General features: G+C 35.8%; 1 protein-coding gene across 1 annotated transcript; it reads right to left on the bottom strand.

The window, feature by feature from the left end:
• Positions 1 to 37,533: 37,533 nt before the first annotated feature.
• On the bottom strand, positions 37,534 to 63,889 carry LOC134854602 (octopamine receptor 1-like). Its single transcript, XM_063870937.1, has 5 exons — positions 63,695 to 63,889; positions 53,439 to 53,702; positions 52,382 to 52,609; positions 39,024 to 39,201; positions 37,534 to 37,815 (listed from the first exon to the last, which is right to left on the bottom strand). Exons 1-5 carry the CDS (start codon positions 63,867 to 63,869, stop codon positions 37,626 to 37,628), a joined length of 1,035 nt encoding a protein of 344 aa, XP_063727007.1. The 5' UTR covers positions 63,870 to 63,889; the 3' UTR covers positions 37,534 to 37,625.
• Between the last annotated feature and the right edge of the window lie 2,195 nt (positions 63,890 to 66,084).

Genomic DNA, 66,084 nt, shown 5'->3' with positions numbered 1-66,084 from the left:
ATGCAACGTCAATGTAATGCAGCTTAAAATTCGCTGCAGTGGTGGCCGGGGTAAACTCTACGGTCGCACCAAAGATATTTTTGCCTTCGTGAGTTCCAGGTCCCACATAAGGCAAATCAATTGGTGACTCGTGGAGACCACCAAGGGGAATATCCATCTAAACACATGAAAATAGGTTGAAATCATTAGTTAGAAATAGGAGTGAGTAAGTGGTATCTAGAAGGTTACTTTCATTTCCACTGGCTTGAAATTTAGCAGGTCGGAGTAGTGCTGGAAAAAATAAAAAATGAAATTGGAAAAATTGAGTTACTTCAAAAGACTTGGAAATTATTCATGAAATTTTTATTACTTTGAAAACAACCTATCCGGAAAACACCAACCGTCGAACTTATTTCTTAGCTGCATGTTCACTGTTCTTCTTCTCAACTACTAATGATATAAATTACGATGTTGCTATCAAGTTGAGACCCTATGGGGGTCTGATCGGTATAGACAATTCTTCTTTGGATAAATATTTAAATGATTCGAAAATTTTAAGAATGCATGCTATTTTACACGATGCCGCCGGTTTTGTCCGCGAAGTTTATAACACTGGTCCCACATACTGCTATGTTTTACCATGGAAATGCAACAGTAGTTTGATTGGTCACTTGAGTGGAATTACGTTTTGTTTGTATATCAAACTGAAACTCTACCATTTATTAGAATGCTGAAGGAAAGATCCGTTGTGTTGGATTTTGAGGGATTTCGACACCAGAAAAACACATTTATAGTAAAAGAATTAGCTAAAACAACTTCCGACTACAGTGATTCCCTAATTTTTCTACCTCCAGTTAATTTCAAATCCCTTCCAAAATCTGAACAAAAAGCCTACAACTGGCTGACAAATTATTTGCACGGACTTCATTGGGATAACGGTGATTATTTATACCTGAATTTGAACCAAATCATTCAAAGTTTTGTCTTAAGAAACCCCAATGCTGTATTCTACGCCAAAGGAAAAGAAAAAACTGATTTTTTATCCAAATAATTAGACCGCAAAGTTGTGAATCTTGACGATTTGGACTGTCCACGAGTCGAACAATTATATTTCAAGAATTTTGTGAATTGTAACAAACACCTACCGCACCATAACTCTAAAAATCATTGTGCATTAAAAAAGTCGAAAGCGTTCTATGATTGGTTGAAAAATGAGTGTCAACAACGAGCGTCAGGGGAAAGTGGAGACATAAATATCTCCAAATTCAGTTCTTTGTGCTTGGATGACACCAGAAAGTAACATAAAGATCTCATTGACCAGGATTGAACGCATTGATTGTAGAGGCCAAGTAGTTCAACGAAAAGAACAAGTTACACTTTCTGAAGAAGAGTTGTGCACTTTGAGGAGGTTCTTCCACGTGATTGACCAATTCATCTACTTTCAACGATTCAAATACATCAGTAGTGTTACCCAGCAAGCGCGGTTTTTATCTTCCCAAGCTAGTCTTAGTGCCCAAACGTCAACCAGGAGTTCAAATGGATCTAACCAGCAGTGAAATACCCAATGAGATTCAAAAAATAATAAGAGAAGATTCTGTAAAGAAAATTGTGTATCATGCCAAAACTGATCATGTCCCAGCCAATTATGTTTTGGAAGTGCACTATGATTTTGATGATGATAATAAACCTAAGGTCTCTACAGGTTATACACGATATGAAAATTATTACTGTTCAGATGCTTAATTAATTTTTTTTTTATATGAATATATATTTTTCATTCTGCAAGTTCGAGAGTGAGAGAAAGCGGTAGGAAAATTGAAATGAATGACACAGTAGTTGACGAGACTGATGGAACTATAGTTACCGATTTTGTGTATGACGAAAATCATATGGAGAAAAAAACATGGAAATTTTGCAATAACGTGACTGTACCGCGGTCTGAAGTAGTTTTCATGTCACAAATGGTGTTAATTCTGATTTTATTGGCTTTTTGTATTTTTAAACTTTCATTAACGCAGTTAAGTTGTGAAGAAACTTCAGTTTGGTTCTCAATTTTATCGGGTTTAGTTGGTTATGTATTACCAAATCCAAGAATATGAATAAAGTTATTGATACATCTACGAGACTTATTTTAGCCATCGTGGGCCCCTCGGGTTCTGGAAAAACAGAGCTGATATTCAAATTGTTGAAAGGAAAAGCATTTTATCCCAAATTTCAAGGAGCCCTATACTTTTACAAAGAGATTCAGCCTCTTTATAATGAAAAATCCAATACCCACAGCAATGATCTAACTTTCATAAAATTCAATGGCTTTGACAGTTTGCGAAACCTTGAAAACATTCTTCTAGTTTTTGATGATTCATGCGAAGAAATCAATAACGATAAAGACTTTGTCAAACTTGCAACAGCAGGAAGACACCGAGGACTAGATGTAATATATGTTAAACATAATTTGTTCCAACAAAGCAGATGGTCTCGAACAATTGATTTAAACACATCGCACATCATTCTGTTCAAATTACCTCGTGATATTCAGCAACTTGATCATCTTGGAAGACAATTGAACAACACTAAATTTTTGAGAAACTGTTATCAGCTCGCTACAAAAGACACATACGGTCATCTTTTAATCGACTTGGATCCACGTACATCCGATTGTTTGACATATTGTTCAAACATTACACCACCTGGTCCCTCAATTTTTTACTTACCAATAAACCAGGCAGAGGTTACACCTCTCACAAATGAACGCGAAAAAAATATCTATTTTGCATCTGCAGCACATGGTACAATTGAATCCCAGCCAGCTCCGAAGCTTCATTAGAAAAACAACAAATCCTCAAGTTATTTCAGTTATATGTGAATGTTTGCTCAATGTAGTCAATGGCAATGTATCTGTTAATATTCCAAACATTGAAAATTTCGAAGTGGCATACAAACTTTTAATCAGCCGAAAAACAAAACTTGAACAAAAACGAGCAATTATTCTAAAGAAACAAGGTTTCGACTTGATCAGACTGATACTTTACTTCTGCTACAGGTACTTACCATCAGCATAAAATATGGCAGCAGAAGAGTTTGTTTTAATTCCAAAACATACATATATCCGTGAGCAGCCGTATACATCCCAAGTGCTACTTAACAGTTCAATTAAACACAAAAAGCCCCAGTTATCTTACTTGAACCGCATGAGACCTCTAATACCCACGAAGCAAAACTCAGTATCGACTGAAACTCTTCCACTACCCCTTCCACCAACACCTCCCTCAACGCCTATTGTTGACCCTGGGGAACAATCAACAGGACTTCTTACAGAAGATGAGACTAATCAATATCAGGAAGGTGGGGAGGAAGAGGAGAAGCGGATTGTGGATGAGAAGGAGCGAAAGAATAATAAAATAAACTATGAACGCATTCTAATACAATTGCAAATAATGGAGGATAAAAAATTCACGAGAGCTAAAAATATCCTGGAGATGATCAAAAGCTCGACTCGAGTCTCAATAAACGCCATGGATGAAACAATTTATGTTGACAATGTACCAACCGGTCTCAAAGCAGCATCGTTTTTGTATGATATACAACAGCAAACTAAAATACTACACAACCCTGCTTACATAATGATTTTATCCGCTCTCGAACATACCGAAGAGTCTGTTATTAACAAGTATGCCCAACACGCGGTTCAGTCAAAGATTAAAAAACAGGCCCAACGAAGAACCAAAAGTCCAACCATATCTCCGTCAACCTCGGGCAAAACAAAAACCCTCGACAGTAGTAAGCCATCATCAAGTTCAAAACAAACCAAACGACTCAAAACAAGAAAGAAAGCCACCACGGAAAGAGTCAAAGAAAGAGAGAAAGACGAAGACGACACTGAATCGTACGGTACGCCCTATAACGATTCAGATTCTTCAACGTCAGAAAAGACGGAGACGAAAAGTAAAAGATGGGAAACCTACACCAACTGAGGAAAAACTTTTGAAAAAGAGTTACACAGATAAAGGAGCAGCATTGTTCGGCAGTCTTAAGACTTTGAAGGCTACAACGGTCATACCAAGACGAAAAGTTAAACATTTTTTACATACAGAACCATCTTATACAAAACACCGAACAGTTCGCCGCAAAATAGCTCGGCTTAAAATGATAGTTTATGAAATAAACGAAATATGGTCAATCGATTTGGCATATGTTGATAAACTAGCAAAATACAACAAAGATATCAAATATCTTTTAGTTGCAGTAGATTGCATGTCCTGTTATCTTTGCGTGCAGCCACTGAAATCAAAGTATGCCACAACAACTCCAGAAGCGTTCAATCAAATGATAAAGACAGAGAAACCGAAAAAAGTCTGGGTAGATAAAGGCACCGAGTTCAAGGGGTCATTCAAAACTTTATGTGAGAAAAAGGGTATCAAAACATACACAACAGAGAGTGAAAAGAAGTCCGCTTTCGCCGAGAGGAACATTCGATCACTCAAAAGTTTGATTTATAAGTATTTGGAGGACAAATGGACCTACTCTTACATCGATAAGCTTCAAGACTTTGTCAACACAATAAATTCGAGAACAAACCGCGTCATCGAATTAGCCCCCAATAAAGTGACAAAAAAAGGTTGTTCCACGTCTAGTTTCATTAAGAGCGGAACAATCATTGAAACTAGTTCGCCGACCAAAGCTCTACGTTGGCGATTTTGTGAGAATAGCAAAAATTGACATTCCTTTTCGAAAAGGTTATAAACAATCCTTCACTGACGAAGTTTTTGAAATATTTGACATACCAACAAGGAACCCACCAACTTATAATCTTATCGACGCTGATAGAGAACCAATAGAGGGTAAACTTTATGAGCCCGAACTAATCAGAGTATTGGAAAAGGAAGGGTCAAGCTAAACAATGTCTAGCAACTTTGGAGGTGACAAAGATTCCTTTAGTATTACATTGGTGTCATCAGCCTCAATGAATATCTTCATTGACAATTTACTGGCGAGTTTTAAAAACCGGCTGAGTTAAGATATTGATCTGCAAGGCGAATGGAGAGTTGCATTGTCAGAAATAACGTTTCCCACTCATTTTAACAATGTAACGGATACTAAAAGAGTGTACTATAAAAAAGACAAAGTTACAGCAAGTCTTAAGGTGACAAAAGATAAAATATCTAGACCATATGATGGAGAGAAAATTGAAATAGCAAAGGGTGAATATGGCGAAATCGAGAAACTATTCAACGAAATCAATCGGAAGGTTGATCTTGATAATTTCACTTATAGCATCGTCCCCATTACCAAACATCTTTCAATTTGGATGCATTATTGGGAAGGCATTACCTTTGAGAGCCCACGAATTCCTAGTATTTCGGGTTTCAAAGGTATAAGATATGGAACGGGCTACCATATCGGCTATAAAGAATCCAGTCATATCCATAGCACTCTCACATCGCAAAACTTCATTTCCGACTACCCTGTCGATATTTCTGCTGGAACCCAAATGATGTTTATCTACTTGGATATAATCCATTATCAGATTGTGGGTGACACCAAAGCACCGTTGCTCGGAGTCATTGATACTAATCGACGAGTGAAAAACGGTTACGTTTGCAGCATTGAACCAAATCATCGCAAAGTTTTTAGCAACTTAGATTATAAAAAACTACTCGTGAATAACATCCAGAGCATTGCAGTAAACCTACGAACAGAAACCGGTAGACTTGTACCATTTGCGGGAGAAGAAGGAAAAGAAGGCATACTATCATAATCAAGCGACCATGCCTCACTTCTCAGGACATTACAGACAGCGGGGTAGTGGCTTCGGTGCACTGGCTATGGGTATTGGACGAGTAGCACTTCCGTTAGCTCGGAAATTTATAGTACCAGCAGCAAAACGTATTGGAAAAGAATTACTTGTTCAAGCAGCACCCGAATTAATAGACATAGCAACCAGGAAGAAAACGCCCAAACAAGCCTTGAAAAACACAGTAAAAAACACAATCAAAAAACAAGTTGGAGCTGGACGCAGTAAGTCCCATATGAGCAGAAAACGGAAAACAGCAACAACAACAAGAAAAAGAAAAACAAAAGCTCTAATTCCAAAGAAACGAACCCCACTGAGAAGTCGCTCCAACTTTTTCACCAAAGTACGAAACGATTTCTAATTTATTGCCAACTGAAGCAACTCACAGCTCATTAGATTTATTTGAAAAACCTCCTCTACTCGTTACATTTGAATATGCGTTCACTCAAAAAATTGGTCCATCTTATTCACCTGATGGTCCTATGCTCGAATTTGAAGTTTCAGGAGATAGAAACAACTTTATCGATCTTCAACGAACTCGCTTGGAGATTGTAGCACGCGTTGTTCAAAATAATGGTAATGTACTGCGAACTCATGCTACAGAGGCAGCACAACGAGACACCCCATATTTGGTTAACAATCCACTTTCATCTTTATCTGCCGAATGTTCAATGTCCTTGAATGGAGAAAAAATTTCAACAACCAATGCCAATTTTGCCCATAAGAGTTTCATTGAGACCAAAATTTCACATGGTAAGGATGCAAAGAAAACATGGCTTGCTTGTCAAGGTTATTATTATGAAGATAATCCATCAGGTATTGATGGTGCTAATGATCGAGCTGAAGATGTCGCTGAACGTAAACGAATCGTAGCTGCATCAACCGAATTCCGTTTATTTGGTAAAGTTGCTTGTGATTTTTTATCATTTGACAAACATCTTATCAGCGGTGTTACAATAAGACTTTCTCTGAGACGATCTCCTTATGACTTTGCTATCATGTCTGAGCATAGAGATAAACATTACCGTGTTGAAATCACTGAGGCTAACCTATATGTGCGCAAAATGACAGTAACCGATTTTGTGCTATCGTCGATAGAAAAAACTCTGTTGAAAACACCCGCAATAAACAATTATATTGAAGTTTTACCGAGAGCTTTTTTGGCCACAACTGTTGTGCAAAGCTGGCGAAAAGAAGACGTTTTTGCCAAAGAGCCAGTTCGTCGAATGATTTTAGCAATGAGCTCGAATACAGCATACCTGGGAGCTAACCGAACAAACCCGTTTCATTATCAAAAATTTCAGCTGAATGAAATCATTGTTTACCGAAACGGTCTACCCATTGCAGGAACTCCTGTGTCAACGACTGATAACAGAAGAATATACTATAACACATTGGAAGCTCTAGACTTTGTTTTCAACAATAGTCATGGAATCAGTTTGGCTAATTATTACAATCATTATATTATGGCATTTGATCTCACATCTACTCAGGAGTCTTCACATGACTTCATTCATCCTGAATTGACCAATTTCACCATTTCAGTAGAACTGAAGTTTGATGCACCGCTGGGGGAAAATGTAGAGTTACTTTTCATGGGAGAGCGTGCATCAACAGTTTACGTGCGTTCCAATAGAAAAATGGCTAAAAACACTCTAATGAGTTGACTCGTTAAAAAAAATTGACAATTTACAGATTACTGAGCTTATTCACCGATACAAGCATTTTAAACATCGATTTTGCGGCATTTTTTCCGCTAACTTAGCATTTAATACAATATTGAAACGTGACAATACTTTCATGATAGTAAACGCATCAAACTCAGACCAGCCAGGAACTCATAGGTTACTGTTTGCTCAAGCTGGTGGTCAAATCTTTTTTGCAGATCCTCTTGGACGAAGCCTACACAACTATCTACATGTATACAAAAATATGAGACGTTCTATCCATGAGGGAAACCAAATACTGATGAATAAGCCAATCCAATCAGCAAACTCGGTCTTGTGCGGACTTTATTGTATTTATGTTGCTCATGTTATAATTTCATCTAAATTTCCTATAGGTTTCAAGGTTAACGACCATGACATGATGCGTTTTGCTAAACATATGATGATATAACTTTGTGATACTGATGCATTTCTTTAATGATTTATAATTTATTTAAAAAAAACATGTTTTATGGTTGCTAGAACACTTGCCTCTGGCGTTATCGCAGGCTCTAAAAACCGTTTTCAGAATTTAAAATTCTTTTACATTATAAATTTAACAAACAAAGTATTTGAATCAATCTCTAAACGACCATACCCACTCAAAATGATATCAATAATTTTAGAAAACTCGGCGGCATTATCACCATTCAAAATATTAGTGAAGCGTTCAATTGTTACATTAGTGATTAAATCAGTTTGAGTTTGAATGGATCGAGTTTGTGAAGCAAAGCAAACTTGTGGCAATCTTCTTCGTAGAGAAGCACCACCAATGTCAGTTGAGTTGTTAATAGAATTGTTGTAGTTGACAGCAATTTTTAATTTTTCCATCAGGGGTCCTGATAGGTGAAGTTTACTGCAACCCAATATTAGATGCTTGAAAGATGAGAGTAGACAAGGTACAACGAAAGTGGTTGAGGTCATCTTGTTCACTACGTTGACACAATCCTTGGTTACTTCGATGAGAACATGGATGTGGGGATGGTCATTGTCGAGCAATTGGGCGCAAGACTCGTTCTGAAATGAGTGGGTTACAAATGCAAAGTTTGCGTTTAGAGGGAGTTGTGAGGCGTCGGGTTCGTTGTTCAGAATATACAATTTAAAATTCGTTCGAAATTTTTTAAAAAAAGTCAGGCGACTGCTCATACATTGCTTCAACCATTCTGCTGGTTAAATCAAATTATTCAAACGTTTTTTTTCTGTTTCAGGCAACTCTACACTTTTTATTATTCGAGTATTCATCATCCGCATCGTTTTCATCACCACTTTCAGCACATTCTTTTTGGCGACGGACTGATCGTTTTGACGTGTATCGTCTTTTATGATGTTTATCATTAACAGCTGAGGAGGATGAGGAAGAAGATGAAGCCTTTTCACCAGTTTGTTTTTTAACCAATTTTTTAATCTTTGAATAATTATCTGCCAAACAATCAAACTCTCTTGTCGTTAAGGTCACTGCTTGATTACATTTAAATACACCATCTTCATTCTTTTTATATAACTTAACTGTGATATATGTACCCGTTTTATCAAAAGTTTTCGTTCCAACCCGTACAATGCGTTTTTCTCCCGAAGATATATCTTGAAAATCATCGTAAAAGTCTGTATCATTTTCTAGCGACGAGTACATAGTGGTGGTGGTAACGGTAGTGACTTGTTGGTTCAATTGTTTTATGATAGAGTGAAATGAATAATGAATTGGATAGAAGATAAACAAATATCTATGGATTTACTTTTATGGCGCCCCTTCAGCCTATAGCGGGAGAATTTAATTAGTTTTTGCAATTGGATTTGTATAAGATAAAAGCGTGTTTATTGCATCTGTCATTTCTGTCTGGAAAGCCCCTGAATGGGTCAAAAATCTCAGTTAATGTTACATGTCGGCATACATGTACTCACTTTGAAGTGGAGACCTTTATAGCCCCTCGTCCGGGGGACATAAAAAAAGGCGTCATGCACTCTATTTGAAGTAGAGATAGCAATAGCTTGCATCTGTCTGGCAAATTCCCGTTTTAGCTCATAAATCTCAACGTTTTTACCCTGGCGGCATGCATGTTATCTCTTTGAAGTGTAAAATTTCTGTCATTTTGTGCTTAGGGTTGTCATGCTGTTTCTTTGAAGTATAGATTTTCAAAGCGTTCACATTTCTACTTTAATTGCAAAAGCCCTGAAAACATTAAAATTTCACAAAACCAGATTTGTGGTAATTGTCTAAATTTTAGACCACCAGCAATAAAAAACTAAAAGTGGTAGGTCAAACTAAATATACTCACTATTTTTATTCAATCTCTCAAAATCAGTCAATACAAAATTTTCAACGATGGCAACTCCACTGCAAATCATTTCAATTAATTCTCTTGAAAAAGCTATATTATACCAAACTTGTACCAGAGATTCTATCGTAGTGGTTCAACAGGAACGGAAAATGCGTCATCGAAAAGCAAGTCCTTTCAACGATCTTGATCCAGGAAGCAGAGAATTCGATGAATGGGTCACTAAAAACCATATGATGTTAACCAATTATTTGCTAGATCAAATTGGTATCCTCATACACAGCAGAAAACAGGTCTACGAGAGTTGTTGTGTGACTGAATCGTATCCTGCGCTGAAGCGCACAGATATTCAAGACCCTACTTGCCTTGATCGTTCACCGAGAAAAATACTGTTTAACTACGATTGCCAATCGATCCCCTTTTACGAAAATCAGGAAGCATCCATTAGAGATTTAGCAGAGCGAGAAAGCTACTGGAACATTGAGTCGATTGAATCACCAGATTCAACAGAGAAAAAAGATGAGGACCAGCAGACGCCCAAAACCCCAAAAAAACCGGATATTTTTTCAACACTCAACAACAGCAGCAGCATACTTCTTCTACTTCTTCTTCCGGCAGTCAAAGTCCCACTGCACCAAACTTAGTAGCTGAGACGCCGCCTATCAATGCTTGCTTTGCGCCGAAAAAACGCAAAATGCAATTTAGAGATCTCTGAAAACTCAAAAAAACTTTGTTTCCACCGAGAGTGCACCAATTTGGGGGTTTATTATTTAGTTTGATAAGTTTTTTTATTATTGTAGCTGAATCTTTGTTTACGTTTTGTTTATGATTTTTTCTAATATAAAGTTTGCTTTGTGATTTTCAATCAATAGAAAGGAATTAAAAACAAAAGAAAAAATTAATAGAAGAAAAAAATCAAAAATAAACTTAAAAAGTCGGCATAAGTCTAAAAGTAAAAACTTTGACAAATTTCTCATCAAATCCAACTTAATTATATCAGTTTTCTTTAATGCTCATTTCGAAAAATCAAAAAAGATAAACTGAATACTCTTCCTAAGATTTTATCTAATGATGTTAAAACAAAAAACTTAAAAATGTTTTTGTTATGTTTTTTCATAATAGTTTTCAAAATATAAATATTAACACAGAAAAAGATAAAGAGAGAGAAAGAGAGAACTGACGATCCATAAACCCCATTAATATCCCTTTTGGGATATAGCTTTTTCAAAAGAAAGCTATTTATGGATGGGTCCAGCAATTCTGCCGGTTAATCAACCATAATTATTTTTGGCTCTTTACACTCTCTATTTTTGTTTTTTCTCTCTCTCTCTCTCTCTAATATATCTACAGCCTGGTGGGGTTAGCCAGGACTCTTAGGAGTAGACTTTAGAGAGTGTATGAGCCAGTATAAAGCATTATATATAATAAAATTACATGTCTATAACAGATTTCACGTTTAATAATAATCATTTTCAGGTTAAAATGGTTTAAAAATTCAAAATATGTTTTTTTTCGATTTTTCAACATGGGTTACAACCTTGTCTAATAAATCACGACAAATTGATTGGACCAGGTTTCATTGGATTTGGAGACAAAAAGTTTTTTTTGTAATTTTTTTTTTTTTAACTATAAGAATATGTACTAAAAATGAAACATCTCCCGACATAACAGTTTTTGACCCGATATTACAGTGGGGCCTGCGTTTCAGAGGTTCCTAATGAATAGCAAGGCCGGGTAGTTATTTCCTACTGCACCAAACGGCCTTGCATCAATCTTTTGATGAACTATATGTGAAATTTGTCATAGAATACTAATTTATTTGAGAAATGAACAAAATTCTCAACTACCCTTTATCATTTTTGTCAGGTATGTTTTACTTTACTTGATTGGGGGTTCTTCCTTGCTTGACTTGATTGGTGGGTTACCATTTTGTTTGAAACAAAAAACTTGGCAAAAAAATACAAATATTATTTCTATATTTAGTCTAGTTGGCTAAACAGGGAAATTGATAATAGCAGTGGGTATTAACATTCACACATTTTAGGTAAAAGAACTAACATTCCCGGATTGATCCCTTCATGGAATTGTCAGCTATTCTAACCACAAGTATTTATACTGTTAATTACAGTTGAGTCATTTAACCAAAATCGAATTGACAGTCATTTCATAAAACCATATAAAGCCCCAAAACTACAACCACTTCAAAGCCACTGTTGATTTTATGCTTCACCCACGTAATTGAGTTTAATTAATTGAGTCTTGATCCAAATTTTGTTTTTGAAAAACTTTTCACTTCTCGCTTTTGCTTTGTCAAAATCAGCTTTGGTAAAACTTGAAAAATTTCTTGAAAAGAATTCTTCTTTCCTGAACACTCAATCTTGAACCAACAATGCCTAACTCAAGTGGAAAACAGACACCAGTCATTTGTTCGACCTGCTCGAAAGTCTTTAGTTCACCAGGGAACTTGAGACGACATGAACAAAATATCCATAAGATATTCGGAGCCCCACCGCCACCAACTAAATGTGACGAATGTCGAGAATCCTTCAGCTCGCTGGCGGAAGCTAGGGAGCATGTCGAGCTAGCTCACAACGTCTCAACTGATAGTCTTTGTATCTACTGTCATACAATCTTCCTCTCGGTTGAGAAGTTCCGGCAACATATGTCGAAAAACCATCAACAACCCATTTGGACTCCCGGAAATGAGGTGGGAACATCAACTGCTCCAACTGAATCTGCGTTTAGGGGAAAGTTAAGACGATACGAGTTGAGCGTTAGGGAGGATGAATTGGATCTGATGAATGTAATCATGCGAAACAAAGAGGAAATTGATGCGTTGATAGACGAAAGAGTGCAGGAAGGACCCTGTAAATTTCAACTGCATGTGGACGTGAGTATGATAAAGTTCTCGAGCGATACAAACGAAACTGGTGGCGGGGTGTTACGCCACGAGAAGACAATGTTATATCTGAATTCTAAGATGATCAATGTCTTCTTCAATGGAATCGAGAAAGAGACATATTTTGAATTGATTGAGCATATGGTCAATGCCATCAACACGTTCGCTTCCCACGGTAGCGGTTGGATTGTGGAGCGCATTGAAAAGCTGGCTGTAAGTTTTGCAGCATTTTCTCCTATCCGTGCTGGCTCATACATTGACCTTTCCGATTCATTGAGACCGGTGAAACAGAGTTTCACCAACATTAAAACGAGAAACGATCAGAAGTGCCTTCTATACTGCTTTGTGGCCGCGTACCATGATCGATATTCAGAGACCACAACTGCTCTTTATCCTGCTGCCCAAAGCTACTAACATCGAAACAAACTGAAAAATTACAAGCTCTCCTAAGAACATGTTGTGAAAATTGAAGGCTGGTACGAGATGCCAATGGGACTATATGATATTGACCGATTTGAACAACTTAACAACTGTCAAGTCAATGTATTCCGGTGAGCATTGATTTTTTTTTGACAAAATATTTGTTTAATCATGTATAACACATTACGTTCAACCAGAAACCCGAGCACTCAATTGTTTGTTTTCATTAGGTACAAAGAAGGTGAATTGCTACCTTTGAGAGTGTCCAGCAAATACTCAAGTGATCTATGTGTTCACCTACTACTACTCAGGAACGGACAAACTCATCACTATGTGCTGATCACTGATTTGATGAGGGTTGTGGAATATGTGCGTGGAAAATTACACCGATACCGAAACCATATTTGCCGCAAAAGCTTCCATACATGTTCATCCATCGATATTCTACAAAGGCACCAGGAAATGTGCTACCAAGACCAGGGAGTGGTAATCACTATGCCAAAACCGGAAAAGGACACTCATCGTTTCAAAAATTTAACTGTCCGCTGGTATGTACCGAGAGTTATTTACTTTGACCTCGAATCGCTACTACTACCCGTATACGGACCGCAACCCGACCCAAAAAAATTTAGCACCCAAACACTAGAGATTCATCAACCATGCGGTTACGCTCTGGCCGTTGTTGAATTTGGGAAACGCGAAGTTTTAAAGTTTGAACTGAAGAGAGGAGAAAATGTTATAAAGGAATTGATCGCCTCGCTCGAATCTTTGGTGAAACAAATATACCTCGAAAAACGAAAGTATTACACGTTCACTGGCACACCAAGTTGCACGCGTGAAGAAGCGCACACTTGTTGGATATGTGAAACAGAATTTGCTGACAATGACCAAGTTGTACTTGATCACTGTCACTATACCAACAAGTTCTTGGGGTGGGCGCATAACGAATGCAATATCAACCGAAAAACGGCGAACTATATACCCGTAATAGCGCATAACTTGTCAAACTATGATCTGCATTTCATTATAAAGGCGCTCTCAAACAGTAACCCCGAAAACACTTACTCAGTGATCCCTTCCACTGAGGAGAAGTATATATCACTCACTATGTCGGTCTATATCAAATCATACACCGATAAAAACGGAAAATTCAAAAAGTGTATGAAAATCTACGTTTCATAGACTCCTTTAAATTCATGCTGTCCCCCCTTTCAAAACTCGTCGAATACTTGCCGGAAGAAAAAGTTTTCCTACTGGAAAATTACTTTGAAGAACTTGGTTACTCAGCAGAACAGATAGCATTGCTAAAACAAAAAGGTTTCTACCCGTATTCATACTTAAGCAGTTTTAAAAAATTTCGAGAAAACCGACTGCCAGCTAGAAAAATGTGGAGCAACACTTTACAGGGAGGGGAAATAAGTGTTTCGAAAAATCAGTACAACCATGCCATTAAAGTTTTCGCCGAGAAGAAATGCGCATCACTAGGCGAGTACCATGATGTATACCTAGCAACGTACGTACTACTACTCGTTTCAGTATTCGAAGCCTTTCGTGAAGTTTGTAACGAAACGTACGGATTAGATTGTGCATGCTACTTCACGGCTAGTAACCTCTCGGGCGATGCATTCTTAAAAGTCTGCAATGCAGACCTCAAGTTACTTACAGAAAGGGAGCATTTGAACATGGTTCAAAAAATGATACGGGGAGGGATGTCATCGATATATGCACGCCGTTTTTTTAAAGCCAACAATAAATACCTCGAAGACTACAATCCTGAAGAGCCCTCTAGCTATCTATTAAATATAGACGCTAACAATTTATACGGGGGTATTATGAAACACTGTCCCCTTCCCATTAAAGATTTCTCAATAGTTGAGGAAAGTCTCCAATATATTTTGCAAACCGACGATAAATCTGAGTGGGGATACATTTTGGAAGTGGATCTCAGTATACCTGAAGAACTTCAAGATTACTTTGCAGACTACCCGCTAGACCCCTCACGTGAAGTTATCGGCACGGATAAACTAAGTAACAAGCAAATACAGATGTTAGGGGAGATGGGGGTCACGTCGCTACCAAAGGTACCAAAACTGGTTCAAACATTAGATCCAAAGGAAGGCTACGTTCTGCACTACCCTACATAGAACTAGGCTTAAGAGTTACCAAATTGATTAAGGTCTTAAAATTTCGTCAAGGTAGATGGATGGAGCCCTTTGTCGATTTAAACACTCAATTGAGAATGTCAGCGCGCAACAAATTTGAAGAGAACTTTTACATGCTCATCGTAAATTCAGCATTCGGTAAAACTATGGAATCAAAATAGGACGCAAAAAACTAGAAATTATTAGAAACGAAAGAGAATTGCTTCAAAAAACAGCTTTGAGCACGATGAAAAGCTTCCAGATAATCGACGAGGATGTTGCTACTGTTTGTTTTGCTGTAACGAGTATTTTGTGGGACAAACCCATGATAATTGGTGCAAGTATTTTGGATATGTCGAAAAGATTCATGTTTTACTTACTTTCATTATCGGCAAATGAAAGCATGCATGAACCTTGAACTGCTATACAGTGACACAGATTTGTTTATTTATGCGATAAAAACCGAAGACGTATACGCAGATCTGCAAAAACTGACCGATAGCTTCGATTTTTCCAACTACCCAAGCAATCACTTCTTATTCAGCAATGTGAATAAGAAGGTTGTATTGAAAATTAAGTACGAGGCGGCGGCAAAAATCATTGCAGAATTCATCGCGTTGAAACCAAAGCTCTACTCGTTGAAATATGCAGGTTAGTATTGAAAAAAAAGCACCTCTCCAAGTCCCCTCCATTTCTTTACATTAAGGGTTCCCTCCATTGGGGTTTTGGATCTTGTTGGGACCAAATTAATAACTTTTGTTGATCCCTGTCAATTTAATTAGACATAAATAGCCCTGAAAGGCTCTCATTCTTCATTTAAAAACTTAAAATGAAGAACCATTCATCATTTAAAATGTTTTAAGCAAAAACTCACCACAAACGCACTTTTGTACTTTTTGACGTGAACAAATTTAAAATTTTGACATGGAATGATTTTTTTATAATGACACGATTTGGAATTTTTTTGATTTGGAATGAATTAAGATATTTAAACTTTTTGGAATTGAAAAAATTGGAAGGTTATTAGACAGTGAGTCTTCAAAATATTCAGATTTGGGAACCTTTTTCGTTATTAATACTAGAACTGGGCTTGCAAATTTTTATGGGCTTACAAAGCTAAAATATGTTTATGGGCTAATCTTTGTTCTTCATTTAGATTCAACTAGCAAGAGGAGTGCAAAAAGAGTAGTGCAACAATCCCAGCAGCAACTTACACACCAGAGGTTCAGGGAAACATTACTGAGTGGAAAAACCCTTCGTATATACAACTACTCAATAAAATCGAAAGCCCATACCAACATAACCATAGCGCAGAACCGAATTGCCCTTTCACCCTTCGATAGTAAGCGGTTCTTACTAATCGACGGGATATCTACATTGCCCTTTGGACACAGGTCTACAGAAGAAAATGTGTTCTTCGAGGCCATTGCGGAAGAAAGCGAGTGGGCAAACTCACAGTTGACAAATACCCCGACTTATAGCAGCGAAAACAGCGAAAGCTGGCAATCACCGGAATTCCGGGTCCCAGATTGGGGCTTTCTTCAAGAAAGCTATACGGAGGAAGAGCTTCAAGAAGAAAGCGCAGCTAGCAGTTCAAGAGACCCTCCGCCTATCAATAATCCATTCATTCTAACAGAAGCGTCCGTTCGTTCTAGTCAGAAAAAAAGGAGAAAACTTGATAAAATTGATCAATAAAATTTTTCACTTGAAAATGTCGGCTAAATTGCCTTGTTACTTGGAATTACGGCTGTACATTTGTAAATATAAACATTCAACAAACATTGTTTTAAGTTAAATAGACCGGCGCAAAAGAGACTGGTAAATGCAACTTACCCTTGATTCAGGAGCGAAGGATTGCGTATTTAGTTTCCCAAAGTAAGCTAATAGTAAGGCTAAAAGAATCAAAATGGTGCAAATCGAAAATAAGGGAGACTTGGAAATAAGTTTGAAAATAAAATAAGAAAGAGAAACGAACAATAATTATCAAAAATTTTTAAAAGGAAATATGAATGGTACTTTATGTAAACTCATATTTATATGAACGAAAAGGATTAGCTTTTAGATAAAAATATGCGAAAAAACCGCAGCCGGATATACCCATACTTATTTAGTGGTGGGAAAGTTTGGAAGGGATTAAATTTAACCACCGCACGAAAATAAATACCCAAAAATTTTGTCTGTCGGGTGTCCTAAGAGAGGGTTCTTTTTATTTCGGGCAGGGTACTTTGGGGTCTTTAAAAAAGAAAAGACCTCCCCCCCCCCCTAAGGACACACGGCGGATTACAATACTACTCGAGCCATTTTTGACTGAATTTTTTTACATCATTCGAAAGCTATTGTTGTCCTGAGTTTAATTTTAAAGAGATATTTTACCTTTGATCGCTTTTCGTAAAGTTATGAGGGTTTAAAGACTGCAATTTTGGCCAGTTTGGGACAATTAACGCGCGATATATTTCGCGCTATTAACGCGTAAGCGGAGAGTTAATCCGTCTTAGAAATAGTTCCAAATTGGTTTAACGAAGCTTATTTGCCATAATTGATTTGTTACAAGTTGCGAAATCTATCCTTTTGTACTTTATATGGCGTGTGGGGTGATGAGTTTCATAAAAAATTTCAAATAATAAAAAAAAAAATTTTCATTTTTTTACGTTTAATTTTTTAATGTTTTTACTGCTCCATAAGCCTTAAAAGGCAGTCGGAACACTCAGAGCTTCACCCTTGCTTAAGTTTGTCTCTTGTTTTCAAACGAGAGAAACTTGACCTTCATTATTTAACAAACATGGTCGAATAATGACATTTAATAATCTAGCTATCCTTCTTTGTTTACTATAATATTCCGACTAACCGCTCAGCTCAAGTATGTCTCTGTTACTATTTTCAGATCTTCTGTTAATTCTTTACGTTTTATTGTGGGGAAATATTCATCAACTTGTTGCATCAGAAGATATTGTGGTACAACCTCAAACTCGTCTGATCTGGACTTCCCTAACTTTCGCCGTCCCTGTAGATCACCTTTACCGTATTCCGCCTTTATGGCTGAATTGCCGCCGATTCAGTCTTTATTATTGTCTGGATGCATTTGAAACCGAAGATGAAGACCAGTTTCCCGCGTTCACGGTTTTCTATAACCATTCATTTGATTATCTTTTTTATAAATTCAGTTTAGAAACAGGCGGATATCAAGCTTGTACTCTAAAGCTGCATAGAATATATCGTCATCATAATGCTTATTCGGACGAGGGAGGTTGTTGTTTTCGACAATGCACCACATATTTTAGCATGGGTTATAAAAAATCGATGCAGACAGTTGATGAATATTTTGAAAAATTGACAAACTACAAAGATGAAAACAAAAAACTGAATGCGATTTGGTCTTATTTCGATCCAGATTGTCGTCGGAATTTTATAGCTAAAGTCGGTTTCGGCACTGGTCGTTTGAAAAGATTTTCCTTGATGCGTGCGGATCAAACTGTGTTAGATGTTTTTCCCTATCAGATGAAAATCGGCCTTGGTTGGAGTGCCGTAATACCTGCCCAAAGACTGAACCGTTTCCTAACCTTTTCATGGTTTAAGCAAAATATCATTTGCAAAAGCCAGCCATGGATCTGCAACACTTTAAACTGAGATTTGAAACCGGAAGCTATCCACCTATTTTTTGCAAAACCTGTATAATCTGGCTCGCTTACCCCACTTCAAACAAAATCAGTTTTGTAATGTCACCACACGCATCCAAGTTTAATCGTAAATAATCCAATATAACGGAATGTTATGATGATTTTTTGACAATCATAATTGATTATAATTACCAAAATTAGGTGTTTAAGGGTTTAGAATTGATTATAATCGTGATATTTTCCAAGAGATTATAATCTCTTATAATCGATTATAATTGATTATAGTTCTTACAAAAAACCCTTAGAATCAATTATAATCTATTATAATCGATTATAATCTCTTATTTTGCCAAAATTTGTCAATTTTAAAGTTTATTCGATTTGTATTTTATGGGTTATTATTTTTGTGTCAATAAGAAAAACTCTAAAAGAGAGATCTCTTGAACACTTTGCTTCATCTGAACGCAAAGTTTTACCTCGAAACAAAAGTTTCATAGAGATCCTTTCATATCAGTGGAAAGATTCCCGCCGTAGATGAAAAATAACTCTTCTAAATCAATCACAAAACTCAATCAATTTGCTGATGTTTTGTTGATTAAAAAGCTTAAAATAAGCGCCACAAAACAACTCCAATGGGGATGAAATTAAAAAAAAAAAAACCTTATAAATTTGAATTGATTGGAAAACTTGAAAAACATTTTTCTCAGTTTTCATAGGAACCAACGTCTACAAAAAGCATAAAAAATATGCAATTTAGATGCAACTTCGAAGACAAAATGGACAAACAAAAGGGATTATGATCAATTATAATCGTTTATAATGGAATTTTGTGCAAAACTAATATAGTAGAATTTTGAATACAAATAATGGATTATAATCAATTATAATTGATTATAATTGTATCGAAAACTAGACCAATAAACAATCGATTATGATGAATTATAATTAATTCTAATTTGATCTTAAAAAAGGAGATTATAATCGAATATTAGTTGATTAAAATCGAATGTTTTTCTATTTTAGTAAGACTGGTACTAAATTCATAATATAATCGATTATTAACGCTTGAAACTGGATGCGGGCAATGGTTTCACAAGCCAAGGGCTGCATTACAAACATGCTTAGATTATTGTTTGACTAGTGCTTATACCAAATTATCTTGCAACCGGACATCGTGAATTTAAATTTTTCTGCTATTATGTCGCAGATGGAGGAAAAAAAGCAATAAAAAAACACTTATACCCTTATGATCTCATTTGTTAAATCTAAACATTTTCGATGGTGATAATTGACATACAGTAAGCCGGGTGTCCTTTAATTGAGCGAGGCAGATTTAAACTATCCGGGCAAACCGAATAAAGATATGCAGAAAAATCAGGGGTGGATTTAGGATTTTCTCGAGTTGGGGGAGGGGGGACTGATTTTCGAAAAAACTGATTTTTTGTTTAGGTCGAGAAAATTGACTTTACGAGCTTTCCCATATCGCACCGCAGACAAAACTCTGGAAAAAAACAGCACTTCTCCTTTTTGGGGGGTTTTTTGATCGACTGTAGTGTTTTAATCCCATTTTTCTTCGTCTTGAAATTTCAAAAATTGGTCTCATATTACTCCAAGATTTTGCACTTTGAATTTTTCTTCGTTGATATTTTTCTCCAGGGTAATTGTGTATTTTTGCTAACATTTTTTCTTCTGAAGATGATAAGTTCTGTTTTCTTAGCATTAAGTGTCTCCAAAAGTCTTGTAATAAAATACTGCAATTTTTTTCAAGCTCTTTCAGTGCAATTGTTTTGTTTTTATCCTCATAGAAAAAAAAATTGTGTCATCTGAACATTGAACTACTTTGCATGAATTAGTCAGGTGTTTGTTAAGATCGTTAATGTACAGGTTGGAAATGAGAGATGCTAAAACAGTGCTTTGTGGGACACTTTGATGATTTGCGATCTAGTCCGATTAAGTGTTATTTACTATTTTTATCTGGGATCAGTCGCTTACGAAAAAAATTATCTAGTCTAAAGCAGGTTCTGAAAAATTTAACAGTTTGAGCTTTGTTTTAAATGATTATGGTCACAAGAATCAAATGACTTTGGGAGATATAATAAAGATCAAGAAACAGAATTGTTGCTATCATTTGTTTTTCTGTATTATTGGCAAAATAACGTAGCCTCAGATGTTGAATATGATATTCAAAAGCCAAATTGAGTGTAGTTCAAAAGGTTTTAGGATAAAAGGTATCCGTTAATTTGAATAAATTTTAGTTTTTCGAACACTTTTAACAATGCTCCAATAGTTGAGATAGGCGCGTAGTTTTCAGGTACTTCAGGATTTTATTTTTGGTAAATTGGTCTGACAATTGCGTATAGTAGCTCTTGTGGAGAAGTATTGTTTTTCAGGTATTCATTGAAAAGAAAAGTAAGATGCGTGTAGACTTCATTGCAACCATCTTTAAGGGTCCATGATAGAATGTCAGAGGGGCCTTGCGATTTTTTTTGCATAAAGTTTGAAAATTTAGTTTTTATACTCTACGGTAGTTATAAATCTGAACAAATATGGAGTTTTGTTGTTAGGTTTGTTTTGATGTGGTTCTTCAGTAAGACAGCTCCCTGTGTCTTTTTCATAGAAACAACATAGTGTTGAAAGTTTGTATTTAAGGAGATTTGCCATCTTGAAGCTATTAGTTACGATCTTTTCGAAGGATTTTTTTGGAAGAGAAATGCTGTTAGATGATTTTTGGAAGGCTCTTATGTCGTTAAAAACATTCCATTTTTCACTTTCGGTTTTTTGAATTGAAAAACTGCGATATGAAATTATCATCTTATAGGTTTACTTTTGGTTTAAATTACGTATAAAAGTTGTCTTTTGTGGAGCAAATTTTTTAATTTTTTCAATTAGATTTCGACAAAAAATGTGGAACATTGCTTCTGAGTTACTTTGCTGGTAAAAATTTTCCATGATTTTTTTTATGGTTTGTTATGGTTTGAACTATTTTTCTGAGTAGTTATTTTTCATCATATACTTTGCGCTTGAAAGGAGTTTTTTTCCGCACATTTCAATTTCAGTTATGAAAATATTTGCCAAGTGATCTGTTTTAATAAGGGTCGTAAGCAGGGTTGACTTTTTTGTTGGGTCTACTAAACTAAAATCGGTGATTATGCAGCTTATAAGTGATTTAGAGTGAGTGGGAATCGTTTTATTAGTGACATCGAGATTGTATGTTGTGAGAAGTGTATCAAGTGATTCTTTGTTGTTATGGTTAAGATAATTCAGGTTAAAACTGCCTAACTTTCATATTAGTGATAAATGATTGTGCATAGTCAATCGACTGGGCAAATTCTTCAATGAAATCAGTTTTTATTTTGCTTGATTGTAAGTTATGTTTAAAAGGAGGCTCTTTTTCATTGGATGAAATTTTAAACTCAATCGATAAATTATCCTATTGTTTGTGCACAACATTCAAGTCTTGACGTATTTTCAAGTCTGACTTCGACTGATCTGTCACATCTAAATTAAACAAATGTCTCTTTTTCTAGAGCCCATGATTTTTGATTGTTTGAGTAATTTAGCCAAGTTTCCGAGAAATTGAAAATCGTATTATCATCAAGCGCTTTCACAAGTTGTTTCAGGTCTGAAATTTTCCTGGCTCTACTTCTGCAAATATTTTGATAATCATTTCGTAATTTTCACTTTTTGTAGATCAGAACAAAATTCATCAGTGGACCCGGATTTGCATGGAAGTTACCTGATTGAAGAAGTTTTAATTTACTAAAGTGCGAGATTTTGTTTTGGAATTCAGATATTAAATGATAATAGTTATAAAAAATTAGTAGTGGTTAACGTAAAAAATATAAGGATAAACTTTTTATGTTTAATGCTTACGTTGAATGCGTAAGCAGTTGATACACTTCTCAATTTTTGTTTAATGCTTACTTTTTTAGAATATGTTTAAGGCTTACGTTTTGAACTGGAAAGTCACTCAATTGGTTTTAAAAATGCGGTGGAGAGGCACTGAAAAATGGTCTGGAAAAAGAAGTGGCAACACATGATACATGGAAATTTTTTTGATTTATGCTGTTTAAAACACCGTAAATCACAAACTCTTTGCTATGTCAAAAAGCAAGCAATGATAAGCTAGTTACGACTAAGAAGAGCGAGTAGGAGCTTTTTTATAATCTAATAAAAAAAACTGAAAGACCCAATTTGAAGAAGGTTTGCCATAACTAGTCTAATTTCATGACGAAAGCCTTAGTATAATGGAAAGTCTGATGGTGATTTTGAATTTGATTGTATCCCCGGAAAGGAGAGGAATTGTTCTGGTTTTGATCATTGTAGTAGGGGTGGCGCCTATAGCGGTGAATTCGAAATACACTGGGACAAGAATAGTTTTTCAAATCCGAGTGTTTATAACGCTAAAAAGGTGCTTTATAGACAGGTTGGGACAGGGAAAAATGATCAAAAGATAATTTGAATCTTGGAAGGTTACTAGAGTGTTGAAAAACAAAATTACGCAGACAATTACGCAAGACGTGGACGCTGTGATTATCAATGAAGTGGATTTTGTATCGAAAACTGGACCAATAAATAATTGATTATGATGGATTTTAATTAATTCTAATTTGATCTTAAAAAAGGAGATTATAATTGAATATTAGTTGATTAAAATCGAATGTTTTTCTATTTTAGTAAGACTGGTACTAAATTCATAATATAATCGATTATTAACGCTTGAAACTGGATGCGGGCAATGGTTTCACAAGCCAAGGGCTGCATTACAAACATGCTTAGATTATTGTTTGACTAGTGCTTATACCAAATTATCTTGCAACCGGACATCGTGAATTTAAATTTTTCTGCTATTATGTCGCAGATGGAGGAAAAAAAGCAATAAAAAAACACTTATACCCTTATGATCTCATTTGTTAAATCTAAACATTTTCGATGGTGATAATTGACATACAGTAAGCCGGGTGTCCTTTAATTGAGCGAGGCAGATTTAAACTATCCGGGCAAACCGAATAAAGATATGCAGAAAAATCAGGGGTGGATTTAGGATTTTCTCGAGTTGGGGGAGGGGGGACTGATTTTCGAAAAAACTGATTTTTTGTTTAGGTCGAGAAAATTGACTTTACGAGCTTTCCCATATCGCACCGCAGACAAAACTCTGGAAAAAAACAGCACTTCTCCTTTTTTTAAGTTTAGTTTTTGCTGTGTTGAAAAAAAAACCTTTTTTCGCAAGTTGAAAATGTTTTCAAATGCTTAAGTGTAAGTCAAATTGTGATGATAATGATGTTAATTATCATCAAATACATCCAAGATTGAAAATTTACGCATTTAAGGATAATACTATTATTTTACGAGCTTTCCATTTAAAAAATTGAAATATCTTCATGAAGTTTTTCCATAGGTTGACACTGTTGGATCTCCTTTAAATAAAATTAAATAATAATCCTTAAAAATTGTTTTTTGCTTTTTTGTAGGTAAAGGTATACATGAAATTAATTTGGTCATCATGTAACCAGTTCAGAATTGTTATGGATTTTTATTAAATCTTTCGACAGAACATAATTTTTTAATACTTGTGTTTATGCTTATGTGATTGTTATCATATTGAATTTTGTCGTAAGCTGGCAATAAGTGGTGTTTTATTATCCAGAAAAGGCAAATTACTTTCCAGTCAACAAACCGTGTTCCTGGAAATACAATGTGTTTTGATTTGAGATCAGATGATGAATCAAGTTTAGCACAATCACAACAAGTTTAAATTGCCCAGCTAAGGTGTATTTTTAATGAGATTGTCAAATTTGTTGAAATTCCGTTTGAAAGGTTAGCAGGATAGTGTATGTGACTGATAACGAAAGCTTTCATTATTAGTAGTCTTGTTTTGATAGGAAGGGGTTTTTTGATCGACTGTAGTGTTTTAATGCCATTTTTCTTAAGATCATTTTCACTTCGTCTTGAAATTTCTCATATTACTCCGAGATTTTGCACTTTGAATTTTTCTTCGTTGATATTTTTCTCCAGGGCAATTGTGTATTTTTGCAAACATTTTTTCTTCTGAAGATGATAAGTTCTGTTTTCTCAGCATTAAGTGTCTCCAAAAGTCTTGTAATAAAATACTGCAATTTTTTTCAAGCTCTTTCAGTGCAATTGTTTTGTTTTTATCCACATAGAAAAAAATTGTGTCATCTGAACATTGAACTACTTTGCATGAATTATTCGGTTGTTTGTTAAGATCGTTAATGTACAGGTTGGAAATGAGAGATGCTAAAACAGTGCCTTGTGGGACACTTTGATGATTTGCGATCTAGTCCGATTAAGTGTTATTTACTATTTTTATCTGGGATCAGTCGCTTACGAAAAAAATTATCTAGTCTAAAGCAGCTTCTGAAAAATTTAACTGTTTGAGCTTTGTTTTAAATGATTATGGTCACTAAAATCAAATGACTTTGGGAGATATAATAGAGATCAAGAAACAGAATTGTTGCTATCATTTGTTTTTCTGTATTATTAGCAAAATAACGTAGCCTCAGATGTTGAATATGATATTTAAAAGCCAAATTGAGTGTTGCTCAAAAGGTTTTAGGATAAAAAGTATCTGTTAATTTGAATAAATTTAGTTTTTTGAACACTTTTAACAATGCTCCAATAGTTGAGATAGGCGCGTAGTTTTCAGGTACTTCAGGATTTTATTTTTGGTAAATTGGTCTGACAATTGCGTATAGTAGCTCTTGTGGAGAAGTATTGTTTTTCAGGTATTCATTGAAAAGAAAAGTAAGATGCGTGTAGACTTCATTGCAACCATCTTTAAGGGTCCATGATAGAATGTCAGAGGGGCCTTGCGATTTTTTTTGCATAAAGTTTGAAAATTTAGTTTTTATACTCTACGGTAGTTATAAATTTGAACAAATATGGAGTTTTGTTGTTAGGTTTGTTTTGATGTGGTTCTTCAGTAAGACAGCTCCCTGTGTCTTTTTCATAGAAACAACACATTGTTGAAAGTTTGTATTTAAGGAGATTTGCCATCTTGAAGCTATTAGTTACGATCTTTTCGAAGGTTTTTTTTGGAAGAGAAATGCTGTTAGATGATTTTTGGAAGGCTCTTATGTCGTTAAAAACATTCCATTTTTCACTTTTGGTTTTTTGAATTGAATAACTGCGATATGAAAATATCATCTTATAGGTTTACTTTTGGTTTAAATTACGTATAAAAGTTGTCTTTTGTGGAGCAAATTTTTTAATTTTTTCAATTAGATTTCGACAAAAAATGTGGAACATTGCTTCTGAGTTACTTTGCTGGTAAAAATTTTCCATGATTTTTTTTATGGTTTGTTATGGTTTGAACTATTTTTCTGAGTAGTTATTTTTCATCATATACTTTGCGCTTGAAAGGAGTTTTTTTCCGCACATTTCAATTTCAGTTATGAAAATATTTGCCAAGTGATCTGTTTTAATAGGGGTCGTAAGCAGGGTTGACTTTTTTGTTGGGTCTACTAAACTAAGATCGGTGATTATGCAGCTTATAAGTGATTTCGAGTGAGTGGGAATCGTTTTATTAGTGACATCGAGATTGTATGTTGTGAGAAGTGTATCAAGTGATTCTTTGTTGTTAGTGTTAAGATAATTCAGGTTAAAACTGCCTAAAAGTTTCATATTAGTGATAAATGATTGTGCATAGTCAATCGACTGGGCAAATTCTTCAATGAAATCAGTTTTTATTTTGCTTGATTGTAAGTTATGTTTAAAAGGAGGCTCTTTTTCATTGGATGAAGTTTTAAACTCAATCGATAAATTATCCTATTTTTTGTGCACAACATTCAAGTCTTGACGTATTTTCAAGTCTGACTTCGACTGATCTGTCACATCTAAATTAAACAAATGTCTCTTTTTCTAGAGCCCATGATTTTTGATTGTTTGAGTCATTTAGCCAAGTTTCCGAGAAATTGAAAATCGTATTATCATCAAGCGCTTTCACAAGTTGTTTCGGGTCTGAAAGTTTTCTGGCTCTACTTCTGCAAATACTTTGATAATCATTTCGTAATTTTCACTTTTTGTAGATCAGAACAAAATTCATCAGTGGACCCGGATTTGCATGGAAGTTACCTGCTTGAAGAAGTTTTAATTTACTAAAGAGCGAGATTTTGTTTTGGAATTCAGATATTAAATGATAATAGTTATAAAAAATTAGTAGTGGTTAACGTAAAAAATATAAGGATAAACTTTTTATGTTTAATGCTTACGTTGAATGCGTAAGCAGTTGATACACTTCTCAATTTATGTTTAATGCTTACTTTTTTAGAATATGTTTAATGCTTACGTTTTGAACTGGAAAGTCACTAAATTGGTTTTAAAAATGCGGTGGAGAGGCACTGAAAAATGGTCTGGAAAAAGAAGTGGCTACACATGATACATGGAAATTTTTTTGATTTATGCTATTTAAAACACCGTAAATCACAAACTCTTTGCTATGTCAAAAAGCAAGCAATGATAAGCTAGTTACGACTAAGAAGAGCGAGTAGGAGCTTTGTTATAATCTAATAATAAAACTGAAAGACCCAATTTGAAGAAGGTTTGCCATAACTAGTCTAATTTCATGACGAAAGCCTTAGTATAATGGAAAGTTTGATGGTGATTTTGAATTTGATTGTATCCCCGGAAAGGAGAGGAATTGTTCTGGTTTTGATCATTGTAGTAGGGGTGGCGCCTATAGCGGTGAATTCGAAAAATACTGGGACTAGAATAGTTTTTCAAATCCGAGTGTTTATAACGCTGAAAAGGTGCTTTATAGACAGGTTGGGACAGGGATAAATGATCAATAGATAATTTGAATCTTGGAAGGTTACTAGAGTGTTGAAAAACAAAATTACGCAGACAATTACGCAAGACGTGGACGCTGTGATTATCATTGAAGTGGATTTTGTCCCAATAAAAGAACTTATATTCTTCAAGACCTTTCATCAACGAATTTAAAGTTAGCACCTGAAAACCTGATCTCGATCCAAAATATTCGTTAAATGAGTTATTAAAACCATCAATTTTTACATTAGCATTATGGTTTATCTAATATTGGTGGTATTTGGCCAATAATAATTACATGAATCAGTTCCAAAAATAATTAATGAATTCATCAGGGGTAGTAAATTTCAATTTAGAACGTAGTGGGTCCCATCTTGAAGATTAAAACCTTCTAATTTTTGTTCAGGATACCGATTAAAAACTTTAATTTTCTCTTCAGTGGTGCTATCCCTGTATGAAAGTACTATAATGTCCTTAGTAAGGGTTTCAATTTTTTTTCCGAGAGGTTATACTTGGCCCTACGAATAGTTTTTACATTCCTCTGGTACAGGGAAAGGGTTTAATTTCTCATCGTTTTGGGCATCCTTTGGTTTGCAGGTTCTTTGTTTATGACTTTGATAACTTTCCGGTAGTCTTCTTTCTTAATGTATAAATCCGAATAAATTTTGTAATTGGCTAATTTGTTTAATTTATCAAACTTTTCGAAGCTCAATTTCTGATTCGAATTTTTGATTTTTTGAGTCTGCCTTTAAATTGGCCGAGAAGTTGCCACAAAAGAAATTCATTAGTAATTTGGGATATAATTTGGGCTTTGAATTTCAATTGGACGAGAAATTACAACGAGGTTACGATTTGTTTTAAAAAAATAATGATACTTCAAAAATTTTTATTATCAAAGTTTTGACTTTTATATGAAATAGGAATTCAGGAAAAAACAAAGATTGAGAGATAATTTCTCGGTTTGTCATTGATATTAAAACTGATGATTTTTTAGTTATAACAAGTCTTCAACGTTTGAACTGTAATTTTTGAATTTAGAAAATATTCATCAAGAAATATCAAAACAGAAATTTAACTTCTTAAAAACCTAAAATTCACATCCGGATATGTCATGATTCACATCAGCACTGTTAAATCATTGTCACATATTGCTACATGACTAATCAAAAATCAAAGTATACCAACAGCCAAAATCGAAAGTCATTTGGTTCAAGTTATATTTCAAATTGGTTGGTTTAATTTGGCGCTTGGTATTATCTAATTTTTGACGAGTCAGGTACTGATGCGTGACACATTTTAAAACTTCTTTTGCATATTTTTCTTTGAACCATTACTCGCAAAAAAAATCATAATTATTTTTCAAAAAAATCAATAGAAACACTCTGATGTTGTTGCGAGCGTGCATAGAAGTTTTGTGCTATCACTAACACTAAACATGGTATAATGACCTTTCTGAAATCTGATTGGCAAAATCACATTTTAAAACCCTGTGAAAAAAAAATCATTCGGATTGCTCTATAGAGAAATTTGTAACAGAAAATTCTTTACAGCTTATGAGCCGATATAGATCCATTCTGTTGATTCTGTGACAATACTGATGATGGATAGGAACACTTAATTTATATAAAAATTTCTCCTGTTGGAGTAGACCGAAATCTATTGAAAGTTAGAGGAAATTTTTCAAAATCAGAAAAATATCAGCATAAAAATTGATTCTGCAGTTATTTTAGTGTTTTGGTCACCGGATAATTGCCGCTGTAAAAAAAACTGTCTGAAATGCGCCACTCTTTGTATGGGATTGACACTCCTTAAACCTTCCTGAAGTAGGAAAGAAAATCTTCACCTTCTGATTCCACTTTTCACTAGCTTTTTGGAATTGAAAAATAAAATCTGCCCTCATGATGAGTAGCTGCAGTCGTTAGTAAATGCAAATTCCAACATCTGAAAACATGTACTTTCTAACTTTCAATTTGTTTTGAAAAACTTCAATGAAATTTGAAAAAAAAGCGTTTTGGTTTTCGAAAAGTATTCATTTTGTACAAAATTGCCTGTAAAACATGTCACAAATCATTACTTGTCTAATCAGAAGTTAAAGTATACCAACAGCCAAAATCAAACAACACTTGGTTCTATCTATGGTTTGAAATGGTTGTTGAATTTTACAGCTTTTATAATCTTTGTTTTGATTGATCAGGTACTGATGCTTGAAAATTAATTTAAAACTTCTTTTGCATCTTTTCTTTGAACAATTCCTCGCAGAAATTGAGCTGCATTTTGGATGTGTACGGTTGATTCAAGTGGCGCTCTAGGGCCTTTCAAACGCTTGGATGTTTATGAATGAAAGCAGAGTTGTAATTGAAACAAAAAAAAGACGAAGATAATTACTTTTTCGTCTTGCGGAATTGCGAGTTAATTTTCATGCGTTAACAAGTTAAAAATTGTGATGAAAACAGAAAATATTTCAAAAAACAATTACAAATAAGTTTAAAACATTACAGAATAATTAAATTTTCAAGCATAATCATGAGACAATTTTAGTTTTACAAGAATTGTCGAAATTTGCAGAGAAAAACTTCATATACTAGTCGAGATTTAAAAATGAAACTTGAAAAATCTGATGGCTCGAAGCTATTATGCTTTTCAGTTCAACCGTATTGGTTGACTTCCTTCATTTCAACTGCGTACAGACGTCTTAAGAACAAACTTATGACTGAAAAGCCAAAACTTTATGTCAAATTGGATCTTTGGGTTGTCAGTGGGTCAAACCCATTAGGGAATGCCTGCCTTCTGAATCCGTTTAAATTTTTAGTTGACACTTCAAAAGTTATATTCGAAAACCGTTTTTTTTTTGCTAATTGCGTGATCTCAGAATGCCAATTCTATAGAAAAAGCTGTTCCTAATAGATGCTTCGTGAACTATGATTTTTTATTTGCCATATGACCATTTTGTTCCGACTTTCGGAACGAGACTGCTCGTAAATCAGGGCAAACCCGTGAATGATTCGTCTGCCTTTAATGATTCGTCTACCATTTTGTTCCGACTTTCGATACGAAAGTAACGGAATATTTGTGCTCGGGGTTGGTTTTTTCTTCAGACAAATTTCGACTTTTTAACAAGCCAAGTTTGACGGAATTTTTCTATATTGATGGAAAGGAGCTATTGTTGTTCTCATTTTAAATTTGAAAAGATATTTTACCTGTGATCATTTTTCGTAAAGTTAAGGGGGTTTAAAGATAGCCATTTTGGCCAATTTGGGACGATTAAAGCGCGATATATTTCGCGCTTTTAACACGTAAGCGGAGATTTAATCCGTCCTAGAAATCGTTCCAAATTGGTTGAAAGAAAATTATTTGCCATAATTGATTTTTTACAGGGACCGAATGTGTTCTTTTGTACTTTATATGGCGTGCGGGGTGATGATTTCATTTCAAAAAATCTTATTTTATTACATTCAATTTCTGCAAGTTATTACTGCTCCATAAACCTTAAAAGGCAGTCGGAACATTCAGCAGTCTTGTAAAATTTCAAATTGAAGTTCAATTAAATGTGTATGTGAGTATGGGAAGGGGAGGGAAACTTGAAAAATCCGAAACTCTTTATAAACAAAAAAAACATCCATCAAACATCAGCAATGAATTGCAAATGATCGACAAAATGAACGAGACTGCTCGTAAATCAGGGCAAACCCGTGAATGATTCGTCTGCCTTTAACTGGTCTTTTAGATAGTCTTCGACAAGGAAACTTTTGATAAACGTTAAGCTTTGAGCTGTCAAAATCGAATATTAAGTGACAAAATTTGAGTCAATACAAGGATAAACAAGACTGCTTGTATCAGGGCGATGCCTTGAATGTTCCCATTGCCTCTTAAGATCTATGAAGCAGTAATAACATGAGAAATTAAAGGTAAAAAAGTTAAAATATAAATTTTTTTAATTTGAGATTTTTGCAAAAATCATTCTCTCACACGCCATATAAAGTACAAAGTGATAGGTTTAGCTCCTAGTAACAAATCAATTATGGCAAGTAAGCTGCCTTCAAGTAATTCGGAACGATTTCTAAGACGGATTAAATCTCCGCTTACGCGTTAGTAGCGCGAAACATCTATCGCGATAATTTTCCCAAATTGGCCAAAACGAAAATCTTTAAACCCCCATAAGTTTACGAAAAATGATCACCGGTAAAACATTTTTTCAAATTTAAGCCAGGACAACTATATCTTTTGAATGAAATAAAAAAAATTCCGCCAAAAATGGCTAGTTAAAAAATCGAACTTTAACTGAAGAAAAAAAAAACCCACACGAGCACAAATATTCCGTTACTTTCGTGACGAAAGTCGGAAGAATAACATGACCATGTAGCGTGAGTTAAATTCGGCACAAACCACTGTGAGGTACAGTCATTGCTACGCGTTCAGCATCAATTATTCTTCAACGTTTTAAATGAGTCGTTTATGTGGACTCATATTGAAACTAAGATGATGCGAGCGCACTCACATGGTAACACGAAGATTTTAGGAGCAATCACCAATCTGCTATTTATCTTCAGAATTGGTTTAAAGAAAAAACTACCCCAATAAGATATTTTTCTCGTTTTCAAATTATCGAGCTTTACATCAAATTTAACAATAAAATTACTGAAAAACAATGTGGATGTAACCCGTTTTGATCTCGCAATTTTACTCGTCTCCGAATTAGAAAGAAAACGCGATAATATAATTTCCAGCATCGAATTAAAAGAAAAATGCAGCAAAAAATTGTGTGAAGTTTGATTTTGGAGCTCAAATTCAACATGATATTGTAGTAAAATTAGATCTTCCTAGTACTTCAAGCAAAAAAAACCGTGGAGAGATGATGTATGTGGCCGAGTAAAAATTTGTTGTCCAACAACACACCAGGTTATCAATTACACAGTTGTATAGGTTATGCATTTCAAAAATGAAATTTAGTTTTTCGATAATAATTACAACAATAGCTACAACAATAATAACTTACAATAATAATTTGGACCACCTCTCTGTTATCATATATTCTTTTTGTTTTTGAGTAACTTCTTTGCAGTTGTGTACTTCATCTAATTTCGAGTTAATATTTGATGCAAAAGACAAACCTAAAAAAAAGAACCACCACGAGCACAAATATTCCATTACTTTCGTTTATCGAAGTCGGAACAACAGGTTGTTTTTTATCTGACGCTAGAAATTTTTATTTTTTTTTGTCTAAAGTTTAGGACATTTCAAGGTTTGGTTTTAGGAATTGTTGCAAATGCAAAATGATATCAAAAGTTCTTGTGGAAAAACATAAAAATATAACTGCGAAACTACCAAAAAAAAGTAATCAAAGTCAAGTTGAGTGGAACAATACCAAACAGTTTCGAACAATTTCCAGTAAAGTCATACAAAGTTCAGTTACATCAAACTAAATTGAGGAAAGTCAAACAATTTCTGTTAAAAACGAACATAATCAAACAAAGACGAATAAGGCGCTGCAAAATCATACAAGTTCGAAAAAATCTTGGCTTTGTTTTTTCAAAAAATCCAAATTATCATTCAAATTTTCATTTGCTAATTTTAAACCTCAAACTTTTTTTTGCAATGTTGAACCAAAATGAATGTTTTGGAGGCTTATTTGCAAAAAAAAACTGAAATCGAAAAACTCATTTTGCTTTTCATTGAAGGCGAGCACTGATTATTTCTGAACTCTATTATTTTCGGCCAATTATTGAGTCTGAACTTAGTTTTGCGCTATTTTTGAGCCTGTTTTTACGTACCAAAACGCTTGTAAACGATTTTAAAGAAAAAAAATCTGAAAATCTCATCAACTATGTCCGTTTTTCTGGTATTTTTGTGTTTTTTGTGTATTTTTGTGTTCTTTGTATCTGCTTCTCATCTTTTTGTTTCATGCGAATATCATTAGTTGTTACTGATTAAATTGAATTGCACCAAGAAGGAAAGCGAATGCGAATAAAAACGTTGCATAAAAACAAAACAAAATAAGAACTGCGGACTTTTGAGCAAGTTGCTAAATAAATAACATCGACCGTTTTCTTTTCTAAAAAAAATCAACAGTGTGGTTGAAAAAACTCAGTGATTCTATTCTTTTGTTCCGAAGAATTTGAAACTAACAGAAAAAATGAAATTTTGTAAATCGTTTGATCATGCCGATTTTGTTTTCAGAAATAATATCGAATCGTATTTTTTGTGCTTTTAAACAGCAACCGGCAGTTTTTGCTTCGTTTTTTTTTGAAAATATGGAACATTTTAAATATCATTTTCGATAGAAGTCGTCATAAAAATTAATTCGTATTTTCTAATCATAATAGCACACTAGGAGCTCAGATAAGATTCTGAAACATGCATTTAAACAACAAAGTCGCACAGATAAATCTTTACAGGTGTTTCTCAGTTGTTTCAAATTTTTTGAACACGGAATTGCTTCACACTACTGTCCTTAAGCTATCTTTTTATTGCAAAAATCTTACTTTTGCTATGTTAACTTGTCTATTTTTCTGTTGTCTTTAATTTTTTCAGTAAATTTCATAATTTTATAATGTTTTTATGTATTTGAATCTCTAAGAAAACTTTTACTGAATCTGCCGGAAAAGTTTCACTTTTTTATGTGCTTACATTACTACAAGAAAAAATGGTCAATTGAGAAAGCACACTAAATACAACAAACTGCAATCTTCAATAATTATATGAACAAAAACCAAAAACGCAAAACTTTTTTTCTGTTAAAAGGCTGCTGTTTCCTATTTTCTTGAATTTTTGTGCTTCTTGTTTTGCCTACTGTTCTCGTTTTGATTCATGGCAGCTGTAACAATTTTTTGATGGATTAATCACAGTTGCTCCAAATATGCAACTTATTGCAAAAAACAGTTTGTATTATGTTTCGTGAATTCAAAACAAAGCAAGAACTGTATATTACTAAGCAAGTTGCATAATACATCACAAAGACATTATTTCTTAAAGTTTTTTAGCCAAACATTTTTGAATTTTAGAATTTTTTCACTCTTGAAATGTCGCAAAAAACCTCTACGAAGCCTGGAGTTTTGCAAACCGATAAGAAGCCTGCTCGCTCGCTTTACTCACTCGAAAATAAAATGGAAAATCTCGGCAAAAATTTTCTGGAACTTTTTAACGTCGTTCGAATCACGACTGAAAAGACTTTTTTGCAATCTTGCTCAACTCACTTCGATGATTATTTGTGGTAGCTGTGTGTGGAAAACAAAACAACTTGTTGTGTGGAAGACTAAAAAAACATAAATAAAAAAACAAAACACCTATGAAAACAAAGTTCCTCCCCATTTTCATACAATACCAGAAAACGTATGAGAAAACTGCTAACCAAATAGTTCCTATAATTTAAAAGTTTTATCATAAGCATGTTTTACATGGCTAATTAAAACTCTGAAGAAACTCTCAAATTCAGTGAGAAAACTTTTTGCTTTAGAAAAGTTGAAATTTCAACTCTATTATGCTCATACAAAGATTTTCTGAAAATCGAAAGCAAAAATTATAATTTTTGTCTGAACAAAGAAACCAAAGATGTCAACGATAATTTTGTGAGAAACCTCATTCAATTCCTCATAAGAGAAAATGAAAATTAATCTGGAAAAAAAACAGATCATGATCCACTGAAATTTTGATTTTCAATATTTTGTAACTTTTTAAATGATTCAACGAGTAGGATTTTTTATGATTTGGGATGACAATTATGCAGTTTCTGTTTTGCTTGAGACATTCTCTCAAATTTTCGAATTTGAGAAAAAATGTTATGATACTGAAAAATTTTCATTTTAGATCTCTCAAAAAAAAATTTTTTATTCAAAACTGTAACGAACGGCATGACAAGTTTCTTATAGAAAACCTATAGGATGCTTTGAAATCATGTTGGGACAGTTATTTTCTATGTGTCTTTGATTTTGTAGAAACTACAGCTAATTTTTAGCCAAAAATTATATGATTTTGGGACAAAACATTTTCAAACAACTTGCTGCGAGCCCTGTAGTTTTTCCTTGATGTTCCAATAGAAAAAAATCAAATGATTAACTTAAAAAAACAGAAAGAATTCACGAGTCAATGTTATTATTAGACTGATTTTCTAATTTTTAGATTGTTCAAAAGTAAATTAGTCTTTAAGTTTTATTTGTAGACAAGTTTTTTATGCAGTTACAACTCGAACACAGTATTGTTTCGTTCAACGTATAACAGAAAACCGATTTTTTTTCTTCTTTTCATCTTGTTGCTGCCGGAAAATTGTTTTTCGATCTCAATTGGTGCTCGGGCCTTAGAACTATTTGGAAGGGCTCAGCCGCACCAAAGTTTGAAAAATCTTGATTTGAAAGCGTAAACTAGCCATTATAACACAACTAGTTTTGGAATTGTCTAGCTGTAGAAATATTCTCGCAAACAACATAAGAAAGTTGATTCTTTAATTTTTCTTTGAAAGCTAATGAACTTGACCTACTTTTTATGCCGCCAAAAATGATAGATAACAGAATTGAAAGACTTACTTGGTCTGTCTGGCGTGAGAAAACGGCTAAACTTTCATGAATAACTTGCACTGATGATTGAAACAAGAAAACCAAAGAACTGTTTGTGCTATTATTTCGGAAAAATTATTGTTCCAATATATGTACAGGATTCCTATTAGGAGTTAGGTTATTGAAACTTTTGTTTATCTTTTTGGTATAAGCTCCCGCAAATTTTTTATGTATGTGTCGTCAAAACAGTCAAGACCGTTTTTCAACTTCTTTCCCAGTAGTTTTTTCAGATCTGGTGTCATTTTTGGCGGCATAGAAAAAAAGGTCATACTCATTAGCTTCCCAAAGAACTATATTAAAACGATATATTCAAGTGTCTTCAAATTCGTTATGTTCGTTGCGAGAATATGTTTCAAATTTTAAATTAGATTTTTCAAATTTTGGCCTGGCGACGACCTTACAAATAATTTCATCTAGCAGATGTCAAAAATGCAATCCTGTAGCTTGAAAAGTTGCAGATGAAACGTTAAAAAATTAAAAACGGTAAAAAAACGTTTAAAACGGTAAAAACGTTTAAAACGGTGCAGATAAAACGGTAAAAATAAAAGTAAAACCGTTTAATTGCTTTTTAAAGTCAAAAAGTTGCAAATTCTATGTCGGCTGACTGTAGTTGAGATAAAATTTGCTAGATGAGATACAACTTTGCTGAGAAATTTTGCTGAGATACAAGTTTAATTCATTTTCATTGAGACTTTTTGTTTGATTTAGGTCTGGTGACAGAACAGAACAATCGCGCATATAGTGCACAGAGGATCGCGCAAATTGAACCTCGAAACTGGCTCGCAATTTTTCTTGTTGCGTCTTGTTTTTGTTGTGTTTGTTGGGTTTTTGTGCGTCCAACAGCAAAAAAAAATGACGAATTAAAAACTTTCAACCGTTTTTTACTAGAACGGGTGGTTTTAATGCAAGATCTTTTTTGTCTCTCAGTATGAGACATTTCTTTCGCATCTTCAGCTATCCACAAACCAAACATAGTTCCAGATCTCAGCGCTTATGAAACGTTTCGCTAATTTTTCTCAAAAATGTTGGCTCAATTCAAAAATTTGCGCTAGTTTCTTGTCCTGGGATCTCAATGCCAATAGTGAAGCAATGAACATTTTTTTCGCAAAACAAGAAATAACCAATTACATATAACATTCAAGATGCCTTTCTAAATTAGTTGAATTCTCAATAACTTTAGGGAAGATAGCTTGCAAGTTATGGCTACAAAGAGAAACAACTTTTGAGCATGAGCAACCACCGCCAGCGTGCGCAGAAAGTTTTGACAATGTTTTTCAAAGAAATGTTTTTCAATGTTTTTCGGCCTGTGTGTTTTTTAAACTTGACAATCGCGCAAAAATTGGTAGGTCAAAACTGATTTAGTTTAATATTGTACCAAAGGCGTTTTGCTGTTTCCTTTGTAACCATCCCAGCGCATGCTTCTGGTTTCTTTGGATCAGCTTTTAAGAAGATCAGATGCTGGTTCAGTTTGTTCACATCTGGGCACTTGTCTGATCGACGGTGTCTGCCGATGTATGGAGGGACGAGAGTGTGAGATCGTTATGGGTATTAAATGGTCGGTTTCTTGAACCTGTTCGACATGCTCTGCATCTGAACACCAGTTTGCGGAATGCCTTTTTGAAAGTTGGGTTGAGGAACGAGTAGAGAAAAGGGTTGCAAAAACTATTCATATCATTGCTATTTTCCAGTGTCTTCCCAATTTTGACTGGGTTCATTTTTCAAACTAGTTTAAATTGGAATGTCATAAGCCTGAGGAAAACAATTCAGGATGATTCAATTCTACTTAATAATAATTGTTCCGACCACTTCACAATGTGAGGAGGACCAAAAGTTTTGGATGCTTTTTCTTTGCCCTTTTAAGGTAAAACTCGCCAAAAGTGTGATTGAAAAGTAACCAAGTGTGATATTATATTAAAGTCTAATTTGGTCGTGATTTGGATTTTAAAACATCTTTAGTTGTTTCAGTGTTGAAAAAATTTGGCATGAATTTTTTCGTTTTTCAGACTTAATGAAACAAAACTTACATACGACACGGCAAGAGACTGAAATCTTAATCCATACTGCAAGTTATACAGTATTTTAACTTTCATTACATCTAATTTTTGCAATTTTTTAAATTTAACTCAACCGCTCTTTACTGAAAAAAAAATTGCAAAAATTTGTATCAATTTTTCTGAAATTGTTCGCATTTTGGAAAACTTTAACTCCATCATTGTGGTCAAAAAATTCTGCAATACTTGCACAGCAACCGACTATCTTGTTGTTCCGACTTTCGATACGAAAGTAACGGAATATTTGTGCTCGGGGTGGGTTTTTTTTCTTCAGACAAATTTCGACTTTTTAACTAGCCATTTTTGACAGAAATTTTTTTATATCATTCAAAAGGTATTGTTGTCCTGAGCTTAAATTTGAAAAAATATTTCACCTGTGATCATTTTTCGTAAAGTTATTAGGGTTTAAAGATTGCCATTTTGGCCATTTTGACCAATTTGGGACAATTAACGCGTGATATAATTCGCGCTATTAACGCGTAAGCGGAGATTTAATCCGTCTTATAAATCGTTCTAAATTGGTTGCACGAAGCTTATTTGCCATAATTGATTTGTTACAAAGAACGAAATTTGTCTTTTTGTACTTTATATGGCGTGTGGGGGGATGATTTTCCAAAAAAAAATCAAGTTTAAGAAAAAAATTTCATTTTATTTTATTTCATTTAATTTTTTAATGTTATTATTGCTGCTCCATAAACCTTAAGAGGCAGTCGGAACATTCAGGGCTTCGCCCTGATACGAGCAGTCTTGTTACATTTTGTTGTTACATTTTGTTTTTGTTAATGAGTGTTAAGCCACTGGAAAATAGCTTGTTTAAGCCTGTTAGTAAATCCGAGGTTGACAACTGCTCTGTAGAGGATAGAATGAAGGTGCAGATGGATCCCCAATGGCTGGATGGAGTACATGAAGAAGAAGGTCTGGTCTGGCAGCCAGCAGAACAGAAACACTGCCAGCAGCATGAAACACGACACTGTGATCCGAAGCTGACTTCTCTTGCCTGCAACAACATAGACGCGACCACTTAAAACACAAATACAAACAAGACTGCTCGTATCAGGGCGAAGCCCTGAATGTTCCGACTGCCTTTTAAGGTTTATGGAGCAGCAGTAAAAGCATAAAAAAATTAAATGAAATAAAATAAAATGAAAATTTTTTCTAAAATTTGAAATTTTTTGTGAAAAATTATCCCCCCACACGCCATATAAAGTACAAAAAGAGAGATTTCGTTCCTTGTAACAAATCAATTATGGCAAATAAGCTTCGTTCAACCAATTTGGAACGATTTATAAGACGGATTAAATCTCCGCTTACGCATTAACAGCGCGAAATATATCGCGCGTTAATTGTCCCAAATTGGTCAAAATGGCCAAAATGGCTATCTTTAAACCCTCATAACTCTACGAAAAATGATCACAGGTGAAAAATCTTTTCAAATTTAAGCTCAGGACAACAATACTTTTTGAATGATATAAAAAAATTCCGTCAAAAATGGCTAGTTAAAAAGTCGAAATTTGTCTGAAGAAAAAAAAACCCACCCGAGCACAAATATTCCGTTACTTTCGTATCGAAAGTCGGAACAACAAGAATGCTCGTATCAGGGCGAAACCCTGAATATTCCGACTGCCTTTTAAGGATTATGGAGCAGTAATAAAAAATGAAATGATTTAAAATAAAACGAAAAATTTTTTTCTAAAATTTGAATTTTTTTAAATGAAAATCATCCCCCCACACGCCATATAAACTACAAAAGGATAGATTTCGTTCCTTGTAACAAATCAATTATGGCAAATAAGCTTCTTTCAACCAATTTTGAACGATTTCTAAGACGGATTAAATCTCCGCTTACGCGTTAATGGCGCGAATTATATCGCGCGTTAATTGTCCCAAAGTGGTCAAAATGGCCAAAATGGCAATCTTTAAACCCTCATAACTTTAAGAAAAATGATCACAGGTGAAATATCTTTTCAAATTTAAGCTCAGGACAACAATATCTTTCGAATGATATTTCAAAAATTCCATCAAAAATGGCTAGTTAAAAAGTCGAAATTTGTCTGAAGAAAAAAAAACCACCCCGAGCACAAATATTCCGTTACTTTCGTATCGAAAGTCGGAACAAATAGGCATAGAAAATCATTTTTTAATCCGTACCATGTTTTCTTCATTTTTAGCCATTTAAATATTTTATTATTTTGTCAATTGATTATCAGTCTCTTTAAAATTATTGATTAATTGCCTACATGTGCAAAACTAAAAAAGAAAAATGATAGTGCTTCAATTCTCAATGAGTAGAATATATAAATTTAAAGAGTTATATATAGACTAGAGTTATATAAATTTGATTAGATTTAGAAATCGTGTAGCCCTAAGTAATGCCGTTTGCAACATAATTCTTCAGCTTATATCCAATGTTACCCATACTGATTGAGTTAGAGTAAAATCAAGGATACTCAATCTTGAACTCCTCAGAAAAAATGAATAATAATGAGTTTAAACTCCATTTCAAGCTCTCATAGTCACTAATAATTCATTGAAAAAACTACTTTTGAATATAATATTCATAGCAATCAATTTTTCTCTATGAAACTCCAGCGCGAATATTGATGGAATTTGCAAAAATTTGACTCATTTTATTGTTGTCAACCATCATGCTTTCACGCATCCATTTTCTAGAGAAAAAAATTGACTAAAATGCAGACTTTTTTTAAAATGTCGAAAAAATCAATGAAATGTAAATTTACTGTCTACAATGGCAAAGAATAAGGGTAATATCAACTCAAAATTGCCATTTCAAAAAATATGTTCAATTTTTTTTTCAAACAAGGACGCAAACTTTTTCAGGTCTCTGCTAGCTCTGTTTAAATTAGAATTCTACAATTTTTCAAAACTAAATCAGCTGCCGAATAGAGTGAGGGATCTATTGCGGTTACGTTTTTAAAATGTCACACGAAAAAAATTGTCTCATGTTAACTATTATGATTAAAACGAGTTTAAATGATTTTGTTGAAGCTGTGGTACAGCACATACTGCATATTCAGTTATCATGTTAACCTCGCTGCACACTAACCTTGGGACGCATATCGGTATCTGTAATTATATATATTGTTATTAAACTTAAGTCAAGGTCATACAGTGTTGATCATTGAATAGACCTTATTTATTAAGTTAGCTCTGCGTACGATGATACGACAAAATATGCTGATTCACGGAACCGCCTAATAAGAGAGAAAACAAAGTTTCAGATTGAATTAAACTCTTGAAACTATCTCCTTTTCAATTGAGCTTACAGCATTACATCTCCTTACCACATGGCGCAGCCAGCAGAATTCATGGCACAGGATAACCGAACGGATATGGGTATCCCAGTGTTCTGGACGTCAGCTAGTTCGGATCCACCGTTGAGTTTTAAAATTTGGTTGGATCAATTTATGCTAGCAGTGACGGTGAAAGAAAGTGTGAATCCTGAGATAATACTAGAAGAAACAAAAAAGAAGTTATTGGTAGCCAATGCCTCGCCCAGAAACTCCGGGAGAAGCCGAAAATGCACAGGCAGTAACGGACCGGGAAGCGAGAGATAGACTAAGAAGAGACAAAAAATACTCGAAAACCAAGAAAGAAGGGAACGCGGACCTAAGGTCGGACATAATGTGTTCTATAATGAAGTCCAAAAACGTTTACGTCTCGTTTATCCTAGCGCTAAGCTCAGAACGGAAAAGGAAATTCGTGCAGAAAAATCCACATATTGAAATATCAAAACTTGAGTTCAGAGATATGGTGAGATTGGCTAAGGTATCATTTCAAAAAAACGAAAAACATCACGTATGAGCGATAAAGATTATTCACCAAAACACAAGAATCTGGAGAGACACTGTAGTCTTTTCATGCAATATTAACTGCACAAGCAGCCACGGCTGAATTGGGTGGATTTGAAGAGGAATTGGTTCGAGACCTGATCGTATCCCGAATGAAAAATACTACAATTTAAGATACTCTGACGTTCGAAACGTTCGCACCAGATGAAGTACTCAAACGAGCTATAAAATTTGAACAAAGCAAGCAAACAACACAAGCGTTCCAAAAATCGGTAGTAGGAAGCTCAAGTGGAGACCAACTAACTGGGTCTCAAATTAAAATATGACAAGAGCCAATAATGGCAGTGAGAAATAAAAATCTGAACTACAGGAGATCGAATAGGGATCAGTTCAAAAAGAAATGTAATGATAAAAAAGACACAAAACCCCGAACTGAAAAAAAACCATGTACCAGATTTGGCAGAACATTCGGCGAAGGACATTTGAAAAGTTGTCCAGCTATGGGGAAAACGTGTAAAAGCTGCAGTAAGCGAAACCACTTTGCAAAATTGTGTCGCTCGAATCAAGTGAACGAGATTACGGAAGAAAATTCGAGTTCAGAAGAAGAGTGTAACTTACTTCACAGTTTTGATTCCTGTGATGAGTTTGAAATTAAGGTGGTCGAGCCCAGGTTAAACAACTCAACGGGAAAATTAATTGAAAAAATTATATCAGGAGTAAATGATAACAAAGAGATCAAAGCTACGAAAGATGTTCGAAAAATTGACATTCGAAGAGATCCAAAGTCGCACCAAATAAAAGCATTGAAGGCGCTGGTAAGGATGAACAATCAAATTATAAACATGACCATAGATACTGGAAGTCCAGTATCGTTTCTAAACTGGACAATGGCAAAACAGCTCCAAAGATTCAATTCATCCCAGCTGAAGAATTGAATCTGACGACACAGTTTGTTGACTACAACAAACAACCAATTCAGATACTAAGAGCAGTATGCACTAGCATTCGTTCAGCGGGGTGGGAAGTGCAAGACGCATCGCTGTTAGTTACAGAAAGCTGAGCAAGATGCATCCTGGGGCTAGACTTACAAGGAAAATTGGGAATCCATACGTCACAGAAGTCAGCACCTTCAAAAAGATCTAGGTTTGACGTGCTACTGTGCGAGCAGTCGGAAGGTATGAAACATCAATTCTACAAAAAAGTCCCGTCTCTATTTGATCAAAAGGGGTAATCAAAAAATCATGTGGTTAACACAAAATTCAAATATGCACTATGCCCCATTCAAGAAAAAGGTAGGAGGATTCCTATACACATACAAGAAAAGGTGCAAGCAGAAATATCAAAGTTGTTATCAGAGGGTCATATAACAAAACTTGACAAATGCACAAGTGACTGTTTCATTGCTCCAATAGTCATTACGGTGAAAAAAGACGACTCCATTAAACTGGCGTTAGACGCAAAACCCATAAACAGGCCACTGTATAATAACAAACACCAGATGCCAAATGTGGATAAATTACTGCCTAAATCAGACTAAATGCAGAAACAGCTGAGCAGTGCAATTTTAACATAGTAGGTGGGCAGGCAACAGGAACATTAAAGTTTTTTTCCGGGTTTTACGGATTAGAAGACATGCCTGCTGAATTTCAAAAAGCCATGGATCGAACATTTACTCATGCAATGAACACTTTCTCTTTCCTTGATGATATCTTGATCGTCTCAAAGGGAGAAAAACATGAACATGAGAAGCTAGTAATCGACGTGTTGAAGAAATTGGACAATGAAAATCTAGCGTTAAAATTGGAAAAATGCGAATTTTTTCAGACAGAAAGGAACTGGTTAGGTCATTAACGTACACCAGAAGGCATAACACCAAAAGTTACCAAGACAGACTTAATACTCAAACTAGAACATCCAAAGTCCTTAAAACAATTGAGATCGTTTATGGGTAGCATTAACCATCTTTCTAAATTCATCCCTAACGCAGCGAGTCTAACCGATCAGCTCAGACCACTGTTAAGAGAAGAAAACGAGAAAAAGAAGATGAAAAATGTTAAATTGCCCGCGAAGAAATTTGAGTGGGGGACAGCACTCCTTGATTTTCGAAGAAATAAAAAAAGGCGGTGGCACGGGTAGCACAAATTCATTACTATGACCCCAAAAAGGATACTCGGGCAAAGTGTGACGGAAGTCACAGCGGCCTTGGCGCAACTCTAGAGCAGAAAACAGATGATAACGAATGGGTACCTATTGCGTTTGCATTAAGTTATCTTAAAACTCAAGAAAAAAAGTACTCAACAAACGAGTTAGAACTGCTCGCAGTAGTTTGGTCGGTAGATAGATTTAAACACTATTTACAAGGAAAAGAATTCATACTGGCAACAGACCACAAAGCCCTTACATCAGCACTAGGAGAACATTAATCTAACAAAACGTAACAATCTCGATTAACTAGGTGGGTAGACCGGCTATTGCCTTATCAATTTAAAGTGGTGCATATACCAGGTAAAGACATGGGGATTGTTAATTGTCTGTCAAGAGACCCAAACGGGGAACCGTGACCAGAGTCCTACCCAGATGAACAATTCTTTGTAGCGTCGATCGAACACTTTCACGAAGCATTCGATTGTTTAAGCAGTCTGCTAATAGATACAGTACACACAATTCAGAATGAAAACATTCTACAACATTCTGAATTGAGAGATAAACTGGACGAGCTAAAGAACACGTCATCCCATGGTTGCTATAAACGAACAGGGCTCGACCGGAACGAAAACGGTCAAAACTCACGTCTCTCAAATTGTGAGCCAAACAAATTGAGCAAACTATCTCATTGTAAACAGTCGGTCGACATTCGAATAAACAACTGCAAAAATTCAGAAAAAACATTATAAAAACAGAACAAGTAGAATGGAATAAAAACCGAAAAAGACCAAGGAAATAGTTGAGCGGGACAGGAATAGGGACCAGACGCTGGAACAGGTGACTGAAACGATGTACCGGAGAACAAGAACAGTACAATGAGGACACGAATCAGACAGCTTGGAGGAAAATGGAATGCAGTGGAATGCCGGAAAATGGACACCATCAATCAGAGAAGGGAAACGGGACAATCAACCTCAACACCAACACATTCAGAAACCAAAAATTTAATGTCCTTTTGGGACTTAGTAGGATCAGAACAGGCAGACAAAGTAACACCGGGGAGTCTACTGAAGCTAGAAGCATCGACAGAAATGTCCAGCCCAAAAGCGAACATACCCGAAAGGAACGATTCGAGGATTATAGAAGTGGATCCTACGGCCAATAATCCGATAACAAGCCCGGGAATTAGTCTAGTTGGGGGACGGAAAATCGTTAGAAAATCAAGAAAAGACGAATTTAGGCAGGCAGACAATTAGAAGACAACAATCTGCACATCTTGTCAAAGCTTTTTGACCGTAATCTACTTACCGAAATAACATGGGAGGATACATGGATGAACAGGCTGAGGAGGGTGATAGAACGAAAGGATTGTCACGCATTTGAGATGATGGGGCCGCATACGAATTCGCTCTGGCACCAAATGTCCGTTGTAGGCGGCTGCATCGTCGTAGACGGGCGACTAGCCGTCCCAGGACAACTGCGTCCTGCATTCTTGAAACGAATCCACCGAGGCCACCCAGGACAAGAAGCCATGTTAGACGGATCTCGACACCTGTGGTGGCCACACATACATAAAAATATTGTGAATATGGCAAAGGAATGTAGAAGCTGTACCTGCTATGGTAAGAATTTTAAATATATTATACCAAAAAATGCGTCAAAACCACTTCCACTGCTCACGCAGCCGGGGCAAGAATTGCAATAAGATTATGCGGGTCCCTTAGAAGATACGAAGGGGAAGAAAATTTACCTACTTACAGCCATAGATAGATATTCAAAATTTCCGTCAATTAAAGTTACAAAATCGACTAGGAGCAAGTCGTCGGTGAAGTTTCTCCGTAACTATGTTGATACTCACTCAACCCGGAATCAATAAGAAATGTTCAGTTCTCGGGATTTCAAGGCAAAACGCTAAAAATTTTCTGTTCTGAACATAACAATGATCAAAAATTCTGTCCAGTAGGGGATCACAGGGGATGTGGTCTAATCGAACGAACCATACAAACTATCAAACGAAGACTGGGAGTGATGTTATTGGATGAAATTTTCACATCAATAAAAGTTGCTCTTAGCACAATAATTCGAGATTTTAGGTGGAGTAAACAACATCATGGAATGTTGTGGAATCCGACCAGGAGCGACACGTCGGCTAACAATATAAAATGGATAGTTGACTAAACGAGCACTGCCTCACAACTGAAAAAACGGATCGATCAGTCAAGAGATAACGTCAAAATCGTGAGAAAGGGCAAAGCAGTAGAGAGGTTAGTCCTCTGTTCAAGACAGAAGTAGAGTCAGCAAGAGAAAGAGACCGGGCAAAAGCCCTGAACACATTTTTAGAAGCGAATGCTCGATGGAGTGCGACCAGGAGGGACACGTCGGCTAACGATATAAAATGGATAGTTGATGAAACGAGCACAATAAACCCGGACTTAATGAAAAAGCTCCTATATTCGTGGGAATACGGTTTCATCGAGGCCAAGCCAGAAGAAGTTGAACAAAGATCGCCAAATCTGCTGAGAAAAGACGAAGGCAGGAAGAGTGGGAAGACTCTAACAAACCCGTTAAAGGGAAAAGTGCAAAAGGAAACCCCAAACACAGTCAAAACAGCTACGGGGGCAATCTACAGAAAGAGCGATATCGCCGAATTAAAAATTGACACCGGTGATCTTAGAGACAAAAGCCCGAAAAAAGACCAATCTAGAAGGAGACCCCATGGAGACGAACCGAAATCGAAAACAAAGAAGAAAGACGGCGAAACAAGAAAAACAAACGGCGACTCAGAAAAAATGCCTGAAATCCAGGAAAGATCGGTTATGGAGAACGCAGTAGCTCTATACCAAGATAGCCAACAAAATGTAACATCTAAAGACATAGAGGTAAATGGAGGTCTCAATTTGGCAGTAAAGAGGGCCAAACCCAACAATGCCGGTCCAGTGTTGGGAAACGCGAGTAGCTCAGAACCTAAAAGAGATAAGAAAAAAGAAAAAAGCCAACGTGTCAAGAGGCTCGGAAACAAAAAGCTGCAGCAGCAGTAAGTCAGAAAAACCAAACAGACGAACAAAAAGAAACAAACAAACTGTCATCTCCGGCGAAAGCCTTTACTTTGAATAAATCCACCCCCAGGAAGGAAATGAAAGATAAGAGTAAAGAAATCACTCGCAATACATCAGCAGAAAAAATACTGGAGACATTTCAAAGTCGCGACTTAGTCACAGAAGACTGGAATCTCTTACCCGACCAGGTTCTGACAAGGGGAGTCCAAAAAGCTGCAGAAACTATTTTGAAAAATGTGGAAACGAGCGGCGATCAAGGAAACAACGCACCCCCGTGTTTTTCAGACGAACCAGGCGAGAGCGATGTACCTGTTAGACGCAGCGAAAGACAGACAAAAAATAAAAGTCTTAGTCATTATGGAAAACCTGTCAAACATTCGGTCAAATTTATTACTTCAGAACACGATATAACAGATCTCATTAAAGCAGCACTAGAAGCATACAGGATTAAACTGGCAACGTTCAAAACTGACGAAAACACACCAGTGGAGACAAAACTGGGATTGCTTGAAAAACATCTTTTCCGACAAAAAATTGGCAGTGAGGCACTGGAAATTACAAAAACCTGGAATGCTGCATGGCGGGTCCCCCTATCCTTCGATGACAGTTTGACAGAGGATCAAAACAAAACAGAGGAACATTAAAAGGCGAGAGCACCTGCGGAAACTAAAACATTTGTTTAAACCTGATTAAGCTGAGTATTAAAACTCATAGTTATTTCTAAATTTTATACGTATACTATATGAAATTTAGTTATCCCAGGGGTAGTGTGGTACAGCGCACATACTGCATGTGCAGTAATCATAATAACCTCGCTGCACACTAACCTTGGGACGCATATCGGTTTCTGTACATATATATATTGTTATTAAACTTAAGTCAAGGTCATACAATGTTGATCATTGAATAGACCTTATTTATTACGTTAGCTCTACGTACGATGATACGACAAAATGAGCTGGTTCACGGAACCGCCTATTATGAGAGAAAACAAAACTTCAGATTGAATTAAACTCTTGAAACTATCTCCTTTTCAATTGATCTTACAGCATTACATCTCCTTACCACAGAAGCGTTTTGACGATTTTTTGAAAACTTAGCAAAAACCAGAAAAACAATTTGCACAACCAAATAAAGATGTCTGCTCTTCAGAAAATTCAAGATTAACACTCAGGCGACTAATTAAAAACAGAAAAAAAAGAGTTAAGCAACCTTTTTGCTTAAAATGTTTTGATTTGTAGATTGTCAAACTTTTGAATAAAAAATGTCAACAAAAAAATATATAAGTTTCCTTTGTAACAATTGATTAAAAAAGTTGTTATTGATTTGGTGAACTTTTCAACATGTTTTTGAGTTTCATCTACAGTTTTAAATGCCTGCAATGAAATTCGTTTCACCAAAAAGTTAATTCGCGTGCAAACTTCACAAAACAGATGGCTCTCTGATAAGACAGCGGTTCTTTGCAAGAGGTTTTGAAGGAAATCTTGAAGAGAACATATTTTGCTGATATATTATTGTTTAACTATTTCATTTCGGATACGTTTGATTCAAAACTCTGCAGCATTTTTGTCACGTTTCCGCTGTGTTTCAAGCAAAAATAAAAGTAAACAAGACTGCTCGTATCAGTGTGAAGCCCTGAATGTTCCGATCGCCTTTTAAGGTCTATGGAGCAGTAAGAACATGGAAAATTTAAACGTAAAATTAAAATTTGAAAAAAAAATTTCCAAAAAGCTTGAGATTTTTTGTCAAAACATCACCCCACACACCATGTTAAGTACAAACGGATTGATTTCGCTCCTTGTAACAAACCATTTATGGCAAATAAGCTTCTTTTAACCAATTTGGAACGATTTCTAAGACGGATTAACTCTCCGCCTACGCGTTATTAGCGCGAAATATATCGCGCGTTAATTGTCTCAAATTGGCCAAAATGGCAATCTTTAAACCCCCGTAACTTTACGAAAAATGATCACAGGTGAAATACCTTTTCAAATTTAAGCTCAGGACAACAATAGCTTTTGAATGATGTAAAAGAAATTCCGTCAAAAATGGCTAGTTAAAAAGTTGAAATTTGTCTGAAGAAATAAAACCCACCCCGAGCACAAATATTCCGTTACTGTCGTATCGAAAGTCGGAACAATAAACGCTGAAAATTTCGTTTTTTGTGTTACAATGAGAGCAAGCAAATTAAAAAAAATTACACTGTCCAGTTCAGGAGGTTGTCCACTTTTTATTTGTTCTGGATGTGTTTACTGTATATAATGATCACTGACTGTAAAAAATACTGCATACTATTCTTTGCAAGTCAGAGAAAAAAAAATAGATACGCATTGCTGAGATACGATCAGTTTGATGTAAACTAAACTGATTTTACATTTTAGAAAAAAACTGAAACAGTTTAATCCAGGAACATGTGCAGTTTAATTTATATATTTGATTGTTCATAAATTTATTCGTTCCTAGGTTCCTAGACATGCTTGAACAACCAAGAGGTTATACGAAATTAACATGCAACTGGAAAAAAATATTAATTTTTTTTGAACACATCGATTGACAAAACTGATCCTTTTCTTGATATGCCATATCCGGTGTGAGCGATTCAAACTTAATTTTTTGAGCTAAAATCCTGAAAGTTTGACATTTTCTTTCTCGAAAGATAGAAATAGAAACTATCACATTTCAAAAAATTATTTTTGCTTTTTCTGTAAATTGTTCTATAAACTGATGGGTTGTAAAAACAGATATATGAAGTTGAAAACTGTGTGCTCGGTGGAAAACAAAAATAAAATTTTAAATGATATTGTTGTATCTTACCTGTATCACATAAATGTATTGTACATTTGAAAATAGGTTTAAATCAAAAAAAAATTAAAGTATTTTTGTTCGGAAATTAACCCCCTCCCGCCTCCACACGCTATTTAAAAACTAAAGTGATATACTTAGCACACAATGAAGTATTAATTTAAAAACTAACTTGCCTCAGTTGAGTCTGGAATTATTTCTCAGCAGGATGAAAGCACCTATCATGAAGCATATCGTTGATAGCATGAAGTATATCGCGCGTTAACTTTACCAAATTGTCAATTTTAAAACCCCCAAATTAACATTATTTTCAGTTTGAGTAGAAATTATTAAAAACTTTCAGATTATAATTTTTAAAATGATTTTTGAAATGACTGGCTTAAAAAATAGAAATTTTCTGGATGAAAAACTACCAAATAGATTGAAAACTGCTGTTTGCAGACCAGAGAAAAAAGTGCTGAGAAAAGTGTTAAAAATTTGTTTGTCTCGAGAGTTTTTAAATAATTTTGTCTATTTTATAGCTTCTTTTCTCCCTTAATTTTTGTTGACATGCAATTTGCTACCTGCAACTTAACCTGATTATTTCGATTTTTTAATTTGCCTTATCCGGTATGAACAATTCGTTCTAAAAGATAATAGTCTTACGATAAAGGGAAATATGGAAAATTCTGCCTCACTGGGACCATTATTTTTCAACAATACTTGATTTCCTTGAGAAAACGCAACAGTGATTTTTTGATGTCTAAAAGAATTACTTTGAAATTGTTTTCAAAACTCTATAAAATTCAGATACAAGATTTTTGAGAATAACTTTGTCAAGCAAAAGTCGAGTCTCTCATCAATTGGTTTGACTTTAAAGTCCTGAAGTTTTTCGATGTGACGAAAGTTTTTGGTTCTTTTTTTTTCTTGAAAATTAAGTAGAAGCTGTCTCTTTTCTAAAAATTGATCATCTATAAAGTAAACCTAAAAAGTTGAAAATGTTTGTTCCATAAAATAACTTGAAACGGTTATGGTTTAACTGCCCTGCAACATGTATGAAAAAGTGCTCAGTTAGAAAAAATCTACATAATTGAACAATTTTTCAACTTTAAAGTTTCTTTTTGAAAATCTTTTGCCTAACTCGCTATTTCAAATTCTAATAGAATTTCTTTTAGTATTCAATGAAGTGTTAGTGAGAAGAACTAGCCTTCCTCAGTTAAATTCGAAAAATTTTCTAAGCCGGATTAATTCGCCGCTTTCGTGTTGATATCATAAGTATATTGCACGTTGAATATTCCATAAATTTAGTTTTGAAACCCCCAGTAATATACAAAAAATTTCAAATTTTCAAAGTTTTTGTCAAAATTAGCTATTTATAAAATTGACATTTGTCTGAATAAAAACCACGGGAGCGCAAATACTCCGTCATTTTCTTCGAACAAAAATGGTAAGCGAAACAAAAATCTTTCTAGCGAAAATTTTTGAAGCTAATTTTATCACCTTTCAGCCTTCTTTGAAGCAAGTTTGATCACACACAGCAATTAATGTACATTTTATTCTTTTTCAGTTATGAAATTTCTTTTAAGCTTGAAAAAAGTTATACCTGAAATTAAGCAGAAAAACCAGTTTTGATGCAGAGAAAAAACGTATGTTAATTCAGGGGCGGATTTAGGGGGGGTGGGGGGGAGAAGCGGACGCCCCTTCCCCCCCCCCTCAGGGATTCGACACCCTGCCGACCCAAAGGGTCCCCCTTTGGTACTTTTTAAGCAATCCACTTTTGGCCGACCGACTCTAAAATTTTTCTAAAGGCGCCTTTGGCGCCAATATTTACTAATTTTGAGGGGGGAGCGCGCGCCGAAAAAACGCAATTTTTTGGTCAAAATTTTCGAAAAAGTGCCTAAAAACGCCTTTTTTGACTTTTTTTTTCACAAAAATTTGCCTGCGGCGCAGAAAATTTTGCCAAAATATGGGCAAAACAGTGCTTTGGGAGAGCTCAAAAAACCAATTTGTTTGACCTAAAAAAAAAAGTCGTAAAAATTTTCGATTTCTTTTTAAAAAACCCCCGCCCCCTCGAGAAAATCCTAGATCCGCCCCTGTGTTAATTGGTTATTCAGCAGCTTTGTGTAGTTTAAGGACCCTAAAAATTTGAGATTTTTCCAGAAATTTGACCAAAGCATGGTATAAAGATATTTCTATGAAATGCATCCAATAAAACATAGGGCAACTGTTCGGGCTTAAAGCCATTAACCGAACTTAGTTAGTAAAATGAGATAAAATTTGCTTCAAAAACGTTAACTGCAAAATTTCACAATTTTCGAATTTTTCAAAAGACACGATAAGTTAAATTTAGTATGATGCATTTTCAATGTCATCCACTGAATATTGCCTTTTATGTTGATTGGCATTTGGAGCAGTATGTTGTAGATGTGGACATAGACAACTAGCATGAACATGAAGGGGAAGAGCAGCATTCCAAATAGAGTCCAGAAGCCAGTTGCCACCCAGAACCAAGAGGGCAACGCCCTACTAACCTCACACATAGCCCCATCCCCATCATCACCATCATCTTCATCCTCCGACTTAATAACCCACAAAAACAAGTTGTAGCTGGACACTGAAGCAAACAAAAACAACCTTCACATTGTAGTTCTGAGGCAAATAAAGTGAGAGGCGAACAAAATAAGTTTTATTTTAAGTCTCTTTTTTCAAAATTTGTTCAATACGGGTTAACTCATCTTATCAAGGGCTCTTAAGATCAAATTGGTTCTTGAAAGCTGTTTTGAAAGATTGGAAACAGAGGTTTGAAGATATCACAACAGGTCTCTTAAGTTTATGCTTCAGATTTTATTCTTTTCCGAATTTGAAAAGTCAGTTCCAGAGGGGAAAAGCTTCAAACATTCCAATTTCAATCAACGTTTGAAACAATTTTTTTGATCAAAAGCATCATGAAACTCATAAAAACATCATTCCGAGGACTTCCCTTAACTTCCCTTAAACAATTTCAAGGAATTTTTTAGTTTGGTAATGAGATGTTTGACTCAATTAGCTGACCTCAGCTCAATTTGCCATGAGTTCAGAGTCCGGCTAATTCGTGTTAATCGTATTAGATGAATTGAAGATAACTTCAGTTTTTTTTTCAAGTCCCCATGTTTTACAAAAAATGATAGCAGCCGATATTGATTAGATGTGCACTCAGAATATGTGCAACTAGTTCTTATGGTAAAGAAAAAATTTGGCTAAAACGGTTATTTAGAGAGCTGATATTTGTATAGAAGTGAAAACACAAAAAAGTGCAAACAGTTCGTTAAGATTTTTTTTTTAAATTTTGAACGACGAGGATCAAATAACGAGAAAAAAATTAACTGATCTGTTAAAAAAAAGTTGAAAGAATCTACAAAATAGCTATTTTTTCTGCGTTTTTTCGAGCCAATAAAATGTGCAACCTGCCAATCCCAAGGTCCAGATGATTGCGACGTGCAATGCGAGCGAACTGTTGCGTGAGAAATAGTTCTTGTGGTAGAGGGGCCTGGCCACAGACAGATATCTGTCCAGAGTGATTAGACACAGATTCATCACAGACACATTGATCAGGAACCAGAGGGGCAGCTCGGAACAATAGAGACGACAGTACAACCACAACCAGCTCCCATTTTGAGGTGAGTCGACATTGGGCAGTGCTTTGAACAGGATAATCATCGCTCCTGTCACTACAGAAAAAAAAACAGAATACAGGGTGTTAAGAACCAGAAGAAACAAACAGGAAAAACTTGTAAAATCATTGATGACCCCACAAAACTGATGCTTGTATAACATGTGGTGACGCGAAGAGATCTTTGTAAGAAGAGGAACTTTAAGGACTTCGCAAGTTGTTGTGATTTGTTCTTAGTATCTTAAATGACCTTCGGTATTTTAATTAATACAAGTTTAGTTACGACCATCGGTCGATATGAACGAAAGTTCAGTTGGTCCTTTTTAACGTTCTTAATTCAACTACTTCCTCTTAACGTTTTAACCTTTAAGCTTATGTACATACTTTGTACATATAGAACCATAGAATTAGATTAGTTTATTATGGCGCAGTCAAATGATTCGAACGTGCGTGAAATTCCCCCCTTTTGGCCTAATCACACTCTAGAGCCACCGCATGCCTGGACCCAATGGAGCGACCAATTCCAATCTGGATTTAGAGAGCCTACATGGACCAGAGATACCCGAGACACAAATTCCAATTTTGGAACAAGCAACAGGCAGCGAGTCGGACGCGGAAAAAGCCAAGAGAGAGAGCAGGAACAAAAGCACAATGAAACAGTACGAATCCGCAGAAGAGAAACGGATCAACGAAGAGAAGAGGAAATTTAATGGATTGAGACGAACGGAGGCGGACAAGAAACTGCGATCAATTTTATTTCTAGCCCTAGGGAGCGAAGGAAAAAGAGTTTTTACACAAAAAAAACCGAGAGTCAAGATTCTAGCAATATCGTTCTCTGAGTTCTGGACTCTACTAGACGCAGCATTTAACAAACCGCCCAACACTACGTTCGAAAGATATAAACTACTAAATCGAAAGCAAAAAGATCGTGAGTCGTACGAACAATTCTGGGGAGCACTGACGGACCTAGCCAGCACGTGCAACATCAAGGAATCTGACGAGGCGGAATGGATAAGGGAGATCATCATTTGCAATATGAAGAACACAGACACTCAGAGGAAGCTACTTTCAGCTACCATAAGCCCGTCGGAAGCACTTAACCAAGCCCTAATCGACGAAAAGGGATATTTTAACCACCAGAAACTGACAAATATATCACGGTCATCGACCAACGGGACAACTTTTAAATCTTTTAGTAACCACAATCATATCAAAAAGGAACCTAGTTTAAACATCGAAAGGAGTAACTCGTGCATGAAAAGCGGAAATACATTTACGAAAGGGCACTTAAACGTTTGCCCATAGAAAGACAGAACATGTAAAAACTGTAATTATAAGGGACACTTCGCCAAATTATGTAAATCACGCAATAAGAGACCAACTGTAAATACTGTATCAGATAATTACGTAAATACTGAGAATTGTATATACACACCTCCGGAAAACTCGTGGATGGAAGAAAAAGAATCGTGCGACGTTATAAATGCGTGGAATGAATACGGACGGAGCGACGATGACGATTTCTCGGTGTTGAGCGTCAGAACTTATTACGACAATAATGGTCTCGAAACAAAGAAACTCCTGAACCTAGGCATCGGCTGGGACATGATTGTAAATATGAACATACCTGTAGATTCAGCAATCCCTGTAAGTTTTTTAAAACTGAATTTACTACACGAAATTAAACTAAGATACCCGAACCTCAAGATACACCCAGTGGAGAAAAGAATAAAAGATCTATACTGCGGATTCACCAATGATACGATCAATATTCTGGGAAAAATAATTGTCAGAACACAGTCCAATGGGTGGATCAGCGAAGAAACCCCATTCTTCATAACCGGCGGACACGAGCAAAACATATTGGGGAACGACAATTTACCCAAACTGGGCATAGAAATAACGCAGAGGAAATGCCCCCAACCAATCTGCATGGTCAATCAACCCACACTTGAGAGTGAGTACAAAAACTTACCTTATTTATAAGACAAAATTTTTAACGAGTTCAAAAACTCATTCACTAGAGTGGGGAAAATACCTAACGATCGAAAGATAACCCATTTTCACACACCTTTTAAACCAATACAGTCTAAAGGGAGAAGAGTTCCACTCCACTTACTCGCGGGAGTGAACGAAGAGTTTAAAAGAATGGAGAAAGAAGGTCACATAATAAAATTAGAGAAAAGCGACGAAGATTGTTTTATCAGCCCAATTGTAATCACTCGGAAAAAAGATACTTCAATAAAACTGGCACTTGACTCTAAGCTTTTAAATGATCAAATTTTTAAAAATAAGTGTCAAATACCGAATATCCATGAACTGATTGATAACGTGGCGCTCCAAATTTCAGAAAACTACAACGGACGAGTGTGGTTTAGTAATTTAGACCTGAAAAGCGCCTATAGCCAACTTAAACTATGCGATCAAACAAGTAAACAGTGCAATTTGAGCATAGTAGGCGGCGAAACGACCGAAACGTATCGATTTCTAACGGGATTTTACGGATTAGGAGACATGCCCAATGAATTCCAACGGTTCATGGACTCACTGTTGAAAAATATCCCGTTTACAAATTGTTACATAGACGACATCCTGGTAGCCTCGCGTGGATCCCTGGAAGAACACAAATCAATAGTGTACAAAATTTTATCAATATTAGATAAGAACAACATGGCAGTTAAATGGGGGAAATGCGCATTTTTTAAATCTGACATCCAATGGCTTGGCTTCAAGATCTCAGGCGATGGAGTACGACCGTTGGTCGGTAAAGCCGACGCAATAAAAAATTTGCCAACCCCGAAGAATATTTCTGAACTTCGTTCATTTTTCGGCTCGATAAACCAATATGTTAAGTTCGTCCCTAACTTATCGACGTTAAGCTTCCCTCTTCGACCTCTTCTAAACAAAAAATTGTTATACAAATGGGATACCAGCCATTCAATAGCGTTTGAGAAGTTGAAAACGGAAATTGTAAATATTGCAGAAAACAGCCATTTCGATATAAAAGAGAAGACAGGACTAAAAACGGACGCTTCACATAGCGGACTAGGGGCAACCCTAGAACAATTACAGGGCGACCAGTGGAAAACAATCGCGTTTGCATCCAGATTTTTAAACAACCATGAAATGAAATATTCTACCAACAAATTAGAGTTGCTGGGAGTCGTATGGGCTACAGAACATTTCAGAAACTACCTGTACAGAACAGAATTCCAAATAGTAACTGATCACAAAGCATTACTATCAGCACTTTTGGCAAATCATGGAAACAAAACGATGCATAGCCGATTGACCCGTTGGGTAAACAGACTTTTACCATTCAATTTTAAAATTTCACATTTACCAGGAAAGGACATGGGCTTTACTGACCTTTTTCTAGACTTCCTTCGGGCAAAACCCTTGAAATTTCCCATTATGACGACGAATTTGTAGTCGCTTCAATCGACAAAATTCAGAACATTTTATCGACTAATCAAGATTCTAAAATAGTTACTGTAAATTCTGTAGATAGACCAGCGGTCGCTGTAAATACTAATCCACGAGTTAATACAATCCCGTCGGGAAACGAAAATTCAAGCAACGTGATTGGTCAGAATCGGTTGAATAGCTCTTTAGCTTTACTCAATCTCAAGATTATTGCTGCAATCATATCTTGTATCGCTCAGTCGATAAAAACTTGCCACAATAATCACTCTCGGACAGAAAATTGCACTACAATTTGCCATCCAGTCGATAATTCTAAATTTAATTTTAAAAGTATTACTTTTTCGGACAAAGTCCTTTTACATTTCTTACTACTAAACAGACACTTCATACCATCTAGCAAAAAAAAACCAGAACTCCCAATAGACAAAGTGAATGAACCCCTTTTGATCATTCCCGAAGAACATAATATCGCCCTCAAATTCAGAGACGACAGACTTCCACTCGACCACGCAGACCTCTTAAAAAGATATAAGGCCGACTTGAATTTACCGAATTCCCCAATTCGCCCGGAAAACTACTGTTTGAAGAAATTGCTTCAGATCATGACTAGAGAAGACAAGGTGCTGTGGGATTTGATAGAGACGATAAAGAGGAATCGACCTATGGGCATAAACGGGACTTACATGAAGAACTACACCAAAGACCTACACGTGAAGGATGAGCTACTCTTTTTAGACAATAAACTAGTCGTCCCAGCTACCTTCAGGGGAACTTTTAATTTATCATCACGGGAGAACATTAACCAATGTCTAAAAGCGGGTAAGAACATTAAAGTGTTACTAGGCACCCATAATATTTCGAAACGCCCGGCGTTGACATTCGCGATTGAAGAAATTAATTTGGATTTTGCGGGACCGTTAGACGCGTGCTGGGGTAACAACAAATACATTCATCTTTGCATTGACCGTTACACTAAGTTTCCTTCGGCCAAGATCGCCAATAACACTTCTACAAGAAACGTAATTTCATTTCTAAACAATTACTGTCACCTCCGCGGATTCCCAAGAAAAATTAGAGTCGACCATGGGTCATGCTTCTTATCACATGATTTCAAAAACTTCTGCGATAAATTTAATATAGAAATTATTTACTGCACTGTCGGAGACCACAGATCCAATGGGCTAGTGGAAAGACTAGTGTACACAATTAAATCGAAATTACTGGCAATGTCATTCGAAGTATCCAAGCTATCTTTAAACGATTCGATCGAGAAAATCATCTGGAATCTGAGAATCTCAAAACAAACTGCGATCGGCTGTAATCCGTTTGAAAAGCATTTTAATAGAGTAGCGAACACTAGGTGGAAAAATCTTATGTCCAATATTGACCATTTCGATAAAGGGAAGGCTATAATGTCCAAAGAGCGGGCCACTAACTGGGAACTACACGACGGGGCAGAAGATAGCTATTTGGACAAGGAAAAGGACAGCACGTCGGACCCAGAAAAAAACATGCCACTAGCTAGGACTTTCAGCCTAAACACAACCCCGGACGTCACTATCCGAACTTCAGAACCACTGGCAAAAAGAAAAGCAGTAATGGGAGGTAACTTATATAGAAAGGTGTCTAACAGGAAAAATAGGGACCCTTATTTTAATCTGGTTAAGAAGGATATCATCGATTCTTCAGAGCACACAGTTACTCTCGACCACGGTCACGTTTTACGTAAATCGGATCTGGCTATAAAAGGAAAATACTCCCAGGGCCCAAAAAGATAATAGTGAATCAGACACCCACTGGGCATAATCTTCATACTCATTCGAGTTTAGCTGGGAAAAGGAAACTCTCTCCACCGAAGAAAGCTGGATCGACACCCGCTGGTCACTCGAGTCAAGGCACCCCGAGAACGGAGAACACCAGAGCAGGGACTAGCGCACCGACCGCGAGCACGGCCACTCAAGACTCTCCAAGATTTTCTTCAGGTTCATCTTCCTTAAATCTAGATTCGTGGGACGGGATAATTGAGGATTACTTTGACGATGTGACCAATAATAACGTACCTCAAAATCCCCATACCGAGTCTAATCAGGGCTTGAGTATTACAGGTCCTGTCGAATCCCTACTACTGAGCTCAGAAAGGACAGTGAACAACGACCCACGGGAGATTGTTGTCATCCACGATGCGAATACTACTGAAGGATCACAGGACAATCCAATTATGGTAGACAGTATTCCGGAACAGACGATCAGCGCGACTCCAAAGACCCGAAACTCTAGACCACGCAGAAATGTGCCCCCCCCCCCCACAGTTTTACGGAAATCGGAGATTTACAGACATGGTGCAAGAAAAAGACGACCTAGGGGCGTCAACTTCCTTATTCTCTCCGGCACCGGACTCCCAAAGGTTTACTTTCTCGGTCAACTCTCCTTCTGACCTTTTGACTCCATTAGCGCAGATTCTCGTCGCAGAAACTACGTTGTCCTGGTCTTCAAGGAACTCCCTCCCGACGGTCAGACTTGCAACATCTACCACGAAGACTCACTTTCACGAGAATTCTTCGGACTCAAATTTAACTCACCCGACCTCAAAGGACCCCACGCTAGAGGTGGACAACTATAGCGAGATCTCATCGACTATAGATTCGGTAGTGAGGGCTAAATTGGATGAGTTTGAGGACCAATTCTTGTAATCGACATATCAATTCAAACTTAACAAAACAATTCTGTAATCCATATTCTACCGCCGGAATTTTTAATTTTACCTGTAGATACAATTGTACATGTTAATGTACATGTTGTGGATTAGTTTTATTTAGTTAGTTACCGTATTCTGTAAATTTTGTAATTCTGTATAGCCACCCTGTACATTGCTACATTCTCTTTCAATTGTGGATTTTATTTAGCTTCTGTATATTTACCCTCTGGGCGCAGTTTGTAAAATTCTTCCATTTTCGGAGGGGGAAAAAGGGTGTATATAGAGTTATATAGTTAGTTTGCAGTTTCGTTTTTTTCCCGGTGGGAAATGTTGTGATTTGTTTTTAGTATCTTATAATGACCTTCGGTATTTTAATTAGTACCAGTTTAGTTACGACCATCGGTCGATATGAACGGAAGTTCAGTTGGTTCTTTTTAACGTTCTTAATTCAGCTACTTCCTTTTAACGTTTTAACCTTTAAGCTTATGTACATACTTTGTACATATAGAACCATAGAACTATAGAACCATAGAACCATAGAGTACTATGCATCCGTATTCTATTTATTGTCCTTTGTTGCACAGTTCATTGGTCTTAAAAAATTGAAGAATTTAGTTTTTTTTCCGCAATGAGAACACTCTCATGTTTACTTTGAGCTCGAGGGCTTGCGTGGAAAACACAAGCAACCGAATGCAAAAACTTTCCTAACTTAAATGTTGTGACGAAAATACCTCAGCCAGTTTTTTATCACGCACAGTCAATTTTTATTAATCAGGTAAGCCACTTATTACGCTGTAGCTGTCAATGACTTTGATCTATCGAGCAACTGTCTGTATCATTTTTTGGAAGAAGAATTTCGATTGATCTCGAATATAGAGTGCGAGAAAACTGGTCTGTCTTTAGCGGCTTGAAAAAATTCTCAAAAAATAATGATTAATATCCATCTAAATTTAAGCAAAAATGTTAGCTTATATATTCGATGAATCGCACTACAAAATGTTTCTGCAAAAAGATGATACCCAGAGTTTCTCGTGCGAAAAAAGTTGCAGCAGCCATTGAAAAATACCACGCAATGAACTGCTTACCCGATTGATAAAATTGAACGCGTGTGATCAAAAGCAAAAGTTGGCTGAAATTTTTTATTGTAACTACTTAAAGGTGAAACACGGACTAAAGCCTACTCTGCAGGTGAGAAAATAAAAAATCACCAAAAAAATTCATTTTCAATTAAATCATACTACACTTCAATTAAGTACCCTTCAATTAAAAAATAAGATGGAGAAACAGGGGCGGTTTTAAAGTTTTCTCGAGGGAGGAGGCGGATTTTCCAAAAAAAAATCGAAAATTCTGTCGAAGTTTTTTTTCTTTTTTAGGCCCACCAAACTGATTTCCCGAGCTCTGTCAAAGCACTACAAAGACCCTGTTCAAAGCAATTTCTGCAAAAAACAATTGAAAAAATTGAGTTTCGTTTTTGTTTTTTTCTCTCAAGACAATTTTTGACAAAAGCTATTGCTCGATTTGGCTACTTTAGTGTGACTGTCGGGAATATGTTTTGTCATATGTTTTCATCCACCACGCACAAAAATTTTTAAATGTTTTTTTTTTCATTTTAGAATAGATTCAGAACTATATAAAACGGCTGTTTTTCTCTTGCATTAAACACCTGAGTTTTGACGCTGCGGAATGAATCACATTGATACTTTCACGGCACAAAGATCAGTTTTTCTAATTTTTTAATTATCATTTTAGCGACTGATATGGCTCGAAAATGAAACAGGCTGCTCGTATCAGGGCTTTGAACGCCATATAAAATAAAAAGTGATAGATTTCGCTCCTAGTAACAAATCAATTATGGCAAATAAGCTTCCTTTCACCAATTCGGAACAATTTTTGAGAAGAATTAAATCTCCGCTTACGCGTTGATAGCGCAAAGTATATCGCGCGCTAATTGTCCCAAATTGGCCAGAATGGCAATCTTTAAACCCCCATAACTTTACGAAAAATAATCACACGTTAAATTTTTTTTTAAGTTTAGGCTCAGAACAACAATACTTTTTGAATGATATAAGAAAATCCCGTCAAAAAGAGCTAGTTAAAAAGTCAAAACTTGTCTGAAGAAGAAAAACTCACCCCGAGCACAAATATTCCGTTACTTTTGTTACGAAAGTCGGAACAATAACAAGAATTTCTACGACGCGTTTTTGCAGAACTTGTTTTTCTTCAAAGTTCTTTCCTATTGGCCATCTTGCTTTCGTCGGAAAATTGTCCTTATCTTGTGTAGCTCCAAATGTTCCTCATTTGATAGGTCATACGACATCCACTTTTCGCGTACTAAACCACATCTATAAGTTTTATAAAGGCTTTGTTGTGTCATTTTGTCATTACATTCGACTTTGAATCAAGAGTGGGCGCAAAAACCAAATTATCGTGCTCCAGAGACTTCAAAAAAATTCAAAAATTGCAACTCAATAAAAATTTTTTAGGGCCTTGGCAGAGCACAAAAAAGCAGATTTCTTTTTAAATTTACTAACAGAAGTCGACAGTGGCCAAATTGGCGATGAATATGTTGGTTAAAGATATAGCCTACACGGACTAAAGCCTACTCTGCAGGTGAGAAAATAAAAAATCACGAAAAAAAAATCCTTTTTCAATTAAATTATAATACACATCAATTAAGTACCCTTCAATTAAAAAAAAAGATGGAGAAACAGGGGCGGTTTTAAAGTTTTCTCGAGGGGGGAGGCGGATTTTCCAAAAAAAAAATCGAAAATTCTGTCGACGTTTTTTTCTTTTTAAGGCCGACCAAATTGATTTCCCGAGCTCTCCCAAAGCACTACAAAGACCCTATTCAAAGCAATTTCTGCAAAAAACAATTGAAAAAAATTGAGTTTCGTTTTTTTTTTCAAGACAATTTTTGACAAAAGCTATTGCTCGATTTGGCTACTTCACTGTGACTGTCGGGAATCTATTTTGTCATATGTTTTCATCCACCACGCACAAAAATTGATTCAGAACTATATAAAACGGCTGTTTTTCTCTTGCATTAAACACCTGAGTTTTGACGCTGCGGAATGAATCACAAGGATACTTTCACGGCACAAAGATCAGTTTTTCTATTTTTTTAATTATCATTTTAGCGACTGCTTTGATTCAAAAATGAAACAAGACTGCTCGTATCGGGGCTTTGAACGCCATATAAAATACAAAGTGATAGATTTCGCTCCTAGTAACAAACCAATTATGGCAAATAAGCTTCCTTTCACCAATTCGTTACGATTTTTGAAACGGATTCAATCTCCGCTTACGCGTTAATAGCGCAAAGTATATCGCGCGCTAATTGTCCCAAATTGGCCAAAATGGCAATTTTTAAACCCCCATAACTTTACGAAAAATAATCACACGTGAAATATTTTTTCAAGTTTAAGCTTAGAACAACAATACCTTTTGAATGATATAAGAAAAATCCCGTCAAAAAGAGATAGTTAAAAAGTCGAAATTTGTCTGAAGAAGAAAAACTCACCCCGAGCACAATTATTCCGAAAGTCGGAACAATAACAAAAATTTCTACGACGCGTTTTTGCAGAACTTGTTTTTCTTCAAAGTTCTTTCCTATTGGCCATCTTGCTTTGGTCGGAAAATTATCCTTATCTTGTGTAGCTCCAAATGTTCCTCATTTGATAGGTCATACGACATCCACTTTTTGCGTACTAAACCACATCTATAAATTTTATAAAGGCTTTGTTTGTGTCAATTTGTCATTACATTCGACTTTGAATCGACAGTGGGCGCAAAAACCCAAATTATCGTGCTCCAGAGACTTCAAAAATATTCAAAAAATTGCTTTATTTTTCAAAAATTGCAACTCAATAAAAAAATTTTAGGGCCTTGGCAGAGCACATAAAAGCAGATTTCTTTTTAAATTTACTAACAGAAGTCGACAGTGGCCAAATTAGCGATGAATATGTTGGTTGAGCTGGTCTTGATCTGGCCGAATAGCATGACAAACAGCACAGTCCCATTGGCGAGAACGGCCAGAGAGCCTATAATTGTCTCCGGGATCCAGTAGCCATCCGGTTGAGCAAACTCAGCCCCACACCCGCCCATCAATCACGAGGGTCGTTCAGCAGTGCCAAGTACAAAAATTAAGAAAAAAATAGTGCTCCAAATTAACAGATTTTGTAATTATTGAAAAAATGGCGTTTTAAGAAGTTTTAATAGAAGAAGAACAATGTGGAAGTTTTGAGACAAAATTTCTAATGTTTTCATAGAAAACGTTTAACGAAAAGAGGGGGGGGGGGGGGGCATTGTTAAACAGTTTTGCTGATCTTTTTTCTGAAGTCTGACATGTCGAACTCCTAGAATGATTATATTCTCGATTTGATCTTACCCCTGTTGGGAAAATTTTGATTAAATAGTATTTCTAAAACTTTTTGGCTTCGAAAAAAACATGGCGCACTGCCATCTCAACGTACAAAACAGCGCCACAAGCTTCTTAAGAAATATGTTTCTTGTACCAAAAGCTGGTGTAAAATATTACCAAAGGGCCCTTTGAAAAAATTTGAAAACCAGAAAACCCTTTGAGAGGACATTTTTTGGTCTAGAAAACAAAATAGACGAAATTGATTTTTTGCAGGCGCTCTCATCTCAATTACAGTAAGCTTTGGCACCCATGGCGTAGCGTCTTAGAAAAGTTTTATGGTTGCTTAACAAGAAATAAAAGTCGTAAACTAGTACAAAAGGGAAACTCAGTGAGTCACCATGGAGTGGAAATACTGAGGGAGGGGGCGTCGTTTCTTCCCCAAAAAATCCTGCCCTGTCTCGTTTGTTATCATAGAAAACTAGAATTGATTATGATAACTATAACTAGATCAAGTTAACATCCTCCCGCTCAAACGGCTTGGGGGGGGGGGGTTGGAGGATGTTAACTTGGTCCAACTAACTTTTTTTAGTGGTTGAGCAAATATTACTGCGGTGTGTCGTGCAGCTTTGTAAACTTTAAGAAATAAACAATTAGGACGGCAAATTCAATATCTGATGTATAAGACAAAGATCGGAACGGTTTGACCTGTAAGTTAACTATGGACTTATCGTTCGAAAACAACTCAAGCTTGTTTGATCATTTGTTTAGTTAGTAGTATAATTGAGTATGATATCAGATTATTGGCATTATTCTTTTTTCCTCTCGTTAAAAATTAAGCTGCCTGAGGTGGGTATTCACAAGTACCAAAATGATAAATCAGTCCCATTAGTACCAAAAATATTCAACTGGCCTAAGACTATTAAGCCGACTACTTTAAGCTCTTGGTTTAAGGTCGCCGGTGGGCGCGCTATGCGCGCGTCGCCGCTTCGCGGCGATAACCGTCTCTAATTTTCGTATAGAGTCCTACCCTCTGTTGGCAAGCTCGCAACACGTTGGCGCGACTGCGGCGGTCACAATTCTGCTGTTTAATTTTCATCTGTTTGAACAGTAGAAAATTAATGTAATAATTCGTTGGCTCGCAATTGGACCAATCAGAAATCGAGTTGAATAATTTTGGTACAAATGGGACCGATTTTTCATTTTGGTACAAATGACCGTTGGTACAAATGGGACGTCACCCTGCCTGAGGCTAACAAGAGCAGGGGCGGATATAGGGATTTTCTCGAGGTGGGAGGGGGGCTGGTTCTTCGAAATTTTTGAAAACGGGTCAAAATTTTTGAAAAATGGGCCAAATCTGGCCCTTTTTAAGGTAAAAGCACTTTTTGAAAAACTTTGACCAAACAATTGCGTTTTTATGGCGCGCGCTCGCCCCACATAATTTGTACATATTGGCGCCAAAGGTGCATTTAGAAAATTTTTAGGGTCCCTCACCAAAAATGGATATCTCAAAATAGTACAAAGGGGAGACCCTTTGCGTCGCCAGGGGGTTGAATCCCTAAATTCGCCCGGAACAAGAGGTTAATATTTCAAGTTTAAATGGTAATTTATTTATTTTCTAGAGATCATTTTTTGCAAATCGTTGAGCGAGTGACAAATTTGAGGCGGCCATCAAATTATGTGATTAGTGGACCTGAACAATTTCCATTGATCAACAGGTGAATTCCCATAGGTTCCAATATTCATAGGTTCCAAAATAAAAAATCAGTCGCATAAGTTCCAAAATTTATCTTCTTGAATTCTGATTGGTTGAAATTTGAGCCAACAAATTTATGGATTGATTGTTTACTGTTCAACCAGCATAAACTCAAGCTGCAGAATAGTGACCGCCGCAGTCGCGCCAACGTGTTGCGAGCTTGCCACCAAAGGGTAGGACTCTATACAAAATTTAGAGCCGGTTAT

This window comes from Symsagittifera roscoffensis, chromosome 9 (assembly GCF_963678635.1).
Source record: "Symsagittifera roscoffensis chromosome 9, txSymRosc1.1, whole genome shotgun sequence".
In the NCBI taxonomy this organism is placed as follows: domain Eukaryota; kingdom Metazoa; phylum Xenacoelomorpha; order Acoela; family Convolutidae; genus Symsagittifera; species Symsagittifera roscoffensis.
Note: the sequence above shows the minus strand (reverse complement) of the source record. Positions and strands in the feature narration are given on the sequence as shown.

What these genes read in the sequence shown, in the direction of transcription:
- LOC134854602 (XM_063870937.1), bottom strand. Translation starts at nt 63,869, where the DNA reads ATGGGCGGGTGTGGGGCTGAGTTTGCTCAACCGGATGGCTACTGGATC. An exon ending in TTTGGCCACTGTCGACTTCT is followed by an intron (nt 53,703 to 63,694) that starts GTTAGTAAATTT and finishes TTTTTTCTGTAG; the next exon opens with TGACAGGAGCGATGATTATC. An exon ending in AATGCCAATCAACATAAAAG is followed by an intron (nt 39,202 to 52,381) that starts GCAATATTCAGT and finishes ATGTTGTTGCAG; the next exon opens with GCAAGAGAAGTCAGCTTCGG.